Consider the following 72,089-nt stretch of genomic DNA (forward strand, 5'->3'; position numbering starts at 1 on the left):
TTCAGAGGACAGCCATACTAGGCTCCTATTTGAGAGCAGTTCTTGGCAGCAACAATGCCAAGTGTCTTGGTAGTGTCTTGGTTTGGTGTCTGCAGATGGGATGCATTCCAAGTTGGGGTGGTCTCTGAATGGCCTTTCCTTCAGTCTCGGCTCCATTTTTGATCCCTGTGCTTTAGTTACACAGGAAAAATTCTGGGTTAAAATTTTGAGATCAGTGGGTGGGTGCATCCCTCTACTGGAGCCCATGTCTATCTACTGGAGGTGGTCTATTCAGGTTCTATCTCCCCTCCTTTGGGTAATTCAACTAATAGCATCCCTGTTGTGTCCTGGGAACCTCTCCCTTCCCTGGCACCTCAGACATTCTAGTGGTTTGCCCTTTTCCTGCCTCCATTGCTATATATTTCTATTCATTCCCCTGACCCTCTGGACTTCTCTCCTATCTCTTACCATAGCTGATCCTGCCCTCCTTTTTCTCTCCCCTCCTCTCTCTCTCATCTCCCTCTCCCTCTCTACTTCCCATGATTACTTTGATCCCTTTCCTAAGTAGGATTGAAGCTTCCACACTTTGGTCTTCCTTATTGTTAAGCTTCATATGGTCCGTGAGTTGTATCATGGGTATTCAGAGGTTTTTGGCTACTATCCACTTATTAGTGCCTACCATGTGTGTTCTTTTGTGTCTGGGTTACCTAAGGATGATATTTTCTAGTTCCATCCATTTGCCTGTGAATTTCATGAAGTCATTGTTTTAAATAGCTAAGTAATACTCCATTGTGTAAATGTACCACATTTTCTGTATCCATTCGTCTGTTGAGGGACATCTAGATTATTTCAAGCTTCTGGCTATTAAAAATAAGCCTGCTACAAATAGAGTGGAACATGTTTCCTTTTTATATATTAGAGCATCTTTTGGGTATATAACCAGTAGTAGTGTAGCTGGGTCTTCAGGTAGAACTCTTTCTAATTTTCTGAGGAACCACCAGACTGATTTCCAGAGTGATTGTACCAGTTTACAATCCCACCAACGATGGAGGAGTGTTCTTTTTTCTCCATAACCTTGCCAGCAACTGCTGTCACCTGAGTTTTTGATCTTAGCCATTCTGATAGATCTGAGGTGGAATCTCAGGATCATTTTGATTTACATTTCCCTGATGACTAAGGATGTTGAACATTTCTTTAAGTGCTTCTCAGCCATTTGAGATACCTCAGTTGAGAATTCTTTGTTTAGCTCTATACCTCATTTTTAAATAGGCCAGTTGGTTCTCTGTAGTCTAACATCTTGAGTTCTTGTATATTTTGGATATTAGCCCTCTATCAGATCTATCGTTTCCTTTTCCCAATCCAGTTTTCCCCTTTGTCCTATTGACAGTGTCCTTTGCCTCACAGAGGCTTTTCAATTTTATGAGGGCCCATTTGTCAACTGTTGACCTTAGGGCCAGAGCCATTGGTGTTCTGTTCAGGAAATTTTCCCTTGTACCAATGTATTTGATGCACTTTCCCATTTTATCTTCTATGAGATTCAGTGTATCTTGTTTTATGTGGAGGTCCTTGACCCAATTGGACTTGAGCTTTGTACAAGGAGATAAGAATGGATCAATTTGCATTCTACTCAATGCCATTCTATAGTTGAACCAGCACTATTTGTTGAAAATGCTGTCTTTTCTCCACTGGATGGTTTTGGCTTCTTTGTCAAAGATTAAGTGACCATAGGTGTATGAGTTTATTTTAGGTCTTCATTTCTGTTCCATTGATCTAGCTGTCTACCTCTATACCAGAACCATGCTGTTTTTAATCACAATTTCTCTGTTTTAGAGCTTGAGTTAAGGGATGGTGATTTCCCCAGAATTTCTTTTATTGTTGAGAATTGTTTTCACTGTCCTCTTTTTGTTGTTGTTGTTGTTGTTGTTATTCCAGATGTATGAAAGAATTAATCTTTCTATCTTTGTGAAGAATTGACTTGGAATTTTGATAGGGATTGCATTGAATCTGTAGATTGCTTTTGGTAAGATGGCCATTTTAACTATGATAATCCTGCTGGTCCATGAGCATGGGAGATCATTTCATCATTGATGTTTTCCTCAATTTCTTTCTTCAGAGGCTTGAAGTTCTTGTCATATAGATCATTTACTTCCTTGGTTAGAGTCACACCAAGATATATTATATTATTTGTGACTATTATGAAGGATGTTGTTTCCCTAATTTCTTTTTCAACCTGTTTATCCTTTGTGTAGAGGAAAGCCTCTGACTTGTTTGAGTACTATCATCTAGATTTTCCAGTTTTGTTGAGTATAGACTTTTGTAGCAGGAAGTGATGTTTTTTTTTTCTCAGTTTCTGTTGTTATGTCTCTCTTTTCATTTCTGATTTTGTTAATTTGGATATTGTCTTTGTGCTGTTAAGTAGCTTGGATAAGGGATTATTTATCATGTTGATTTTTCTAAAAGAACCAACTGTTAGTTTTGTTGATTGTTTTCATATTTCTTTGTTTCTACTTAGTTGATTTCATCCCCGAGTTTGATTATTTCTTGTCCTCTATACCATCTGGCTGTATTTGCTTCTTTTTGTCCTAGAGCTTTCAGGTGTGCTGTTAAGTTGCTAGTGTAGGAACTGTCCAGTTTCTTTTTGAATACACCCAGAGCTTTGAGTTTTCCTCTTAGCACTGCTTTATTTGTATTCCATAAGTTTGAGTATACTGTGCCTTAATTTTCATCAAATCCAAAAAGTTTTTAATTTCTTTCTTTATTCCTTCCCTGACCAAGTTTTCATTGAGTAGAGGGTTGTTCAGCTTCCATGGATATGTGAACCTTTTGTTGGTTTTGTTGTTACTGAAGACCAGCCTTAGGCCATGGTGATCTGACAAGCATGGGTTTATTTCAGTCTTCTTGTATGTTGAAGCTTGTTTTGTGCTCGATCACATGGTCAGTTGGTGCTGAGAAGAAGGTATTTTATTTTGTTTTAGGTGAAATGTTCTTTAGATATCTGTTAAATCCATTTGGTTCATAACTTCTGTTAGTTTCACTGTGTCTCTATTTAGTTTCTGTTTCCATGATCTGTCCATTGGTAAGAATGAAGTGTTAAAATCTCCCACCATTATTGTGTAAATTTCAATATGTGCTTTGAACTTTAGTAAAGTTTCCTTTACAAATGTGAGTGTTCTTGCATTTGGGGCATAGGTGGTCAGAACTGAGAGTTAAGTTTGGTGGATTTTTACTTTGAGGAGTATAAAATGTCCTTCCCAATCTTTTCTTGATAACTTTTGTTTAAAAGACTGTTTTCTTAGGTATTATAATGGCTGTTCCAGCTTGTTTCTTGGGTCCCTTTGCTTGAAAAATTTGTTCTGTCCTTTTACTCTGAGGTAATGCCTGCCTGTTTTTGTCATTGAAGTGTGTTTCCTGTATCCAGCAAAATTCTGGGTCCTATTCAAACTGTTAGGCTACGTCTTTTTATTAGGGAATTGAGTCCATTGATGTTGAGAGACATTAAAGAAAATGATTGTTGCTTCCTGTTGTTTTTTATTATTAGAAGAGGAATTATGTTGGTGCGGTTCTCTTTTTTTGGTTTGTTGTGAGAAGATTAATTTCTTGTTTTCCTTGAGTGTAGTTTCCCTCCTTGTGTTTGAGTTTTCCTTCTATTATCCTCTGTAAGGCTGGTTTAGTAGAAAGATATTTAAATTTTGTTTGCCATGGAATATCTTGGATTCTCCATCTATGGTAATTGAGAGTTTTACTGAATGGAGTAGCCTGGCCTGGCATTTGTGACATATTTCCAAGACCTTCTGGCTCTTAGAGATTCTGTTGGGAAGTCTGGAGTAATTTTGATATGTCTGCCTTTATATGTTTCTTGACCTTTTCCCCTTTCTGCTTTTAATATTCTTTCATTGTTCTGTGCATTTGACATTTTAATTATTATGTGACAGGAGGATTTTCTTTTCTGGTCCATCTATTTGGTGTTCTGTAGGCTTCTTTTATGTTTAAGAGCATCTCTTTCTTTAGATCAGGAAAATTTTCTTTTATGATTTTGTTGAAGTTGTTTACTGGCTTTTTGAATTTAGAATCTTCACTCTCTTCTATACCTATTTTTCTTAGGTTTGGCATTTTTTTTATATTTATTTATTTATTTTATTTTCTTTATTTACATGTAAATTTCTCCATTCCCAGTTTCCCCTCCAAAAAACAAAGAAACAAACAAAAACAACCAAAACAAACTCCTGTTGCCTCCCACTTCCCCATGCCTGCCACCCTACCCTCTCCCACTTTCTGGCATATGGAGGGGTCTGATTGTTCAGGCAGCATGCGTATACTAGAGGATTGCAAATTCGATCATCAATAGGAGGAGAGGAGCTCGGCCCTGTGAAAGTTCTGTGCCCCAGTGTAGGGGAATGCCAGGTTTAGTCTTTTCATTGTGTCCTGGATGTCCTAGATGCTTGGGGTTAGGAGCTTTTTGCACTGTGTATTTTCTTTGACTGATGTGTCAATGTGTTCTATGGTATCTTCTACACCTGAGATTCTCTCTTGTATTCTGTTGGTGATAACTGCATCTGTGACTCTTGATCTCTTTCCTAGGTTTTCCATTACCAGGGTTGTCTCTCCCTTTGTGATTTATTTTTTCTATTTCCAGTTTTTGATCCTGGATGGTTTTGTTCAATTCCTTCACTTGTTTGATTGTGTTTTTCTGTATTTCTTTAAGGGATTTATGAGTTTCTCTTTAAGGGTTCTACTTGTTTTTCTGTGTTCTCCTGTATTTCTTTAAGGGGAGTTATTTATTTCCTCCTTAAAGTCCTGTGTCATCTTCATGTAATGGGATTTTAGGTCAGAATCTTGCTTTTCAGGTATGTTAGGTTATCCAGGCCTTGTTATGATTGGAGTACTAGGTTCTGCTATTGCCAAGTGGCACTGGTTTCAGTTACTTATGGTCTTGATCTTGCCTCTTGCCATCTGGTTATCTCTGGTATTAAGTGGTCTTGCTTTCTCTGACTGGAGCCTGTCCCTTTTGTGAGCCTGGTTATGTTTGGCCTCCTTGTGTCATGTTGCCTCTGGGAGTGGGAGGTGGTTTGGAGCACCTGATGTGAGCCTGGCTGTAGCAGACCTCCTGGGAGTCAAGCTGAGTCTGGGTGTGGGTGAGGATGCTGGAGCACACAATCTGTTCTACCACAGAGTTGAGGACTGGAAGGAAGATGTATATCACACAATTGAGGCCTGGAAGGAGAAGATGTATCTCTAAAAGGGGGATGGGCCCTGGGTCCTATTGGCACAGTTAGGTCAGGTATTAAGGAGGGGAGGGGACTCATTTGTGAGTCTAGTGGTGTCAGAACCCCTTGGAGTCAAGCTGTCTCTGGTTGTGGGCAGGTCGGGGGAGTTGGAGCACAGGATCATTAAATACTTTCTTATACATAGTGTAAAATAGCCATTCTACTGATTGCTTCAATTAACTAACTAAACCAATTAATGGTATGCCAAAACTAACTAAAACAACTGTATGTGGTAAAGGGGCTTTAGCTAGCCCAAACATACCAAAAATGGCTCTGGTGGGCCTTGCCTTTCTCCCATTTCCTCTGCCTTGCTAAAAACTGTCAGATTACATTCCTAGATCTAGCCATCAGATCCATTCCCATTTTGGCCGCCTCTTCCCCCTGAGGCTGATTATCAAGATCCTATTATCAAAGTATTGATGGCCAGTGATCAAATTTTTGCTCACCTAATTACCATGTCCAATTAAAACAATCCAACTCATCCTTACACAGATTTCCCACTTTTACCTGTATTAACTTCCTTTTACCTATAGGCCACATCTCTCTTTTCTCTATCCAGAGGCAGTCCTCTGTCTCTCTAATGCAAAAAAAGCCTTCTCCCTCTGCCTTATTCCCTTTCCCTTTCCTTGCCCTCTATCTCCTATCTTTTTCTCTCACTTCCTGCCCTTTATTGCTCTGGGGTAAATAAATTTCCTTTATGTCAAGAACTCAGTCTTGCAGAATCTTGGCAGTCCTTTTAAAGGAAATTTCCTATGTTTCTGGTTTTGTTTGGTCTTTAGTTTACCCAGTTCTGATTATCTTATCAAGGAACATTAAACCAAATATATTCAAAAGAGTTGGAAAACTCCTTCATGCCATATTGGTGACATATTCGTGCTGTTTGTGTGCAGATAAAAATAGCAATGTCAGACACAACAACAGTCAAGTTTGATGCCTGGGGCATCACTCTTGATCACAACAGCTGTGCATGCTAAATTGATCTTTCCTATGAACTCTTTACTTACACCTCTTTCGAGAGAGCCACCCCTGGATTGGCTCTATATTTTTGTTCTTTGCATCTGTATTTGGAATCTGAGAAGACAAATAATACACAAATCCCATGACATAGGATATGGGGAGGGAAGACACCTGTCACAGAAACATTCTCAACTACATCTGATAGGAAAGTTTTCTGCTCTACCTACAAGCCATTTCTAAAATGCTGAAAATGATCAGATCATATTGCTAGAAGGCATCATTTCTCCTTGCATTCTACTAAGATGTTTGTGCAGCTCAGTGACCTTTTGACCTCCAGCATGAAGCCCTCACAATGGAGGCGTCACATTCCCCTTTGATTACTCACTGACTCATAAATGCTTAAAATAAGCTTTTTTTTTTTAAATAAATGTCAAAGAGTATGTCATGTTTTATGAGCTATGCCTTCTCTGTCACAACTATAATATAAGGAATGTAAATGCATACAGGACAACTGTCTTTGACAGTGAATTATTTATTTCATGAAAATTTTGTGTCACAAAAATGTCATTATTCTTTTGATGGCTTTCTAATTTTTTAAAATTGCAAAGAGTGTTTTTGATTCAAAGGCCCCAGCCTCCCAAGTAAAATGGTAGGCAAATTTGGAGTCCAGGTCAAAACTTACTAATACACACTTTTCTTGTTATGTCTTCTGTTTACTTTAAACTAAGAAAAGCAGAAGGCCTATGTGAAACAGGTTGGCATACCTTAGCGGAAGACATCCCCATTCTCATACTCATCGGAAAGAGCTCTGAAAGAATGATCATATCTTGATATTTTAGGGGGGAAAACAAACAACAACTAAGTCAAACCAAACAGGAAACAAAATACTTACAACTTATATACTTTAAGAATATTCCATTTTGTTATAATGAGAAGAAAAACATTAATGTTTTCAAGTTTTCTCCATTGCTGGATCCTAAGCAGCAGTGGATTTGGTGATAATTATGTTTGATATAATCTGGAACTACATTTGATCCAATTCTCATAACTTTTCATAGCTATTCAATCAAGAGAACTGCCTCTTCTCTGCTTTCACTTGGGAGTTATTGAGGAGCACACAGCATGCCATGGTATATTTTAAACTAGTTTACAACTCTTACAAAGTGATCACACAACAAAGCCAGATTCACTCATTTGAAGGGGCTGAGGACAGAGATGATGTGATTGAGAGGGGGAGTATCCAGTCTTTTTTCCAGAAAGCAGACCACCACTGAAGTCACTGTGTTTGAAACTTCAATTTGTGATGGACATAATTTCTTTCCTGTCTGTTTATTTTGTTTTCTGATTTGTCAGCCATGGTAAGCAAGAAAGAGAAAACAATACAAAACAAACAAACAAACAAAGCATAAACAACCTGGAGCTTATTTCTCAGGGATATAGAGTTACCCATCTAGGTTGTTTAGCTGGTTCGCCCAGCAGTGGCTGGACAGGATGTGCTGGATCTATTTGGCCTAATGTACGGCTACACAGCAAATCAGTTAAAACCGAAGTGTAGTGGAACAGCGTCATTTTCAAAGTGGAGTTTATGTACCACAATTTTGTTTCCCAGAAGATATGTGAAACTACACAAACCCATCTTCTTGCAGCTTTAATTATACTCGAATCCAGCAAAACGTATCATTTATATATTTAAGAATTATAAACAGATTATATAGATAGAATACAAATCTTATGGATTTGAAGACTGGAACAAACCCCAAAATCATGCCATATAACTTGTGAATTCATTTGCTTTCTTCTTAGGTAAAGGTCAGTATCGTGATCTACAGGGCAACAATAAGTTTGCTAGAAAAACAGAAGCATTCTTTCTACATGTTCTGCTCCTCCATAAGGGAGAGAGACCACTGAAATGACTTACCGTTCACCCATTAGAATATAGATATTAACATATGTACACAGAAGCTCTCATTTTGATGCACGTAGTACCTCTTTAACTCAGTTACTAGCTTTCAAAGGACAATGGATCCATAAATCTACTGTTATCCTTCCACGTCAGTCTAAGCTGTTCTGTTAGTCAGCTTTCTGTCTCTGTGACAAATGGCCTCAGAGAATCTACTAAAATGAGCAAGGATTTATTTTTACTTCTGAGGTTTCAGAGCACGGTCATTTGACGGCATTGTCCTGGGCCGGTGATGCAGAAGAACATGATTAGGGGAGCTTAGTGGAGCAAAGGTGATCATATCAAGACAGCAAGAAATAAAAGGACAGAGAGGAAGGAGCCAAGGACAAAGTATACCCAACAAAAGCATATCCCTGTGCTCTTCCAACTAGCCCCTAAAGTTTCCACCACTTCCCAGTAGCCTATTACGTTGTAAGCTCATTAACAGATTGATGCATTGATGAAGTTAGACACCATGGAACTAAGTGGTCTTGAAAAGACACACCTCTGATCACTGTTACCATAGGGACGAAGCCTGTGAAAACCATTTAGGTCAAAACTAAAACTGCTGTAATCTGGTGGAACTCACTGCCTTCTTGGTACAATTTTACCCTGGCAACAGGACCTCTGCATCCTTTATTAATATTATAGGATTTGAACACAGTTTTGAAATACTGCAAAATTAAAATAAGAGCTACAAACATCTGCCAAGGGTGTTGTGCTTGTCTAGCATGAATGGGACCCTGTGTTGTATTCCAGTGCTGCAGATGGGAGAAGGTTTATTGATAAACAGAAAAAAATGTTTTATAAGAATTTCAACTAGAAAAACGTCTTCCTAGTTATATAAAGTCAAATGTTATTTTGCTCCTCAATCATTTCCAGCTACTTCTTTTTAGTATGAGAAAAATTGTATTGATCATTTTTCCTTTCTCTAAATGTAAGGAAGACTGATTTACCTCATGCTATTAGGAAGAGTCACTTCAGCCACTGAAATTATTGAAACAGGCAAAGTAAATGCACTTATAATGATATGCTTTTTCTTTTTTCCTGACTTATCTCGCCATCTGTCCTTCATTTCTTTTCTCCTTTCCTTCATTCCTTCATTTGTTTACCAAAAGAATATAAAATGAAAGATGCAGGGGTCGGGGCTAAGGAACTATAATATCATACATTTATTTCCAGTTGATTTTTACATCTGGTCTAGCCATGTTGTTTGTTAATAGTCTGTTGGCTGCAAACATTCCATCCATAGCTCTCACTAAAAATTTCATATCCAGAAAATTTGACTAAAAATTATAGCAATGAACTTTAAGCAATCTTTTTATTACCTTCTCTAATATGCCCCATGTAGTCTGTTGTAGATAAGAGAAATTCCTTCTATTTTCTCCTTTATCTGGAGAAAAGATATCATATAAAGATATATAAGATATCATTTTATATATCATTCAAAGATGCATCATTAGCCTATCCTTCTAACATCTTGGAAGAACATTTCAATTTGCCCATGTTATTGACAATTTATTTAAGATTCTCAAAGCAATATCTAATTCTTTCCTTCGTTACTTATGTTATAACCCTTTTAAAAATAAAATAAATTCCCAATATGTAAGTAGGCATGTACTATCATTTTAATAGTAATTTTTAATCTACTTTGAATTTCCAAACACTAATTTCTTGCCATTTTGACCACATATCCAAATAATTTTCACTTCTCATCATTCTTCAAACATTTTAGGCTATGCTGGATATGAACCTGTGCACATCTATTTCATGTTGCTTAGTTTCCTCTCTGTCATTTATCCTCCTAACACTTCCAATACTGCTTTGCTCTGGACCTCAGATGTCTCAAAGGCCCATATGATAAAGTCTCACAAACTAGATTGATGCTATGCAGAACTAGAGGCACTATTAAGAGTTAAGGTTCAGTAGAAGTTCCTCTGGTCAATAATGGCATGTCTTTGAAGGAGAAACTGGGACTTCAGCTTATATATCTCCCATGTTTTTCTATGCCAGGCATAAGGAAAGCTACTGTTTGGTCTTGTCATGATAGCTACCTCACTGAAGCCCAAAGTAAAAAGAGATTCAGCCATTGCCGAGTCATGACCACTATCTGAAAAAATATATTTGTTCTATTTAGAGTTTTATCAGCTGTTATTTTTTGTAATAACTGAAATATAACAGCAAACTAATCAAATCTGATGACACAGCAAATTAATCTGCTCATGGGACTTTAGTGGGAAGGAAAACTACATAGCATAACCAACACTCAAGAAACAAACATAAATAGAACTTCTCTAAATTACATCTTACCATTATAATGCCTCGTTTTTCATAAAATATAATTAGGGTTGGAGATTCCTTTTGTCTTTTTATAAATAGAACCCTTAATCTACGAATGTCAGTATGCCAATGGTACATAAGTTTAGAATCTAGGTGACAGTCATATATGTGAAAATTAGTGTCTGTGGTTTATCTTATATTACTCAGGAACTGTATGGGTATGGGGAGAAAAGAATATTCTCAAGTTTCTAAAGCCCTACATTGGGAAAAACATTTATCCAATCAAATCTTGAGGAAACTCCTATACATGTTGGTAGATATTGCAGCCATCTTTCCAAAGGTTTTCCAAAAATAAAGAATAAGTAATATTCGAGGTAGAAAAGAATAAGACAGGGATGCTATTGATGGGAATGAGACTTACTTCCTTTTATCTCCAGTTGCATGGCATATAGGACTGTAAGACTTTGTTGCAACTGCTCTGTAAGCTCCTCTTTGAAGAATGAATCTCATGGTTTCTGAAGATGCTATGCAAGGTGACAAGAGAGAAAAGTATTTAATAGTTCAACCCAGCTGCTAAAGCCTGTGAAACATAACAGTGATAAACACAAAGATATGGCCAGTGGTACAATAGTGGCACTACATTTCATCAGTAACCAACAGCTGTCTAAGTAGATTTAAGGCCTGCTTAATAGGAAAGAATCTTTGCCTATTCATGTACTATAAACTTAGCCAATGACTTGTAACTAGTGAGGCCAGGAACCCTAAGGAGACTCTACTACTGCCACTTCTCTAAACCAGTATAATTTCTAAATGTATTCTAAATGCTTGTCTTTATACTCACAGATAACTAACTTGCTCTCCTCAACAATAACAGCAAAGGTTTATTTTTGAACAGACAAAGACCATTACAGAAATTCACAGTTGTTGAAAATACAGAGAGCAACTGATCTTGTGGTGTTTTGTCTCAGTTCATATATACACAATAAAACTCCTACAACTAAAGGATCAGGGAACACAGAAGAGATAGAAAGCTTTTCAGAGCCAGAGAATTGAGATGTCTGCTTTGAGATTCCCATCTTCTATATTTAGAATTGCAAGTGCAAACTACTTCAATAAAAATCTCAACAATATAGTAGTCACCTTAACAAGACCTAAAAAGTGATAAAAAAAAATAGTTAGTATGCCAACAGGCATTGGAAAAAAAATCTCTAAGATCTCAACTCTTTATCAAGAGCTATTGGTATGCATGCTTCTTAGAGAGGGATAAATCAGTTATGTTTAGGAATGAGTTTCCTAATAGTTTATCCAATCCCAAGTAATCAACTCTAAGCATGTATACATATGGACAATAATAAAGGGCCTCAGCATATTACATGAATATATTTATATGATAATAATAATTAAAAATGAAAGACCATAAAATTGAGAAGGAATGTATTGGCATCAGAAAATCTGGAGGTGGGAAAGTGAGCAGGGAATTGGTACAAATATTATACTCATATGTGAAACTAAAGTAAAACAATAAAGTGAAAGATTTGCAGACAGAGGATTGGTGGAGTGACTTTTGGTTGAGTGTGCTGAAACACACTGGTTATCATGGTATAGAAGAAGTCATTTCAGTAACTTGGAATCTGGACCAAGAAATGAACAGTTGTGGATGCTGTTCTGCAGGCCTGAGTATTCATACCATGCACAGTAGAATCTTGCTAAACTACATGGAGGGAATCTGCAGATGGTAGAGTTATTGAAATTCTGTGGTGAGGACTGGACAGTATATGTCATATATACCAATTGCTTTGCAACAAGACAGGAGGAAACAATCTACAAAAATGCTGGGCAGAGGTATATGCAGTATATATAAAGTATACTGAATCCATTGGCTAGCAATAAATAAAAGATAAACAATGATATTTTTCTCTCCTTCTGGGGTTTGTGTCAACCCCAGTCATTTACTATACACTAAAATCATAACTAGAGAGCAGAGGCAGATGATATACTCAAAGAAGAAGTGGCTAAATGCTTTGCTTTTCATTATTTTACAAAATAACTGTTGGTATGGTTTCTGTTTGTTCACTGAAAGTAGGAAAGCAAAAGTTCAAGATTCTACTTACTGCCAGACAGGGTACCTCACACCTATAACCTCAACATTTAGCGTGTCTCGCAGGAAGACATGATGACTTGGGGTTCCAGGCCAAAATGAGCTACAGTGTACAGCCTTGTCTCACAAAGCCAAACACGACAGCCTATTGCCAGCAAACAATAACAACATCACACATACAGTAACTTCCCTATATCTTTGTATGATGGATACATTCTAAAACTCCTGGTGGATGCCTGAAACCCCAGATGGTATTTAAACCTGTACACACCAGGCCTTCCTGTATATAAAAACCTATGATGGAGTTTAATTCACATATCAGGCATAGAAAGAGACTGACATTAACAATAATGAAATGGGTTATGTATTGTTATAATAATGCACTGTAATGATAGTGTAAAAAATAATGCATTAGTTACATTCTCTATGTGTACCTTAGCTTTCCCTCCAGTCATATGTCTGGGAGCTTCCCCTGTTTCTCCTTTCCAGTCTCTAAGCAGAGACCATTAGCTCTGTTCTTTTCAAGAGACTGAATCTAATATCATACATGAGAAGTTATAGTTTTCTAAAAGGGAATCTGGAAAAAATTTTTCCTTTTAATTCTAAAGTCAAATTGACATTTGTTAGCAAGTGCTACACCTTATCTTGATTATAAATGTTTCCTGTTTTCTTGATATTTTGCTTTCTAGAAGTTCTGTGCATCTACCTCCACGTAGGTAACCTCTCTAAGGCTTTGACATTCAACATCTATCAAAACATACTGCTGTCGTAGCTGTTCTATAATGGTTTCCAGATTCAGCCAGATTTCAAAGGCATTCATTTGCATGTCCCCACAAAAACTATTGCACAGTGCCTTTTTGTTGAAGGTACTTAAAATATATTTTTCAGGTGCAGATCAATACATGTAATGAAGTACAGCAAGACTTGACTGTTTAAAGAAGTAGACAGGTGCCAAGGATAGAAAGCTTTCATATTACTACCCCACTATTTTAGTAAAAAAACAGCTTGAAGTAATCACATGCAAATACTATGCAAATCACATGCAAATATGCAAAGTAAGATTTTTGCCTGGGTGGGGCAGATATGCCCCGAAATAGTCACACAAAAACAATGTATTGGATACCACTAGAATCAGACAGGTTGGGTTTTTCTCTTGACTTTTTAAAGTCCTGGAATCTGGGTAGGGTCCAGCAATCCCTTGGGGGAGCTTTCCCCCTCGTGTTCAAATGCTGCTTACTACCAGAGGCCAGCTTCAATGACTAAAATGACACTCTTGTGACTGAAAAAGTCAATGGTCCTCCAAAACACCACCAACTCAATCAGTCTCCGGTGATGGCTAGGATGACCGCTATTGCGTTTCACTAGGAGGGTTTGGTTACTTTTCTCTGTCTTCACCAGAATGGAAGCTGGGAAGCCATTGTTTATAAATGTAATTTTTATTCAGCAGATGTGTCATCTTATAGCCTTGCTACTGAATAAGCTCACCTTTTCTTGTCCTTTCTGAACACTGGCTGGCTGGTTTAACTCAGCTGTTCTTGCTCAAAACTTCTCTCCAAGCCGACTGATTCAAATTGGCTTCTCTCGGCTTACCACTCTGCTTGGAAGAACTGCCTCTGGAGTCCATGAAAGGAGCTGCTCTGACTGCACTGACTTCATGAACTGAATGGAACTAGATGGGACTGCATGAACTCAACTGAACTCAATTGCATTCAACTGAACTACACCAAATCGCACTGAACTGAACTCAACTGCACTGCCTGAACTTAACCAAACTGCACTCACTGAATTGCCTACCCACTCCGGGCTCACCTCTGCCCTGCTCCTATGTAACCTCCATTTCCTATCTGTTACCAAGGAGTTGAGTATATCCTATCTCTTACTCATTCTGTCAGATCTGTCTCTGATTCATCACTTTGCCTCTCAATTACATATCACTTTCAAACATGGTTGCTTCCTTCTATGAACTAACCTTACCTTTATTGTTTGGAATTAAATACATGTACTCAAGACATGTCTCTATTACAGACAGAGGGATTAAAGGTGTGTCATTCTTCTTGGATCACACAGACTTAAAAGGTATTTGGATGTGATCCCTTGCTAGACCAGTTGTGTTTTTGGATTAAAATTTTTTCACAATAGTTCATTTTGTACAATTTTAAAGTAAAGTTAAAAACAAACTTTTTAAAATTCTCAAATACAGTCTTCTGTCTGTTCCATACACAAAATTCCTGTTTCTGACTTCTGTATCTTCTTTAACCACACTCAAATAGTGGAAGTTACTGATAACCTGTCATCTGAAACACTAAGTTTTTTTTTATTATTGAAAAACTTTCTCAGATTGTTTTTTAATCTTATAGAGTAATGTCAAGGTAATAGAGAATTTGGGATATTAGCCCTGCCATTAAATTGTATTAAAACATATGACATTTAAATAAAGAAAATATCTAATAAAAAAAGAAAAAGAAAAAATTGTATTAAAATAGCTAAGAAGAGGGAGCAAAGCAGTCAAGAGAATAGTGGAATATCAACAACTGAAAGTTGAGCAGTCTGTGCTGAAATAGGATTTCGAGAAAGTTCTTTCTAGGCCTGGAGTGATAGATCAAGATGCCTACTGCCAGACAACCTTAGTTCAATCTCTAGGATGTATATGGCGAAAGTAGAGAACCAATTCCAGTGCATTGTCCTCTGACCACCACTCATACTCAGTGCCAGGAGTGGGTGCATATACATGCACATATAATTAAAAACTAAACAAGAACAACGCCCTCAAAAGAAAGTTCTTCATAAAAATATATACCAACATTTAGTGACCACAGGGTGATATGTATGCTTTTGTCTGATCTTGAATTTGAGGAGACAAAGGAGACAAGGGAAATAACCAGATATATTGAAGATGAGAAAAGCCATATTCGTTTGCAAAGGGGTAGAAACAAGGCCCCAAACTAAAGTCTGGTCATATTTAGAGAAAGACCTTTTGGAATGTAGTTAGCAAATAGGTAAGACTACAAAGGTATACCCTCCATTGGTAACATAAATAGCGTTACAAGGGGAAAGAAAGGCCTTTGGTGGAAGCTTGCTTTCTGTGAGGTGCATGTGTGATGCTCTAAGGAGGCAAGAAGTCTCTGACCAGATGGTGAGCAGTCACTACTGACAGGTGTTGAGACATCACAGCCTTTGGAATCAAGAAAAAAGTGTATCCTACTATTTATACACTGTGAATATCTACTATTACTTCTTTGATTATTAAGCACTTATTTATTAACTCAGTGATTTGAGCAAATAACTACATTTTCTCTCTGACATCTATGATGTATTTATCCATCTATACAAATTATCTCTGACTTAACACATAGCTTAGAATGAACTACTCTTATAAATTCTGAAGAAATACAAATTAATTGATATTGGTAACTAAATAGCTCATAATTTTTCTCCCATTCATTGTGCCATTGTTTCACTTCTGATAGTATCCTTCATGCATAAATGTTAATTTTGATGAAGTCAAGTTTATCTGTCTTTCTCCTCTAGTTATTTATACCTTTTATTTACTTAACAGCTCTCTATAGCCATGGGTGGAGAAATTTATTCATCTATGCCAAAACAAAACCAAAGCTTTAAGTTTGAACAGTTGTTCTTCCATCAATAATCTATATGGTTACTTCAACTTTCATCCTAACTTTCTCCTCTATTTATCTCTGTGAATGTTTGCAAGACTAAGGGTAGATATTTTAATAGAAGCAAATGTCATTGTTCATAGTATTATATCAGTGGATTCCATAAACCTGGTTAAATAACTATAGCTTTCATATATATGCATTCTAAAAAAAATAAGTATTTTATCAATGATATTTGTAGTTCCTAAGTACTAAACACTATAATATGTATTAGAGATGGAAAAAATGAAAAAGAAAATACTACTTAGTCTCAGATAAATGAATAAAACTGAGAAACAAATATTAAGCACTCAAGTACTGGATTAGAAAAGAAGTTCTTAAAATGTTAGGTTAGATTAAACTAATTTAAGAAACCATGTTATCTGGTGTGAGTGTATACCCCAGTACTAGGAATTGAAGTTAGGATCTCACACACGTTAAATAAACTGTGACACCATTGAACTATACTTCAGCCAACATTGGGTGGTAATGGCTGTAAAGCAATCTGTCAAGAAGATGTCCAACAGCTCAAGCAGAAGGTATAAAACTGAAATGCATGAAATAAGAAGTTTCCATCCTGAGAACTTTCTGTAGGTGGAAATAAAAGACAAGACTGAAGTCTTAGGAAGTAAAATATGATGTTAAATGCATTGTTTATAGATGATACCATGGACTATATCTTATAGACCAGTGATTTTCAAACATAATAAATCATTGTGCCAATCAACATTTGTGTACAGTGACAAAATATCTGTGAAAAGAAGTTAAGAGAGGAAATTTTTATTTTGATTTATGGTTTCAAATGTTTAGACCATGGTCTTGGACATTGTTGCTGTGAGATCTTACACTAACAACAGGTAAGAGTTTTATTGGTGTGAGTTCACATATGACAGTACGGACCACCACATGTCAGGGTAAAGATGTTCACTTGATGATATCCAGGAAGCAATATGAGAGAAAGGATTGTTGTGTCAGGACAAAACACACTTCAAAGATCAACCAATGATCAACTTCTAACTCAGTGCTATATGCTAATAGTTCAGTGGTCTATGAACTAATGTTTAAAGTTACTGTCCTCATGTTCCAATAACTTCTCAATTTCATCTCTAAATAAGCGTGAAGATATCACACTGGAAGTTTTGTGTATGGCTTCACATACCCAAATAATAACACTCTATAGAGAGACTCTCTTGAACACTCTATAGAAGCATCAACTGTCAATAAAACACTGGTTGGCCAATGAGCTAGGGCAGGAAGTAGAAAGTTGGACATCCTGTCAAGAGAGATGGAATTCTGGGAAAGAGTCAAGAACAGGAGATTTTTGCCCTGGGTTTGGTGGAGCCAGATGCATGAAAATGAGAAGAGATAAACTGTCATGTGGCTGAATTCAGGTTAGAATGAATGGGTTGTATAAGTTACAAACTAGTCAGGGAATGAACCAAAGCTTATGGCTAGGAATGTATTCATAACTAATTAAGTTTCATTATTCTTAGAACAAAGAGGCCAGGTGGAAAAGCTCCTGAATACAACAGCCATACCTTTCTTTATGTATAAACAATGAACAGAAACTTATTTTCCACATAACCACATGTATAAGCAAAACAGGTTAGAATAAAAGATTCCAAGTTCCTACCAGCTATCTAATACTTAATTAGTAAACATTCATAGGATTTTTATCAAAACTGCTATTGTTTCCATAGTGAGAACTAGGCAGTCCCTTGAAAATATTTGGAGTCCAAAAAGATTATCACAAATATTAATGACTTGAGGCAATGTTATCAAATAGTCTAGAGTGGGTTTAAGTTCTACAAATGAAATATAAAGTGCTTGAAATGGTTTTACTCCAATCTTCCTATAATTCATTTAAACATATCTTTTAGTCACTTTAAAAGGTAAATCAGATCTTAGTTTTTTCTTTAACTTGCTTCAACTATATCTCAAATAAAAGCCACCCTCTACTCTATGGCCTACATCTCCACGCACTACTGCCTACCTCTAGCCTTTATTCTCCTACCAGCCTCCTTCCTAACCAATTTTCTCTGGCCACAGTGCCCTTGAATACAAATGCATTTCATTTGTTTTTTTTTTTTCCTGTGGGAAGTACTTTGCTTTTAGCTGTTAACACTACCCTACTTCATCGCTTCAGTTTTACCTCAATCTCTTCCTATCCACACAGGATTCCTCTGTCCAAATAAAGTAGAGCTCCTTTTCATCCCATGATTTCTCATCTCTTCGGTGTATTTTCTTGCTTGAATTTAGTATAAAGCCCACCACCATGAACATGGTCTATTTTATGTGTTTGTGTACAGTCGGAGTCTTCTGATCATCAGTCTAGAGCTGTGGTGCTCACTCAGTCTTCTGCTGTGACCCTTTAATACAGTTCCTCATGTCATGGTGACCCCCAACAATAAAATTATGTTTGTTGCTACTTCAGAACTGCAAATTTTGTAGTGTTATGAATCAAAATATAAATAAATGATATGCAGGATATCTGATACGTGACCCTGTAAAAGGGCCATTTGACTCCCAAAGGGGTTGTGACTTACAGGTTGAGAAATGCTATCCTCGAAAGAGAGCAACATTAGACACCGGCTGGTCTGCCTTATGCACCTTCTTATGTAAATGCTGCAGGTCAAGCACAGGATCATGTTATTTCACATTTTGTACTTTTCAATAAATCGATTGAATGAATTTTACACAGAGTAGCTATGTGTAGGAGAAATATCAGCAGATATAGGCAAAGTAGCATAAATCTATACGATTCTGGTTAGTAGTTCAAAATACAAGGCACAACTATGTGTACTCAGTGGGTGTGTAATGGTTTCTTCCCTTTATTTCAACTCCTAATTTATCCTTCCAATTACATGTACTTCTACTCTTTATCTGTGAGCCAAGTGATTTAATGCAAACTTGTTTCTCAAAGTGCTATGAATGGAAGGAAATATCTCTAAATACAAAGCAACAGAATTTCAATGATTATATCAAGTGCAATCATAGTTATACACATTATGTCAATGTGAATGAAAAAACTTGTTATAACACCAAAAATGTTTAGTATTAGGTAGCTGAATTATTTTAAAAATACATACATCTGAGCTGAAGATGTAACTCTGTTGGTAAAATTCCTGCTAAGCAGGTAGAAGGCCATAATTTCAAACTATTTCACTACAAAAATAAAAAAGGAAAGTATATGTACACACTACAAGGATAATATATAGTTTCCATGTAAAATTCAGACTTAAAATTCATATTTTATCAACACAATATGACTGAAGTTTCAGTTCTCACATTATATATATTATCTAGAAAATTCCCTTAAAGAAGGTTTTGATGACTTAAGGAAAATAAATGAGTTCAAAGAATTCCAACTGTACAGTAGAACAAAATTAAATTGGTTTCCACTAGGTTGGCCACGATCAGGATTCAAACTTAATTCTGAAAGCAAGAGGGACACTTGAAGACTAGTAATATGGTTTCTGGGAGAGCAAGATGAATTCAACCAAAGTTTTAAAACTCTCTGGTGAGGAAAGAGGTCACAGATAGGAAGACCAAGAAGTCTGAAGTAATCCGGACAGGCAATGATTAAAGTCAGGATGAGGAAAGGAATTATTGATTGTGTAAAGGGGGTATGGGTAGAGGAAGTTAATTTCCCTTGCTTCTTCTTCACATCACCCAAATAAATCATTGCTTTCACCTATGTATCTGAAGTGAATGCATCACCAAAAAGCAGAACTATTGTGGGTTAGAAACAATAGAGCTATATAAAATGTTAGCTCCTGCTGGAACTTGAATTTGTAAAGATAGCATTGCAAATATAAATTATTAATTACTAAGGCCAACACTTATTCCCATCTTGCCAGAGCCTGCTGAGAATTTGAAAACCAACATGTTTTTGTCTTGAAGGGTGTTTGAAAGAAACTGGTTAACCTAAAAGGCCTTGAGATGTTAGGGGAATTACAGACGAGAGACTCTGTAAATCAATACAATTTCTTCAGCAAATACAGTATCAAAAAGAACGACATTGAATTCAACATTGTCAGCAATGGAGATAAAATCATTTATATCCAAGAAAGTGTAAACAGCCTCAGCCTGAGTAGTTGACAGCACCAGAGGAAATTGAAAGAGGCTCTCCTCATTCTGTACTGCGCAATCTTTGAATTCAGTAGGGGGGCCATTTACAAAGACATAGTACTGGTTTGAAGAATGATTGCTCCCACCAAAGCATGCTTTTATCACTTAGGGAGAGCACTGCACTTTCTCTTTACGCAACAAGGATGCTCTGTTCCTCCACCTCTCACTGTCTAAAATATCTGGGTGTTTGCTCCCATTCTGGATGCCAGTATTCATTTGTGAATAATTATGACCTATGGATCAAAAAGCTCACAAAAGTTGAAGACAGCAGTTTCGAAGGAGAAAATCACTACTGAAATTAAATACTAAAGTACTAGCAATATTTGGGTCATTTTCCTCAAATCCTGAAATTTCTCCTGCTTCATGTTTTCTCTTAAAATACGATAATACTTTATGATCTGGTAGCTTGTTTATCTGCATTTCATCAGTGTGACAAAATGCCTTAGATAAAAACATATAAGAAAGAAAACATTTGTTGACTCAAGCTTTAGTCTGTGGCCTCTGGACCTGTAGCAAGACAAAATATCACTGTTAGGATCATGTGGTATTGTAGTAGTTGTAGAAAACAGATTTTTCTTTTCCTTCTTCCTTTTTCCTCCTCCGCTTCCTTTTTCCTCCTCCGCTTCCTTTTTCCTCCTCCTCCTCCTCCTCCTCCTTCTTCTTTCAATTGGTTATTTTATTTATTCACATTTCAAATATTGTCCACCCTCTGGTCTCCCTTCCTCAAACCTCCTATCCCAGCCTCCTTCTCCTTTCCCTCTTGTGAGGGTGCTCCTCCACCCATCCATCCACTCCCACATCAGTGCTCTAGCATCCTCCTACACTAGGGCATCAAGCCTCCACAGGACCAAGGGTCTTCCTCATTGATGCCAAATAATGCAGTCCTCTTCTGCATACGTAGTTGGAGCCATGGATCCCTCCATGTATACCATTTGGTTGATGATTTATTCCCTGGGAGCTATGGGGGATCTAGTTAGTTGATATTATTATTCTTCCTATGGGGTTTCAATTCCCATCAATTCCTTCAGTCCTTCCCCTAACTCTTTCATTGGGGTCCCCAGACTCAGTCTGATGGTTGTCTCCAAGTATCTGTACCTGTATTAGTCAGGTACTGGCATAGCCTCTCAGGGCACAGATATACTAGGCTCCTGTCAGCAAGTGCTCTTGACATCAGCAATAGTGTCAGCGTTTGATGTCTGCAGATGCGATGGATTCCTAGGTAGGGCAGTCTCTAGGTGGCCTTTCATTCAGTCTCTGCTCCAATTTTGTCCCGGCATTTCCTTCAGACAGGAACAATGCTGGGTTAAAGATTTTGAGATGGGTGGGTGTTCCCATCCTTCAGCTCTTTTTACACAGTGATGTTTGGAAGCATAGACAGAAAGGATCCAAGGTCCAGATGTTCCCTTAAATATCTGTTCCCCTTTTAGCACATCTCTCCTCCTAAGAGTTTCACAGCTTCCCAAGAGCACAAGAGATGGTGACCAAGCTTTAACATATGTGCTTTGCTGAGGGATTTAAGATTGAAATCTAATGAAAATTCACGGATACAATTAAATTCAATTATTATGTGCCCATGCTATTGTTTGCTGCTCCCAATCTCAGAAAACACACATGCAAAACTAGATATTTCTACTCCTAGAGTACTCATGTAATTACATGAAAAAAAAGCTAAATTAAATATTTGAAGGATGTATCAGATGCTGAGAATCAATTGTGTCTTAGTGAAATAAAGACTTGTTTTACTGAGACTAGAATGAACATGTCAATTACTAAGAATGTAAGCATCAACCATGATATAATCATCATGAAAACATGGCAAAGAGTACAGAGCATGGGGGTCATGGTTCATACCTCTAGGAAAAAATGTTCTAGGATCTGAAAAATAAAATTGATCACCAAAATATGAGAATAGCCTATTTAACATAATTGGATGTCTTTGTTTTCATGCACATGCAGTCAGCTTTGACTAACACCTCAGGATGTTTAGATTGAGTTACACCTGAGAGTTTTCCATTAATCTATTAATGAATAAGGTAATTGTCCATCCCAATTACCATATTGTGCCAGAAGTTTTTGGCACCAAGTAAGAGTAGGTGGCATAATTAATAGCAGGGAAATCCAATGATTGGCATATTAAATTGGCAATTTCTGCACTAAATATGCTGCATGTTCTCAAATTAGCTAGTGTGCAGATGTTTTCTATTTAAATCACAAGACTTCCAGATGCATAGACCAGCCTTTGAAAGCACATGTTCTCCACTCGGAGCCCTTTATGTATCTGTGGGCCTTTCAGGAAGATCTATTTTAAAAATCCCTACACTTGACCATCTCCCAATCTGTAAACAAAAGCAACACTTCATCAGAAGGAAGTCGCCTTTTTAGTTTCTACTAAATAGTAAATTCTCCCAATTGCCAAAATGTCTCTGCCAGATGTCTTCTTCCCCAGAACAAATAGTTGAGCAACTAAAGGAGACTTTTTCCCTTCTTACAAAACATAGTAAGACAAATATTCCCTGTCCCACTGTATAGGGGGATTTGGGTGTTTCAGGATGAAATGAAACCCCTTCTGACTTCTTCATGGAATCCTGATTGGTTTCAGATTTTTAGCAATACAAGGTCAAATATTACTGAGCATATGTTGAACACCTCCAGAAAACATGGATAAATCTAAGGAACATTCAAGATGCCTTATCCGAGATTAAAAAGTTTATAGTAGTATTGTTAAAATTCCAAGTTTCAAGAATGTTAAAAGATATGTTACATTTATGGTTCTCTTAATCAAAAACTCAAAAAACTAAACAAAATTTTTACCTTACTGGTAACTATGATATGAACAGAATCAGAAGTCAGATACTTTGGAACCTTATTTTTAATGTTGGTTTTCATTAAAAAATTTTAATTGAATGGCTTTTTGTTGCTAACATGCACAGAAATCCATTGAGCAAAACGAAAATTTAAAGCCACAATGAGAACAATATCAATGACAAATAAACTTGCCAGCCCATAATCTCTGAAGCTGTAATTGACTATTAATACTTTATAGGTATGATGTTGTGGTGCACAAATATCCAAACATGGATATTATACTGAAAAGAGGAATACCAAACGTGTATATTGTTTGTTGTTCAAAGGTATCATTAAACCACGAGTACCAGAGTTGCAACTCATATCTTAGCATATGCAAAATCTTAGCATATACAAAAATAGAACAGTTCTTCAGGAATCTGAGAAAAATTGATATATTTGATGATATTTAAAACTTCAACAGGTAAAGAAAACGCATGGAATATCTGATACAGCTAAATAAAAGCATATTGTGACATTCTTGTGATATTACTTATGGTAAATTGACCAACCTTGATATAGATCTCTATGTTTGTATGGATAACAACAAATATCAACACAGATAAATGGTTTACCTACCAGTAATTTATTTTGATCACTGCAATAGGATTTTTTTATGAAAGCCAATAGCAGTTATTTCTCAGGCTACTTATATGAAAATATGAGAATTTTCTTTAATGTCTATATCATCTATGAGGATTGCTTCTGTAATAGAATTCTGTATCCTCCTTTAAAATTGCTGCAAAGAATTTGCAACAAATTATATATATATATATATATATATATATATATATATATATATATTTCTGCTTTATCTCCTATGTTAAAGAAAATAAAGTTCAAAGTTCAATAATTAACTACCACTGAGTTTCTACAAGACTCTATTGATGTAAATAGTAACTTACTATTTACTGCATCAGTATATAATAGTAACTGCATCAGTTATTTTTCTGATGCAGACTTTATTAGGTAGAAAATATGAAGAGAAAACAATCAGAGAACTTACCAGTGACATGCTGCTAAAAGTGATAGGGTTGTATATATGGGCTTAGGAGATATATTAGGATTATTGCCCATCACCCCCCTCTTTTTCTGGGGTAGAAATCACTAATATACCCAGGTGTGCTTCTTCAGCTGAAGTTGAGCACGGCTCACAGCATGATCCAGTATGACACTAGCAGTCTAGAGGACAAGATTAAACCTATAAGATAAATCTGTTATTTCTGTACAGAGCTATTTATGCAAACCATTTAATGGATGAATCTCACCACACAGTAAACATGCATAAATACATACTTACAGTTTTACATCTCAAAACAGTTCTGTGAAGGCCACACTGTAGAGAAGTGGAGCAGTATTCAAGCTCAACATATGTTTGCTTCTCTAATTCAGATATATACAACCTTATGTGTGGACAGACAGCAATTTTTCTATTACTTGGAAGAGGTAAGGGGGCAATTTCTCTCCTAAAACAGAAGGTTTTCCAATAGGTGAGGACTGTTTCCTTTCAATTTAACTAAAATTCAATCTTCAATGGAAGCCATAATTAATGTACTGATTAAGCACAACCACTATATCCAGATACCTTCCTCTCTCTCTTTCTCTCTCTCTCTCTCTCTCTCTCTCTCTCTCTCTCTCTCACACACACACACACACACACACACACACACACACACACACACACACACACACCACACATACACACACACACTCACACACACACCTGTCTTTCACAAATTTATACATAACATATACATGATATATTCTTTTCTAATTCCTTTTAGCTGAGAAAGTTCAGTGTTACCACTCCTTTATATACTGTACTAAATTTTACTCATACAAATTATCATCATATATTCCACATGTTTTGTATTCTTGTTGGTGGTAATGAGAGTTTGAATCTTCCATGTCTAAATTATATGCTCAGTTACCCATGAGCATACCTCAGTATAAGAACTCAGTGACTGTGCAAATGAAATTTCAAGAGGAGATTCCAAGCATTTCCTTGAACAAGTATTCTTCAGCAGAGACTCTATCTACTAAGATATTTGTTTGAGACATAGGATGTTGAAATCATTATTACTGGATGTTTACTTCTCTTTCTCAGAGTCTCATGATGCTTGATTGCTTGATAGTTTCTTTTTTATAGGGTCAGTAGTCAATGTATATTAATTAAAAACTTATATTTCCCCTCTCCTTTTAAGCAGAAGCCTTTTACAAACATGATTTAGGACTAACAGTGACCTGCTCAATGAAAAAAAGCAACCCATTTGAACTGGTCAAGTTTATAAGTGTGAATACATGGTTTCACCACAATATGTATTTTATAAAATACTGAAAATATAATTTCATTTAAACTTCTTTCCTATTTTTATATTAACTCCATCAGGTTATGTTGAGACTGGGGGAAGCCTGTAATATTCTTGCTTGAGTATTTTAATTCAGACAGAATATTTTCTATTATTTGTAAGCCTGGAAGATATTTTTTCCTTTAAAACAACAATTCTCTAAAAAATAGAATTCTATGTTCATCTAGAATAACCTAGTTTTCTGTTTGTCCATCTAACACATCCTGTTTGATGTCTGCCTCATTGTTTTATTCGGCTAACCTTTAGTAACACTGCTGTTACCTAAGTTATCTTGTTGTATGATTAAAACTATGTAGGATCTGCATATTATATGTTCATAGTATTTATGTTACATATGTGTATTTATGTGTATACACATGTGCATATATGTATTAAGCTGTCCTTTCTTGTTGGTCCTTTACTTTTATATTAACTTAATTCTGACACTTAGCAAGTCATATCTGCCCTGCCTATATCCATGTGTTTCTTAGATACTGTGAGGTCTATTTTCTTATTTTATTTTATCCTTCTCTGTTGCCCTATGCCAGATAACTGAGCAGTTAAACATTTTGAGAGCTTCTTTTCTGGCTTGATGTTCACCTTTAATATCAATGGGAACTCACATGAGCAAATGAAAACTTTGGCAGGAATCTTCTCCAGGGCCCATCTGGACAAGTTAGATAAGTCTGGAAAGAGTCTTCTATTACTCAAGGAAATTCAGTGATTTATTGCTGCTAGGTATGCTGAGAGAGCCTCATAGACTGTATTAACAATGTCTGAAAATAGTTTACCCTGTCACACAAAAATGTCTCCCTATTTAGAACCTTTCTTGTACTATACTAATTCATTGAATAATCCTTTCATAAATACATGGTTACACAAAATCTGTGCAAAAAATGATGCAAGTCAGCAGGAAGATATCCTAATTTAATAGCCATTTATTGTTAACTGGTTGATGCTTAGTTGTGTGATTAGGTGAATATCGACAGGGTAGAACCAGAATAAAAAATTTAAGATGTTCCAGTTAGAAACAATATAAAGAATAAATGATGTTAAAATGATTTTTTAAAAACATAAACTGAAGTGGCTCTGAAAATTCATTTAGTTGAACTAACAGTTTATGCTTATATAGTGTGAAATGATTGGTTAATTTCATCACTCATCTCTATATCCATCTACTTCTTTCTATTCAGCTGTCTATTTAACAAGCAGTTAATGATCACCTAAAATATCTGAGAAAAGCCACAACACACCAAAGTACATATAAGCATGAGTGAGGGAAATCTACATGGTATGGTGATGAAGTACAGTGCTCAGGCAGCAGGTCTGGTGTCAGAAAACTGAGGAGGAGTTTGTATGGAAGGTAAACTAGATATTAGTCTATCACTCTACATGTTCTAATTTTATTAATTATATAGAATATATAATGTTCTAACATATATATAAACTCTTCATAAAATACATAAGACAGTAGGTAATAAAAATTGTTTTTGTCTGGAGATAATTAGTTTTCATATATGAAATGTTTAAAATAGGAAAATTAAAAGAGAAGGAAGCTTGTTGCATTAGTGATTTTTAAGTCACAGGGCCAAGTATGGAAGTAAATAGGGAATAATAGATAAGAAGTTGGAGATTTCTTTAGGAATGTCTGATCAGCTGTATTTTTGTGTTTCAGTGGTGTTCTTTGTATCTACGGTTTTATGCTTGCAAGAACACTATTTCTGACTATAATTACACCAATGTCATATTCTATTTCTAGTCTTTGAATTGGAAGGGAGATAGAGATTGATTCAATTCTCTTTTCAATTCACACATGATTTTCAAATTCACATGCTGGTTTTCTTGAACAACAGCAAGTCAAAAGATTGGTCATTCCTAAGGACCTCTGTCAGGTAGAATACTTCACAGAGGAGGACACTTCCACTCCAGTGCACTCCTTCATCTCCAGTGTGTTCATAACAGGCAAAGAATGTGTCTATAGAGCTTATAGAAATTATCTGAAGCCTCTACCTCCAGTGTCACCCTGTTTTTGCTTAGGTCTCTTCTTAGGAAACAATTGCTACTCTGCCCAAAGAATACTGCTTTGTTGAAGTTGCTTCAGTGTGTTTCACACAATTCTTTTTGGGATGTAATGAAACAAACAATTTTCCTTTACACATATTTTTTTTCTATTTGGAGATAATAAAATTAACTAGATGATCAATGAGGCCATTTGTCTTACATCGTATGTATAAAACATAAAGCAGTCCATAAGTGGTTATGATTGTACAAAATGTTCAAGTTTCCAATGCAAGAAAATTTTATGAAGATAAAACTTGAAACATTAAAAGATTATATAACTAACTAGGAACTCTGTTGAGTTTGATGGGACTCCTCTACAATAAGAAAACAGGTTCTGTCTTCAATTTCCTTTTACTAACCACTTGAGTGAAGCACAATATCTTTTACATGCTGCCGCTGGTCACTCTAATTGCATTCATAATCGGAGACAACTTATATAAATATGAAGTTTACTTAGTTTGATTTTAAAGATTTGTTTATTTATTTTATTTATGTGATTACATTGTAGCTATCTCCAGACACACCAGAAGAGGGCATCAGATTCCATTACAGATGGTTGTGAGCCACCATGTGGTTGCTAAGAATTGAACTCAGGACCTCTGGAAGAACAGTCAGTGCTCTTAACTGATGAGCCATCTCTCCAGCCCCCTAGTTTGATTTTAAATATCCTAAAAGAGTTTCCTAATCTTAATTATCCATTATGACCAATTGATACAGTAAAGGATTATTTTTGTGTTTACCTCTCAACATCAGAACCCATTAAAAATTTGTCTAATACTCAACTGTCAAAAAATGAAGCCATCTTAAGCAATAAGATAAGCTCACTATTTCCTTTCTTCTCTTCCTCACTTCCTCCCTCCTTTTCTCCATCCCTCCCTCCATCCATCCCTCCCTCCTTCCTTCCCTTCCTCTCTCCCTCCCTTCCTTCTTTCCTTCCTTTCTTTTGGCTTTTAATCACGCAACAATATTATCTATTACAGATCCCTAAGGATAAAATATGTATGTTCAAAAAAAAAAAAAAAAAAAAGGCCACCCAGGCCCAGACTTAGTCTCCCTTTTTTATTGTTTTACATAACACCTTTTAAGCCAGTGTGTACTGATTTTAGCTTTCAAACAGCCATACAAATATACAGAGTAGAAAAGGTCTATTAGAGAATGAACATGCAGTCAGAAAATGCCTTATCCTAAACACTCAGAGCTACCCTAAGAACAGCTAAGTTTCTTCTTGTATATTGTTCAGAAGGATGAGCTGTTTGATAAAAAATTAACCTATGTCAAATGCTTTTCTATACATCCTAGTGAAAATATATTGACATATTCTGTAATTTCTATATTTCTAGGGTGGAACATTTTGTGCTTAAGTGTATTAGGAACACTTATCCATGGCGGTTCATGCCCAGAGAATTCTTGTTAGAAAGGTTTTTTTCGGTTGTTGTTGTTGTTGTTTTTTTGTTTTTGTTTTTTTTTTTGGGTGGTTGCTTTTGTAAAGTATCATCATTTCAAAGATTAAAGAGCCTTAAGGGGACATTTCTCAACAGGATTGTATGATTCATTGTGCAGGCAGCATGTCCTTGTAGAAAGGACAGATCGTTCAATAAGGTCACTAACCAGGGGTTGAGATCAAGCCTACAAGAGTCAGACATGCTGTGTACACAGGCAATAAGCAGAGACCCCAAAATTAATGCATTTAAATAAAAAGTGGGGGAGTCACTTAAATTCAGCTGAAATGAGTGACTTCACTTCTCTGCCTTCGAAAACAGTTCTTGTAAAGTCATGTGGCTTTGGTTCTTTGGCCATGAAATATGCAACCAAAGTCTTAAGGTATTTGATGGCCGACAGAAATGTAATAGCAGAATCTGAAATGCCAGTTGTGTTTCAGTCTCTAGTTCCTTATCTGGTTTCTAGTTAGCTTTAATTTCTTTTTATATAGCTTTGGGCAAGTTACATGTGAGAATATGACACAAACTCCATGCTTACGCCTAGAAAGGAATGAGTGGACCAACTTAAGTAATCAGTGCATTTTCCACACCTCACCCTTTACCCTATCTTCCCCAAAACATTATTAACTCTTGGATAAGGTATATTGGACCCTAGAACAAAATTCTATCTCTCTTCTTATTTTCTTTTTTCTTTTATTTATTTACATTTTTAATGTTATCTATCCCCCTTACTGGTTTCTCCTTCTCAAACCCCCTATCCTGTCTCCCCTCCCACCTGCTTCTATGAGGGTGCTCCCCAACCCATCCACTCATCTGGTCCTGCCTCACCACCCTAGTATTCCCCTAGGCACTGAGCCTCCACAGCACCAAGGGCCTCCCTTTGCATTGGTGCCAGATCCAGCAATCCGCTGCTACATATGCAAAATCTGAGCTGCAGGAGTTAATCACCTGTCAGAACCTAGGGACCTGAGTTGTACTTCTAACCTCCAAAGAAGTTCCCCCTGGAAGGCCATTAGTAAATAACTGGCCCCAGGTATATAAAACCTCTTAGATTACTATCCGGAAGAAGCTTTCTGGTCGGTAACAAAACGACGATATTCCATGTTACCTGTGAATAAGCTTTGGTCTGAACAGCTCTGCTTATCACTGGAATAGGACAAAGATTCTCAGTGATCCTTTACTATGCTAGAGATTTTAGAAACTACTATAAAGCTTATTATATAGGATGCAAATGGACAATGGTATTTTAGCCATTATTTGCTCTTGTACCTTGAGACTGAATCGACACTAAATTCTTCACTTTCCACACTATACTCTGTATGTTATTCAACAGAATTCATAAAATCGAAGAAATAAAGGGAGCCAAGATTGAGACCTCAGTCACAAGCTCAACGTTATGTCCGAGATGGTCATGGTTTGGGATTTACCTTTGAATTTATCCATGATTTTTGCTGTGCTTCTCGCTTTGGCTTTTTAGTTTTGCTTTTATCTTTATAAATTGTTGAAGCTTCAAGATTTTCCTGCTTGTTTTCCTCAGCTCTTCAAAATGGCTACTTTACTAATGAAAATAATAGGAAAGCTAGTTCCATTTCATGAAAACTGGATATAATACATAGTAATTCTGGGAAGTTAGATGGAAGTAGGGAGACTGAAAGTATTTTGTATTATTTTATTTTGATAAATCTATAATTCCTTTAGAATTGAAAAGGCTATTTTAAAAACTGTATGCAGATTAATTCTGCTTTAAATCAGTACTTGAGGGTCTGCTCCTGAGATCATTAGTGTTAGTGTCTGAGGTATTTGGCTTCTATTCCAATTACCCAGAAGATTTCTCTTTGCAGATTCTTGGTGCCCTCTAAACATCTTAGGTTACTGAGTTTCTGAGTTTAAAACCCATAGGGCATTATTGTATGCACACATGATTGAAAACATATTCTGCTTCTATTATTTAGTAGTGAACTGGTTAAAGACAGCTCTGTATCTCATTTCAATGTGTCTGTGTTATTTGTTCTTGAAAACTGCTCTCTTGTCATCACAAGAGAGGGCTCCACTCTTCTTATATTATTCAGGACAAAATCTCAGTCGGAAATAGTGGAAAGCATTAATTATTAATCAGACATAAATTATTCCTAATCTACACACAATGCCTAATCCCTGGTTCACAGGAATGCAAATTGTGTTTCAAAAATAATATGTTAACAACTCATTTTCTTTAAAAGGACAGGAGCCCAAGTTCAATGTAAAATAGAGCAAATATGCCAAGCCCATTTCGAGGAATGTGGTTGATAGAAGGTGTAGCCAGGGAACCAAAGCAGTAGAACAAAAATCCCCACACTGGATACTTGCCTTAGAAAATATCCTGACGTAACCCAGTCACAAAAGAACACACATGGTATGCACTCACTGATAAGTGGACATTAGCTCAAAAGCTCAGAATACCCAAGATACAATTCACAGACCACATGAAGTTCAAGAAGAAGGAAGACCAATGTATGGATGCTTTGATCCTTCTTAGAAGGGAGAACAAATTACTCATGGGAGGAAATACAGAAACAAAGTTTGGAGCAGAGACTGAAGAAAGGGCCATCCAGAGACTGCCCCACCTAGGGATCCATTCCATATACAGACACCAAACCCTGACACTATTGTGGATGCCAACAAGTGCTTGCTGACAGGAACCTGATATAGTTGTGTCCTTAGAGGCTCTGCCAGTGCCTGACAAATACAGAAGTGGATACTCGAAGCCAATCATTGGACTGAGCACAGGGTCCCCAATCGAGAGGCTAGAGAAAGGACCAAAGGAGCTGAAGGGGTTTGCAACCCCAAAGGAGGAACAACAATATGAGCCAACCAGAACCCCCAGAGCTCCCAGGAACTAAATCACCAACCAAAGAGTTCATATGGAGGGACCCATGGCTCCAGCTGCATATGTAGCAGAGGATGGCCTTGTTGTACATTAATGGGAGGAGATGTCCTTGGTCCTGTGAAGGCTCAATGCCCCAGTGTAGGGGAATGGCAGGACAAGGAAGCTGGTGTGAGAGGGTTGGTGAGAAGAGGGAGAGGGTAGTGGGTAGAGGGGAGGAGGTTTTCAGAGGGGAAACCAGGAAAGGGGATAACATTTGAAATGTAAATAAAGAAAATATCTAATAAAAAATTAAAAACAAAAAACCCTAATATTGGCAACAATTAAAAAACAAAAACAAAAACAAACAAACAAACAAAATACTAGTCTATCATTTTCCAATATGTATTTTCCAATTCTCTAAGAAACATAAGTATTAGTTGGAAAACTGTACTGATATTTTCTTTACTATGAAAACTTAAATGATGAATACTTAAAATATATTGATAGTAAAGTTAGATTTTCCTCACTTTAATAGGATCAAAGCTATCACAAAAAATACAAAAAAAATAGTGACTACTATAAGTAGCTGTCCTCTAATAAAAGACTCATACCCTAGGGATCATGTGAAACCCTCAGGCCCAATCACATAAAATGTGTCATCTGCCACCTCCATCGACTCCAATGGGTCTAATGACTGTCATTGTCATATGAGGCTTCTTTTGACTTAACTGTCCCTCTACAGGTCCAGAGCCACATATGTTATATATATAGTGTCATAATTAATAAAGGACTCATTCACAATGAAGAAATATAACATCACTCATTTCTGAAAGCGCGGGGATTTTTCTGACCTAAATAATTTCTACACACGTGGAGTTCCCTCCACGTTTCAGGTCTCCTAAAAGTTGTAGTTAAATGTATTATTGCTCAAAGTACCTTTTAAGGAAGACAATTTTCACTGTGTTTTACCACTTAGTACAGTGCAATGACTCTAAAGATATTTAAAAGAATTTTTGTAGCATTCCATTCAAAATTCAACTCTAATGAGGTTTTTCTTGGAAATAAAATAAAATAAACATCACTCTGAGTTCTATAAGTTCTACCGACTACACAAGTGCTGGGCTGAAGGATGTTTCTTTTTATTAATCTCTCTTATTTTTACCTTAGACATGATAGCTTATTTTTACTAGTCAGATTTCATCACACTTCTTTTGGGCAGCTGTATTACTTGTGTAGTACATGATCCTGGCAGCCTATGTAATCACTCACTCCATCACTTTCACGGGTGCAGCAGAGCAGGTTCACTTGTCTGAGTGCCTTCTTGGAGCACATCGCTTTCAGTTTAGCTTCTTTTGCTGCCTTTTCTTTTCTAGTACTTCCTTCCATGCACTTTGGTGAGATATGAAATCTAGCTGCCCTGTGTAGCCTCTTTCATTCTTTGACTTGCTTCACAGGATGACTTAAGAAGTATATTGGTAGTCCTTGACAATGGTCTAATGCATTCTATCTTCAACATTCTGTTATAATTTAAATATATGGTAACTGATTTCCAGCCTGGAGTAGCTGGCTATATTCCTCTCCAAATATAATGCTTCACACTGGTAGGTTTGAGTAAATGAAGAAGGAAAATTTAACACTGCAAATCATACCTGCACACTCAACAGAGCCATGGGACATGGACATGTGACACTTGCAGTATTCATATTAAAGTGGGACCTTGAGTTCCTACTGCTATTATTTCTTCTATACGTATCTTCCTCTAAGGACTTTATGGATAAAGTTACAAATATAACAAAGCGAGTTTGCCATTGGTGAGCCTCTTGGCAACTGTGCTTCCCTAATGCTGTCAAAACCCACTATTACTCCTGATATACACTGGATCCTGTACAAAGTCTCAAAGTACTTGCATATCTTTGACTATCTCAGGAATCTCTGGAACAAAGTAAAGTTCTTCAGCCATGCAATCTTTTTTTTTTTTTCTGAAAAATTCAAAGGTGAATTTCCCTCCTTTTTAAAAAAATAAATTATTTTATTTATTTACATTCTAAATGTTACCCCACTTCCTGGCTCCCCCTAACAGAGCTCTTCACCCCATCTGCTCTCCCCTTTACTTCTTAGAGGGTGCTATTCCCCACCCGCATCTCAATTCTGCATCATCCCCCTTCCCTAAGACATAAGTTCTCTATAGAATTAGGCATATCCTCTCCCACTGATGCCAATCAAGGCAGTCCTCAGCTACATATGTGCTGGAGGCCACAAAACAGCCCATGTATTCTCTTCAGTTGGTGGCTTAGACTATGAGGGCTCTGAGGTATCCAGGTTGATTGATACTGTTATTCTTTCTATGGGGTTACAATCTCCTTCAATCCTTCCTCTACCTCTTCCATAGGGGTCTCCGACTTCAGTTCAATGGTTGGCTGTAAGTGTCTGCATCTGTCTCAGTCAGCTGCTGGTAGAGCCTCTTAGAGGACAGCCATGCTAGGCTTCTGTCCACAATCACAACAGGGCAACAGTAATAGTGTCAGGGTTTGGTGCTTGTGCATGGGATGGATGTCAAGCTGGACTGGTCACTAATGGCCTTTCCTTCAATCTTTGCTCCATTTTTGTCCCCTCATTTCCTTCAGACAGGAACAATTCTGGGTCAAAATTTTTGAAGGTAGGTGGGTGGCCCTATCCCACCACTAGGGGCTGTCTATTTACTGGAGGTGGTCTCTTTAGGGTCTATCTCCCCACTGTTGGACATTTTGGCTAAAGTCATCTCCACTGAGTCCTGGGAACCATATCCCAGGTCTCTAAGACTTTCTAGAGGCAGCCCCTCCCCCTGCCCCCACAGCAGCATACTTCCATTCATTCTCCTGGCCCTCTGGGCTTCTCCCATGTCTTTGCCCCTATCCGATCATGCCCTCCTTCCCCCCTCTCCTCTTCCACCCAGGTCCCTCCCTCCCTCTATCTTCTGTAATTATTTAGATCCCCTTTCTAAGTGAGATTGAAACATCCCAACTTAGACCTTCCTTCTTGTTTAACTTCTTATAGTCTATGGGTATTCTGTACTTTTTGGCCAATATCCACATCCCTTTTGGGTCTGAGTTACCTCACTCAGGATGACATTTTCTAGTTTCATCTATTTGCCTTCAAAATTCATAATGTGTTTATTCTTAATAGCTGAATAGTATTCTATTGCATAAATGAACCACATTTTCTATACCTATTCTTCAGGTGAGGGACATCTGGTTTGTTTCCAGCTTCTGGTTATTATGAATGAGGCTATATGAATATAGTGGAGCACTTGTCCTTATGGAATGGTGAAGCATCTTTTCAGTATATGCTCAGGAGTGGTATAGCTGGGTCTTCAGGTAGAACTAATGGCTATCTTATTTAAAGCAGTCTACAAACTCAATGCGATCCTCATCAAAATTCCAATACAATTCTTCACAGACGTGTAAAGAGCAATTGTCAACTTCATATGGAAAACTGAAAGTCCCAAGATAGTGAAAACAATTCTCAATAATAAAAGAACTTCTGGGGGAATTATCATCTCTGACCTACAGAGCAATAATGTAATCCCAGCACTTCAGGCAGAGGCAGGTGGATTTCTGAGTTTGAGGCCATCCTGGTCTACAGAGTGAGTTTCAGGACAGCAAGGCCTATACAGAGAAACCCTGTCTCAAAAACCCATTAAAACCAAAACCAGTACCAAAACCAAAATTGTATGGTATTGGTAGAGACAGGTTGTTCAGTGGAATAGAATTGAAGACCCAGAACTAAATCCACACTCCTATGGACAGTTGATGTTTGACAAAAAAGCTGAAACCATACAATGGAAAACAAAAAAGCATCTTCAACAAAAGATTTGACTGGTTGTTTCCATGTAGAAGAACGCAAATTGATCCATATTTGTCACCTTGTACAAAGCTTAAGTCCAAGTTGATCAAGTACCTCCATATAAATCCAGATACACTGAATCTAATAAAAGAGAAAGTAGGAAATAGCCTCGAATGCATTGGCACGGGGTGGGGGGAATTCTCTGAACAGAACACCAATGACTCAGGCTCTAAGATCAACAATTGACCAACAGGACCTCATGAAATTCAAAAGCTTCCATAAGGCAAACAAAGGACACTGTCAACAGGACAGAACAGCAACCTACAGATTAGGAAATGATCTTCACTAACCATACATTTGATAGAGGGCTAATATACCATTTGTTATATACTCAAATCATACTATCTGGGGAGTTGGGTATTTTACAATCATGAAAAAGACAAGATTTTTATCTTTAATAATATACAAAATAGAACTTGGAACATGTTAAATTCTAAAGAAATTATATCCTCAATTTCAATTTTAAATTGATTACTCTACAATATAAATCCTAGCTATATGGAATTCTTAAAAATATTTTTAGTAAACTTTACCTTATTTTACCAGAATCCACAAAGTAATATTTTATGCTGAGTTTCAGTAACAATATAAATATGCCATGATAAATTTTCATAATAAATGAACTCCTAAATTAAATGGTGGCCCAACCTGAAGTTGAAAGCCAAAGACCCAGCTCAGATGTCACTAAACAGTCCAACCAGAATGCTTTTCTCCTCTACGTTCTTAAAGTTCCCAAGGCACCTGCCAGTTCAGTGATGAATGCAGAAATGGGAAAGATGCAATACTGCACATGATTGATTGCACAGCAAAAGGAGACACCTACACAAAACCCCAAGCTGGGAACTTATTTTGTATCATTCCCTGTTGCTACTCAGTCATGAATGCTACTGTGATTCATTTCCAGCACTTTCAGATCTCTTGGTACTTGTAACATACTCAGAAGCAGATGCAAATTGATTGCTTAGCTCTACCTCTCTCTCTTTTTTAAGTTAACCTTTTATTTTACTAATGTTTAGCAACACATTTACTATTGCCTATACATAAGTTTTATTTCTGCTCAGGGAATGAAAAAGGGATGTTAAAATACAAGATCACGTAACATATTGTTTTGTAATCATTCTTTTGTAACCACAGCAGTTTCCTCTTTTAATATGTAAGGCAGTGTGCATAGCTAACATTATCAAATAATAGTATATGTACTTGGAACTGAATTATTGCAGAATACTTTTCAAGTGAATATACAGGCACCACAAACTATAGTGTTTTTTTGAAGTGAAAGTTTTAGTAAGCATTGTGTAACAAGCTGTAAGTCAGAGTGGAGCTTCCCATGACTTCAGTTAGCTATGACATAATGGATAATCTGTTTTAGAATATTTTGCACATATTTTAGAATATCACATATGAATACTGTATCTACAATACTTATACCATTCCCCCTACCTGTTCCAGTTCCTCTAATACCCCTTGTTCCCTCTCAAATTTATGACATCTTCCTATTTAGTTATTATTGTTTTATGTGAACACACACACACACACACACATACATACACACAAACACAAATACAATGTCCTAGAGCAGACTGGTTCTCTCTCTTCTATCAGCTATAAATTGCCCTTATCTCTTTATCAATGCATAAGAAAACATGGATTTCCCCTGTCCACATTCTCATGTCTAATGGGCTCATCATTGTTGTACTTGTACAGGCAATAATAATAGTCAAAGTTTCTTCATGCATTCTCCCTGTTATGTCTAACTAACGTGATATAAGAAAAATAAACTTAAAGTATAAGATCTGTAAGGTAAAATGAAAGATTATATGCCTGAATTTTGTGAAGAAGTATTACTCTGAACTTATCATGATGCATTTTGCTTTCATATGTATCTCATTTAATAATAAACTCTCCAACAAATTCCAATTCCAATTACATCTTGTGTAATACCTTTTCTTTTAAGGTAAATGAGATTTGTGACATTTCTTACCAACTGAATTTGACAAGAGTTCTTTACTAGATTATGTTACATGGAGAAGATGTTGCCACTCAAATTATTATGCTATTTTATATTAGGCTCCATATCAACAAATTCAATTTTTTTGCTGATTTGATTAAGTGGTAAGCCATATAAAGAACGTTAGATAGCAAGGTATCATGGCACTTCATGAAATACAAAATCAGTAAAATATCAGAAATAAGCTGAGAACTTCAACCAGGTAACTAAAAGCATAGTAATTCCATCAATAATGAGCTCAAGCTTATACTATCCTCTTTGATGAAGCCTGCATCAGTGCTGATAGCCTGACATCATCATTGAAACTTTATGACATTAAGCAGAGGGTTCAGCTCAGCCATATTCAGTATCCAGACAAACAGAAACTATCAGAAATATTTATTCATTAAAACTATGAATAGTTTGGCATAATTATCCAGGAACAGAAAATTAACACATGCCAAAATTTCAATTATATAAGGAAGAGTTAGAATTTCAAGTTTGCAAAAGTCATCTCCCAGAGAACACTAACATTCTGATTGTATACTTTAGTTTTTCTCAACAACAAACTATCAGGTTTTTTTTTTTTTTTGAGAATTTGCTGATTACATGCTTGGCACAAGCAATAGATGAACACAGTAAATAGAATACTTACAAAACCCACCACTGGGTCTTAAGTATGTATTAAAATGTATTGAATGATAAGAAGAGAAATGGAAGATTAAATAACAAGAATTAGGAAATGCTAAAATATGTGTTAAAAGAGACACATGTAGATCTAATAGTAGATACTACATTACAAATAAAGGATAGCATTTTAAAGACACACTAGAATACAGCACATGAAGCGAAGTGAAATAAGCTTTGGGCTATAGATCCGGGGGTACTTACAAGAGCAGCAATGCCTCAAGGACAGCTGCATCACCAATATCCACCCAAGCATAGGTGACAGCCCAGGATCTGAAGCATACTGCATATTCTGCAGGCAGCACAACAAATTGGATAGTATCCTTTTCTTGTGTCTCATTTGTTCTGAGCCACTTCTTTGAAATTCAGCTTGCCAGAGAACTTTCTAGTCTGTTCCTTTTGGGTTGCTAGACTGATCCCTGTTCCTCCGAGGAGTCTGGGCTTATCTGAGAGTGACTCTCTGTAGTCACTCTTTACAGATTGTACTCTTTACAGTTTACATATTCTTAAGGAGAGAGAAGTCTAGTGAATGGGGATCATTTCAGGGACTTCCTAAAGCTCTCTTGTGTTGTTTACTTTTGGTTTTAAGAAGCTCCACAGCAGAATGAGGTATTTCCCATAGTAGAGCATTTTGTTGTTTTACCTATCTGCAAACATCCTCTCTAAAAATATTATCTTGTTTATCATTTTCACCCCCCCGATGGCTTAAAGAAGTTGCCTCCAAATTTAAAATGCTTTAATATCAGAAGAAATTGCTACACCAGAGAGACATAGCAGAGGCAGAAATAATTTTTAAGAAGTGATGGCCAAGTCTTCTTTCCAAATTCACTTAAAACAAAAAGCTATTAATGTAAAAACAAAGAAAGTAAATTCATTGCACACAGAAGCAAAAGTATAGTGCAATTTTACTTTTCTGAAATTCTTTAACACACAACAGAAATCAATATTTTACATGCTGAAATAAAAAAAATAGATCACAGGTTCTATATCCAATGTATATATCCGTCAAAACTGAAGGCAATGGGAATGTTTAAGGACACAGAAAATCTGTGTCCATTACCAGAAAACCTACATTAAAATATATTATAGGAAAGTTCTTTAAACAGAAAGAAAAACAAAGATAGATAATTGTGCATGCATAAAGCAATTGAAAGTAACAAAATGTGATATAGGAAAAAGTTGTTTAAACTGTTAAGTTTATGGTAATTTCTATGAAATAATAGAGAACTAATACATTAACTTTAAAAAGCTTGCAGACACCGGACGGTGGTGGCACATGCCTTTAATCCCAGCACTTGGGAGGCAGAGGCAGTCGAATTTTTGAGTTCAAGGCTAGCCTGGTCTACAGAGTGAGTTCCAGGACAGCCAAAGCTATACAGAGAAACCCTGTCTCGAAAAACCAAAAAAATAAAAAATAAATAAAAAATAAAAAGCTTGCAAACAATTGCAAACTCAGTAACAAAGATCACTTTGACTTCAAATGCCGCACTCTCGATTTCTCATTAAAACAATATACTGTTCCTCAGAATGATGACAAGTCATAAGTTTGTCATAAGCATATACAGGCATACACATATGTGTATACATACTCAAATGCAAACACACCTTATTTTACACCTTAACTATCTTTTAAATATTTTTAATTATATATAATAATTTCAATTTAAAATATTAGCATGTTGTGTGTAGTTTTAACATAAGTAGAATATATCACAAAAAAGTGAAAAAGAGAGAACTGAAGTTCACAGGATAAGTGTCTGTGATATGATACTTTTTGGGGAGGTATTTATACCATTTGAAGTTAGTCTACAATAAATTAAAGATGTCTTTTTGAGTAGTAGAGCAACAAGTAAAATATAAACAGTTGGATTTTTAAAAGAATCTTTTATATGACAAAATTAAAAACTGGGAAATATGGGAGAAATATAATACAGATATGAGAGTTGCAGATTTATACAAAACTATACTAATAATCATATAAATATCCTAGTCTTGAAGAAATTGAAAAACATATCAGAAGATGAAAAATTCTCCTATGCTCATGAATCAGTAGGATTTGTTAGCATCACGACATCCAAAGCCTGTGGCGATACATGGGCGGGTCCACAGACCTGTTGCCAGGGCAACAGCCACCATATTCCCAGAATCCATTGGGCTCACCTCCCACCTTTACCTGTGGCTGCTACGTCACAACCCATATACATTCCTCCATCTCTCTCTCTCTCTCCTCTCTTTCTGAGCCACTGCCCTCACTCCCTCTCAGTTAAACCTCTTACACGTGGAACTGTTTGGGCCTAGTGTGATATGTTCTGACGCGACCCGCCACTCCAACACCTGGCAACAGGTCTGTGGACCCGCCCATGTATCGCCACAGGCTTTGGATGTCTTGATGCTAACAGGAATTAACATAGTAAAAGTGAACATCCTACCAAAAGCAAACTCCAGATTCAACATGATCCCCATCAAAGTTCCAATACATATTGACAGCTGAGCCCCGTTGCCGAGAACAATATCCTTACAGCTCATTGAACAGGAAGAGTCTGAGCTGGTACCAGCTACCATCAGAAAAGCTGAAAGTAAATGGGAGCATATGTGGACACTCACAGTCAGACATTATTCAAGGAGAGAGTCTACATTGGAGATCTCTATCAAGTCCAGGTCCCTGGAGCTCAGATAGAAGAAAGGCAGAAAGATTGTAGGAGTCTGTGGCGGGGGTGGGAGGGATGGCAGAAACCAGGAAAACACAGCCCATTGAATCAACTAAGTAAGGAGCATATAGTCTCACAGAGACTGAAGTGGGAAGTACAGGGCCTTCACTGGGTCTTTACCATATTTCTGCATGGCAGCTAGCATAGTGGGTTTCTGGGAATGTTATCTGTATGAGTGGATGTGTCTTTGACTCTTTTACTTGTTCTTAGGACTCTTTTCCTCCTCCTGGATTGCCTTCTCAAGCTTCCATATGAAGGCTTTTGCCTTCTCTTAGTGTATTTTGCTTTGTTATATTTGAAGTCCTGCTCTTTTCAGAAGAGAAATGAAAATGAGTAGATCTAGGGGAGAGGGGATGGAAGGGGGAGAGGAGGAATATCAGAAGTTTATGGTCCTTCTGCTATATAGCAAATTCAAGGCTAGTCTTGGCTACATTCATTGTATATTAAAAATATATTTAATATATTACCTGTGACTTAATAAGGGTTTTAAAATTATTCTTAAGATTTTTGAAGATTTAACAGTACCTAAAGGCTTTAAATGCTAAATTGTATGTTAGAATTAGTGCTTAACATAAATACAGAGTTATCATTTTAAAAAGAAGATAATTTTAACCTCTCTCTGGATGCCTTACTATGACTGTTATATTTGCTTTGAAATAATGATGAAAGCAGTTGGTTAGCATGATACAGGACATTGCATGAATTAATAGTTGTTTATGTCCATGATGGGTCTATACAGGCAATGGTCCTGTTTATTTTTATAATTATTTGAAATGTCTCATAATAAAATAGTTTAAATGGCTCTTTAAATCATATTTAATCTAGTACATTTAATAAAACTGAAGCATTTAGCATATTTTGTTATCATTCAACAGCTAGCTCTTCATTGTTTTTCAGTTCTTGCTTATAAGATAGCTTCTATTCCAGTAATTTGATATTATAGATTTTTGTGTTCCTCCAATGAATACTCTTTCTTATGTCTTACAGCAATTCAGTTATAACTTGGATGTATTTTGGTTTTACCATTTTTTAACCATGAAATCTTGATAAAAGTATTTGAATTTCCTAAGTCAGGGATCCCTTTCCAATAGAATGGGCCAGTTATAGCCTCACAGTTATTAGAAAGAATATGAATATTTACATGCAAAACACCCAGCATGCATCTGAAAATGCATTAGTTATTGAAATCATGTTGATTCTGTGCATTGAAGAAGCACAGACTAAAATCACCTAACTCTGTATACACAATTCTCACTTTTTGCTCTCTTACCTAGACTCTTGCCATTAGTTTTTGAAATTAAACTTAGCTTTCCCCTCAATAATACTTGCATGGTGAGAATTGTAAATTACTTCCAATCATTTCAAGCTTAGACAGCCATTGGAAATATAATACAGTTCCTGAAATAGCAAAAGTTGTTTATATATTTGAACTACTATATTGCCATCTAATTGGACCTAAAATGATGGTACCATCTTCCCAGCTGTTCTAGGAACTTCTTCTTTTTGGCTACCATATGGTTCTTGGGACAGATAGTCACAAAGTCAATACTATGACAATTGGAACTGGGTGACTATTGCTTTGAAAGTTGATTGAATTTCAATTTCCTTCAATGGGGGAAAGCCATGAGGAACCAATTATTGTTACTTTAACATTGTGCAATTTTACCTCAGGCACCACTTAGGATCCAAATGAAAACATTTCAATTCCTGGTTATTACTTTCTTCCTGATAAAACACTCCTTTTCCTTGGCTCCTGAAAATAGTGCTTTATCAAGGGAAAACTCTATTAAGTACATCTTACCCTCCTGTTCATATTAACAGCTATTAAAAAGCAGAGAGATATAGAGGGACCAGTACTTTACAGAAACCTGTTTACTGTTTGTCTTGCCAACCATTTCTGTGGCATTGTTCCGATTTCCACTTGTCACAACAACTAACTCAAGAAAGAAGTCAATACAATTCCCTCTCTTTTTGTGACATCAGTTCCCAATCTGGAAGAATTCTCATCTCCATGCTGAGTTAGCTTGCATCTGCTGCAACCACGGGATTTCTATGAGGCTATTGGCACAAGTCACACATTTGCACTGTGAAGCTTGGCTTGGGAAGGGAGTGAGAATGTTGTTCCCCTAGCAGTCATTCAGGGCCACAGACTGTGACAGCCAGAGAGACACCTAACAAGCTGTGAAGATTTCAGCCACCTGAGGAGCTGTGAAAGACAAAGATGGTGCTAGCTGAGGATCTGAGAACCAGCAGGAGTCTCCAGAGGAGCTGCAAATATCTTAGGCCCTCATGTCAGAGAAGAAGCAGTGTGCTTTGAACTGAGTAACGATGTCAGCGGGGAACAAAAGACATAAGAAGTGAAAATAAATTCAATCATGTTGGAAAAAATGACTATATAAGGGTGGGATATCAGCCATGCCTAGTCATTACGCTCTGTGTCTGCTGTATAGAAAGAAAACAAATTATATAATGTAAATAAGAAGAAACTTAAATACCAAACATAACCAGAGCCTAATAATTGAGTCAGTTTTCAAGCCAGACTCTTGATACTGTGGCTCAGCATGAGAAGAGACTATAAAAAAAATGCAAAACTCTGGGGTAGTCCAGGATGCACGAAAATGTGCTGCTTCTTTCCCAGTTCCCCCTTGTGTTGGAACAGTAACCAGGAGTTTTAATGGGTCATTACCTCCCCTTATGTTCTGCAAAATAGAGCCCGTCTGCACAGGACACATCTGGTACACTGCCTTCCCCATCAGCCCTCTGAATACCCCTGTTCTCTTGTCCCAGTTGGACATGAGACTGTCACACAGATACAGCTTCATCGCAGCATTGCCTTTCATGCTAGCGTGAGCCTCATCCCCAGCTTTGGAGAATTTAAAGGCCAATATCAATTATCCTTTCAAAGCTGTTTCACATCACTGGAGAAGCTTTGAAAATTAGATTTTTGTCCCTGTTGTCAATCTATCTTGGAGTTATGGTATGTCTGGAATCTGGCTTTTAGCCAAGGTATTGATGGGACGTAAAGGACAACTTTGAACTTGCTTCTGTGAATTTGCCCTACTCAAGGAACCAGGGCACTGTTGGGACTGTTATGAAGACCCTCTCTGAAGGCTTGTTCTTCTGCTCTTTTAGTGATCTGCCTATATTGGAAACTAATTATAAAAGTGGCCTAGAAAGAGACCTCTTGTAAAGATCCTATCAACTCTTAGGAAGGCTGTCAATGTAGAGAAGAAAGAAATGGGAATTTTGTCCTGTGATTCTTTCTCTTAAATTGTAAAGGAGGAGCCTGGGGAGATGGCTTAGGAAAGTGCAAGCATGAGAACTTGAGTTTTGATCCTATAACACACATGAAAGTCAAGTATGCTTTCATTCTATAAAACTCCAGCACTGATGGGGCCATGTGTGGAGACAGGCTGATCACCAGGGCTAGATAGCTTACACAAAATGGAAAACACCAGAATCAGTAAAAGAGTTTGTCTTGAAAAATAAAGTGGCCACTGACAGAAGAGGACTTTAGAGGTATAACTTTGAACTTTGACCTTCACACATAGATGCAAGGACAAGCATATGCCAACATACACATGCATGGAAAAGGGTCTTTTCTCTCTCCCCCACTCTTTCTCTCATGTGTATATTTGTATGCATGTGTATGCATTTGTGTGTGTTTACATGTATACATACATATACATAGATCACATAACACAAACATGGAAGGGTGGTTATTAAAATTAAGAATCACACAATGAATTCAGACCAACTCTTCATTAAAAGATGAGATTTTACAATTTGTAAGAGTAAAGCCATGAATCTTTAATATAAATCAAGTGAAAATCAAAGGATTTATATAGTTCATCTTGGTACTAGGAACTGAACCCAAGGTCTTATGGTGCCTAGACAAGTACTTCACTATTGTGCCTTTTATTTAACTCATTAGTTAATGAGCACACCAGTAAGATGTTGCAGCTAGCATAAAGGAGTATTGAAGAACCATATTAACAAAAGTTGAAGGGAATTAAAGTGTGATGACAAATGGGTAACTTACTCCTCCTGTATTCTAGATAGCTTAGAAAGCTCTGGGAAATACTAGATGTTCTTCTGGAGACTATATGCAATGCCCTCTCTCTTTTTTTGTCTTCTTCAGAATATTTCCTGATTTCTGCCATAAGCAAAGTTTACAATTAATTAATTAATTAATTGTATATTTACTAGGATCTTCTTTAGGACCAAACTTATAAAATCTCAGAAAATGGCCTTGTACACATACCAGGCATTGTCAAATGATCTCACAGATGACAAATAACCAGAAATAGGAAAGATTAACACATTACTGGTTTCTCAGTTCCATGGATGGCTAAAATGAATCACCAAGAAAACAATCAGTTTTAGTTATTCAGAGTCCTAGGGAATAGACAATTGCACAAAGTAGAGGGACATCAGGATTGGTTTTTATAAACTGTATTTGAGAGATTATCTGAAGCCTACTTTATTCTGAACTTCAAATGATCGCACTCAGTGCTTGACACCTGTAACCTGATTTACAGACTTACTAATTCTTCATCTCTACAGCCAGGTACTATTTCCTCTGTGTTCATATCTTTGTCTGAATTTCCCTATTGTTTGGAAAGGAACCATTATTTTTGATATCATGGCCTTTCTAGTACCTATTTGTCTTCAACCTTACTTTGATAACTTCTTCAAAGACCCTATTTTCAGGTAGGATTGTAGTCACTGATTATAGGGATCTTGATCAGCCTGGTGATATCCATGCAAAGGGCATTGTGTTTATTACCAAGAACAGCAAAGAAACTATGAAAATCCATTTTTTAAGATAAAAAGTTTAAGTAAGAATATTCCAGTTAAGGAATGATTCATATAAATATAAGCAGCTCTGGTTCACCTCCAAAAGGCAACCAAAACCAGTGAATGTGAGACCAGATTTCTTGGCCTGTGTTCATGAGGCAGCTGTCTATGAATTCTCCAGAATTCAGAACTTGACTTTAATTCTGGCCTTAGAGCTACTGGTCTGTGTAAACTGGTCCTGTCCTCTATCCAATTGAACCTTGCTTCCCTCTCTTCTGAAATGACAGAAATGCATGAGAGTTCCTTTAAATTATATTCCAACTTTAATGGGCTATGATTTATCAAATTTATCTTTAAAAAATCCTATCCAACAAAATTATCAAGAACTCAAAGATCTTCTAAACTTATTCAAGTATATTTGTACATGCATGTCCAAGCAATAAAATCCTTTGGGTTCTTTCTTTGTTTTGTTTTCACGTAGAGGGGAGTTTTATGAAAGAAAGTAGTCTCTTTTTTTCCCAACTTCCTTCCATATGGCCCTGTTCCCATGACTATAACTGTGGAGCACCTACTTTGTTCAAAGCCCAAAGGCATTTCTATTGTAGTCTGTACGATTCTCCAAGAAATATTATTACATAAATTATAGTTCTGTAGACTGCACCTACAGAGATCCTACAGTGAACAACAATGTTATGCAAGTTGGACAAAGGATCAGCCTGCACAGCTGAATAATCAGGGTCCATGTGGGAATAACTCTCATTCTTGAACATTCAGAGTTGAGTCTAGAATATACTATCTCTTGACTGCTATAATTAAAGAAATGTTAAAGTGAAAATTACAAAACCTCTCCATACATCTATAAACTAAACTAATATATAAGAGAAATGAGAAGACAGCATGTTAAAAGTTTAGAAAGATGCCTCATCTGAGCTTCCTGTGCTTAGCTTTATCAGAAATATCAGTGGCATTTGTTACCAGGGTTCTTTGTCAAGTGTTTAGAGTCAATTGAGAATATTCTGGATAGTTTTTCTTCAGGCAGCATCACTATATAAGATGCTTCTGTGTAGGTTCTACCTTTACATGTCTGATATACAATGAACAAACTACATGGTTGAGCCTTTCTATGGTAGTTCTCTTATGGGAATGTGAGAAAGTCATATGAAATGAGATCTATGAAAATGTAATTCCACCAGCCTTAAAATTAGTTACTTAATTAATGTCAAGCCAAGATAATGTCTGAGGAGCAAATCTAAGAATTGTAAAGGCTTCCCATAACATCTTAGAAGAAAAATGGCTTGTTTTCCACAATGTTCTAGGTACCTAGATGGTGAAGTCAGTTTAACTAAAGTCCAGAGTTAACGTTCATTTCTTAGCAGGTCATGATGGAATCATCACATGTGCAAGACCTTACTGAGGGCTGAAGGCTCATGACTGTGCCCAGTGAATTTTCCAAGAACTTCAGCCCTAAACATGATTCAGTGCTCATATTCATCTTTCTCTCAGTCTACAACAAGTCAATGGTTGATAAAACTAAGGTGGTTGATTCAAGTGTGTTCTCTCTCTCTCCCTCTGTCTCTTTCTCTCTCCCTCTGTCTATTGTCTGTTCCCCCCCCTCTCTGTATGTGTTTGTGTGTGCACACGCTCATGCATGCATGCATGTCTGTCTGTTGTCTGTCTCTCCCTCCCCGCCTCCATTACTTGATTCATATGTTTATGAGTACATGTATACATGTGCACACATCTATGCCTACTGCCACAGGATATCAGAAGACGCTATCAGATCCCCTGGAACTAGAGTTATAGATGGTTGTGTGCCATCATGTGTGTTCTTGGAACTAAACCCTTGTCATCTCCTAAAGCAGCAAATGCTCTTAATTCCTGAGCCCCTCTGCATCAGTTTTTAATAGAAACTTCTCACTGATTTATTCTTTTAAAGTTATTTCCCTCATATTTGAGATTAGTATTTTTGAAATGAGCTGTTAAGTGATAAATATTTTTGGACATATATCTCAGTATCTCTTCACAAAACCAGGCTCAAGTTTTTTGTTTTTTGTTTTTTTGTTTTGTTTTGTTTTGGTTTTTGCTGATTTTAACTAAGAGTAAAAATGTACTTATTTCCTAAAGTCATTTAGAAGAGAGTGGTGATTCCCTGGAGCTACAAATTGTGAGCAGCTCAACATGTGTGGGAAGAATGGATCTCAGGTCCACTACAAGAGAAGTATGTGCTCTCGACTGCTGCACCACCACTGTAGACCATCTAGAAACGTTAAGATAAGAACTAAATATAAATGTGGGTTTCAAACCTGGATTGTCAGAGCCCAGAGTCTTGAGTACAGAAATTCCAAGGATGACATGCAATGAAGTTACATATATCACTAATACAGACAATGATCCATGAGGCTAAGTCTGTTTAGTGAGTTCCAAATACATATCTGTTTATCATACTTTTCTTATCAGGCACCATGTTAGGTAATAGTATCTGTAGTTTGGGAATACAGGGCACATAATGAAGAAATTTCATAAATGATTGAGTGTGGTTTTGATTTTATATCTAAATGCTAAAAACCTCTGGCACATAATAAAAGTCATTCACACAAATATTCAGTGTGAACCTATTATCTTTAATTTTTTAAAGATTTGTTGTAAAAATTTTTATTCTATTTGGATTACAGGTATATGTAGGATGGCATGGAAGTAAATTTAGGTATCTACAAAGGTCTGAGGCATCTGATTCGCCCTGAACTGGAGATAGAGGTAGTTGTGTGTGGCCTAAGTTAAGTGCTAAAAGCTGAACTCCAGTCCTCTGCAAAAGGAATAACTGCTCTTAACTGCTCATAACAGGCTCATAACTGCTGAGCCGTCTCTTCAGCCTTGAACTATTTCTTCTTTTATGCTGTTCCATGTCTAAAAGTACATGGCCTAAGCAGGATTGCATTTCCTTCTCCTGACTTCAGATATTTAAAGGAGCACAAGAACTAAGTAAGTCCTTAGCAGATCACTTGGCCTTCTCCTCCTGCAGGTCTCCAGAGTCTTGCTGCCTTCCACCCCAATGGGCCTCCCTCTCACACCCGACCTCCACCCCTTGGCCTCCTCTCTTTGTGGGGCCAGCTTATTTAGTCTTTCATAACCTACTTCCCACATGTCAACTCCCTGTGCTGTGCAAACACCCCTGGGCTTGAAGTTCCTTTTCTAATCCAATTGCTTTCTGTAGAGAATTTGCCTTTGTTGCTTTTCTGGATTTTTCTTTCTTTCTTTCTTTCTTTCTTGGAGATAGAAAAGCATGCAGAGGAGCTAACTGGTCAAAGGAAAGAGAAAAGCAGGACACTGAGAGTTATGCTATGGCACATTCAGTGGGAAAATAAATCTAGCAGTATTAGCTAGCACAAAGGAACCTCTGGCTTTGCTGAGCTTAATCATTGTGGAAACAATGTTATTAAATTAGCAGGTGTTTCAAGGGTGACTTATCCTTTTCAGGAGTGTTACTTCCAAAGGTGAGTATATATAAAGTTGGTATTTAAATATTGCATTAAAATGAATCTATCTGCAAATTATAAACATCTAATTTCAACTAATACATTTGCAAAAACATAAACTCTGAGATCAGATTGTTCAGGTCTTGTGTTTAGCTCCATCAGAGATAGCTATAGCTACACCCTCATTTCTATGACAAAGAAATAATTTCCCTGCAAGAGGGCAGTATTAAGACTAAGTAGGTAAACAATAATAATCATAAATGTTAGCTCTATTATGAGAATCATGACGATAATTTGTAAACCACTTTTTAAATTATTTTTAACCCACCCAATCTGAGCAAGCAGGTTTTTCTATATAACTTTTAATTCATACAATAACTTACTAGATAGAAATGATACATATTAACTTCTTAGCAGAATATCTGGCCTATAATCACGTCTCATAAAGAGCAACTAAAATAATAATTATTGCTTTAAGTGGTATTGTTATGATTAGCCAGTGTTATAATAATGCTTATCCTTGTTGGAAGCACTTTTACCACAGGCAGAAATTACAGAGAATGTATATGGATGATCTTAGAACTGTAGTTAACGTGTGTTGTTTCCATCCATGAGAAACACTGAGATTATAAATGATAAGATTTTATAAAGGACAGAGATGGTGCCCAAAGGATCTCAGAGAAATAAAAAGTCAGATTGTGACATGAAAAACTGGTGTTAGCTGGTTTTTAGCAAGGGAACAGGTGATGCCCAGTGTAGGTTGTTAAAGCTTCCCGACCTCAATGTTTTGGTTAATTCTTCAATGTCCCCAACCCCAGAACCACCTTGAAGTTTCTAAGGATATCAGTTGAGGGAAAGAAGGGAGAGAACTGCTTCTTTAGATCACTCTTTATCCAGGTTGCCCAACACAGAAGAAATTAGATTTATAGTGGCTTTCAGTCCTGTCTACTCATTGTCCCAATCAAAAAAGATTCAGTTGACTAATGCTAATAATCTCTCACTGACTAGGTTGGAGAATAAGAAAGGAATGGTAAAAATAAGTTTTATGCACAATTTAAGGACTGGAATCTAAATCAAGTATGAAAAAATGGAAGTAACAAATCTGTCATTTTGATAAAGAAGTGGGGAAGAATCTGAGATGCTAAATTCCTGAGCCTGGATGCTTTAATTCAACCCACTGACCAAATAGAATTTTCCCACTTATGCTCAAATTAGCTAACCAGATTGATCCCAGCTTGAATCCTAGTTTACATATGGGTAGGACCAAATTAGCCCATTCCCAGAATATATATATGAAATCTCCATTTCCCAAACACTATCAGACAACCCATAGCACCCCTCCCTGCTATAGAGAGCTTACTCTACTGCTCAATAAATTTTGATTGCTAGCATTTCTTCTACTGCCCTCACTTGTCATTCTTCAGAGTTATGAGACAGCAAATTCATCTCTGATGCAAGAAACCAGCAACACAAGAAGAAATGAACATAAATATTTGTTTTTCTTCCACACATATATATTTAAGAAAAGACAAACCCTAGACTAGAAGGGAAATGATTGAAAAGGGATACTTTGGATTGCTTACCAGAACAGATCTGATTCTGAGAGAAGACAGCACAGCTAAGAGACTCACTAATTTCTCAGCACCAGAAAGGGCAGAAGGGAGTCTTCGCAGGCTCTTTATAGGTTCTCTCCCTAGACACTCTATTGATACTGTTCTCTAAAGGAGTCTCTAAGGCACTCATTTCTAATGTATTTCATAATCATGAGAAGTGGAGTGGGGTGCTTTTCATGAACCACTTATCATTCAGGATGTTTACAGAGAACCTTGACACTGTATTTGCATCATGAAGACTACAGAGCATAGCTAATTATCCAAAACTGGTGGTAAAGTTGAGAATTAGGCAGCCAGGAGAAGCAATATGAAACCATGCTGCTGAAGTGACCTGACACAAGCATGGAAGTGTTAGCAACTGAATAGAAGAGGGAAAGAAAGAAATAGAAAGCTACTGCATTAAAGTCTAGCTGGGGTTCCTCCCCTTTCCCCAAGGTTCTTTACACAGTAGAAATGAATATCAAGGAACATTTTTGACTACAAGGATTTGACAGCAAATGAAAACAAATACTACTGCCGAGTGGTGGTAGTGCATACCTTTAATCTCTGCACCTGAGAGTCAGAAGCAGGTGGTTCTCAAAATTTGAGGTCATCCTGGCCTACAAAGTTAGTTCTGTGACATCCAGGACTACACAGAGAAATCCTGTCTCATAGAATCAAACCAAAATAAAACAAAACAACCAAAACAAAGCAAAACAAAACATTCCTGACCATAAAATAAGCATAAAATTCACTTAGACGTATTTTAAAATTTGAACCATTATGTATTTAGTATTTTGAACTAAAAGTCTGAATGTATATGACACCTGCCTGGGGTCACAAGGCCCAGGAGGGGTGTGAGCCTAGTGGAGAAAAGGAAGAGAAAAAGAAGTAGGACGTGTACGCAGTGAAAGCAGACAGAAATAAGACTCAAGGGTAGTGAGGCACAGTCTGATGTAAGTAGATGGTGATGCCACTTGGGACCATGCTGGGGTCCTGGCCTGTGTGCTGCCACTGAGGGGCATGTCTGGGTCTCTGGACCGGTAGCAGGGGTCGGTTAGCATCAAAGGCCAGGCAGACTTCTATGGTCTAGTCTGATACCCAGGGCCATGTTATATCTGAGGGCTGTGCAGAACTTGCACAACCCCTTGCCTAGGCATTGTGGAGTGGAGAAGATGAGAGTAGGACAGCTGGCCCTACCCCTTACCTGAAGAAATACTTGGGAGGGATGCTCCTACATTGCCCAGGGAGCACAGTAGAGTTGGTCCAGGTTGTCAGAGTTGCCAAATGTGAGCTAGCCCCAAGAGTGTGAGCATGGGAGGGCTGGTCCTGCCACTTGTCTTTATTGCAGTGGCATGGATGAGGGACAAATGCCATCTCTCCTCCTCACCCTTTGCCACCTGCTGCAGATGGGAGAACTGGCCCCAGCGTCATGAGAGTAGGAAAGCTAGCTCTGTCCCTCACAGGTTATTGCATTTACAAGAGCTGGCCCTGTACCATGCTTGAGAAACACAGTAGAGTTGGCTCTGCTAAGGAGGGTTGCAGGTGAGCTGACTGCAAGGATATGAGCATGAGAGAGCTGGCTCTGCCACTTGTCTGCCATGTGGTAGCATGGGTGATGGAGAGATGCTTGCCCCTTGCCACCTGCAGCAGTGAGAAAGCTGGACCTGTGGTTATGAGAGCTTGAGACCTGGCTCAGTTCCTTACTGATACAGCACTCAGGAAAGTGGGCCTGTAACTGAACAACAGAGTAGAGCTGGACTCGATGGTGAAGGCACAGGTAAGCCAGCCTTGAGTGCATGAGTGTGGGAGAGCCAGTTCTGACCCTTGATGGCTGTGACATTGAATGAGCTAGTCAAGGCAATGCTGGAGAACTCATCCTGATGGTGTAGGTGCAGGAGACCTCACTGGATAACCAGCACATACACCTGTCAGGTCCAGATCCAGGGCTTTCAGTTGGCCCACCCTAACATCTACCCCACTGGTGACCTGCTGGGGCATGTGAAGGGGCCAGTCATACAGATCTAAAACTAAAGGATCTCCAAGACACAGAGCAACAAAAGGATATCCAAGAGAAATCTCAGCAAAGATTCAGTATTGATAGTGCAGCAGAAGCCAAAGGCCTCACCAGACCAATACCTCATTACAATGAACATTTGCAAGCACAAAGTGTGGACAAAGGAGTACACTGTGGACACAGTGTGACACACTAAGACTATAACAATGACATTTTTTTCTTTTGCAGGGCTTGCAAAGGGAGAGGGCAGGTCTGAGGGGACAGGGAGATAAGTAGGATTGGGGTGTATGATGTAAAATTCACAAAACAATTCACAAATTCACAAAAAAGTTTCTTTTTAAAATTCTGAATGTAAAGAAAATATAAACTGCCCACTGAGTAGTATTTTAATTGGAAGTTCGATTGAGCAATAAATAAGCTTAACCCAACTAGAAGCATATGTAGAAGCAATCATGTTTTCACTTTTGTACAAACATATTAAGTTATAGCTTAATTTATAGGGTATTGTCTCTGAATAACTTCTGTGAACATCACAAAATGGAGCTCAGAATAATACAATACAAGCTCAGTGTAGTCTAAGGAGAAGTGGTAGGAGGCATTTGCACATTTTAAGCTTGTGATTTTGTCAGCTCGGAGATCTAAACACCAAGCATTCTGCATTGGATGATGAATTGGCTGCTGGTGAACTCAGCCTCCTGGCTGGGGATACGCTTGGAGCAAGAAGCATCCGGGACATCTTTTGCATAATGAGCCCAGTGAGGGAAAAAAGTGTACAACTCCTGAACCTGCCACATGGAGTAGATTGTTACTAAGTCAGAAAGCAAACTAAAGCACTTTTCACTAGAACATATATCACTCCTTCCCAAAAAGGAGACTCAGGAGCCATTTCAACATTGTGGACTGGAGTGGCAGTTCAGGCGTGCTGCTTGTCAAATTAATTTATTGCTATGTGTAATTGTTTGGTTGCTTTTCCTCCAGAAAGATAAAACAGCCAACCCAAGGGAGATGGGTATCTTACTGTTTCTAATATAGAGATAAAAATCTTATTTTTAGTGTGAACTGAAAAAACACAAGGGGTGGCAGACAAAGCCTACGCTTTTGCTGCAGTGTAGAAGTATAAAGAAGAAAATGAAGTGGAAGGTGCTTTTACAAACCCAGGATAATAAATTTTAAGAGTTAACTCTGAATCTTCCCCCAAATAGGAGGCATTGCTTTCTTCAAATTCTCTTAAGTTACATTGGAATATTTCCTAAATTGAAAAATCGAGTGCCTTACATTTAAACCAATATCTCAGTAGAAGTTTTATTTTTATTAATCCTTTAAAGGTGTGTTTTATTCCAACACTATCGTAAAGTCTAAGTTCCAAATAATACCCATGATTAATCAAAGCAGAACGTTATAGAGTATCAGATTGATTTCAAATTAAGTCTTACTTCAGGGTCCATGGGAGAGGAAGTACTTTTGGTTAAATAAAAACTGTTACCAGGATGTGAGTCTATGAGATTTGAGAGAGTCAGCCGTCAGTGTCCAACTCCAAGTCTGTACTCACCTTCTTCACTGCTATAAAAAGGGCAGGAAGCTGTCTATGACTGGGCGAACCACAGCATATGTTTCTTAAGCCTGAGTGCTTTCCTAGCAATAACGCAAAGTCTGTTTTCCATGACTCAAAAGCAAGAATTTCAATGACCACAGAAGTCAGTTTGGAATCTGTAACAGCAATACCAGTCCCCTGTTTTTTAATAACAGAAAACCTTGTTCAATAACCACAGCACTAAAGTAATCAGTGCCTAAGTGTGTCTGTTGGATACTGTTGGGCACTCCAGATATCCAGCCAAAGGAAGTCTCTTCTCATTAGTCATCACAAATAGCAGCTTTGGTGGAAGATGTAATTGGAACTTCTTTTCAATACCCTATTTCCCTGAGTTGGGGATCCTCTACTTTACAGCTGAAGAGAAGAGAAAAAGTGACTCTTCCGGGATAGTCAACTGAAAATAAACCCTAAATTGGAACCAAGACCACTATATGAACTTGAATTGCAAATGACATTGCTGAATTAATGTTCAGATGATCTTACAGATGTTATAGGGAAAGCAAAGTGGGCAGCGTTAAAAAGGAATTCTGTTTCAAGTATACTCTTTTGAATAAAAATGGACTTGAACTCATGTACTGATCTACAATGCTTTATATTTTGTTGTTTAGCTATTATTTCATTTTTCTAAAATAGCGTAATTGGGTGAAGGCAAAATGAGCCCCCACTTCTAACCAGACAAGTTTAGGAGGAAGTATTTTTATGTTCCCTTCTTCCCCAAACAAGTGATGTAATGAAGAGAGTTAAGACTGTTTCTGGAGCAGATCTCTTAAACCACTGCTGCCCATTCAGAGGACACCCTGAAGCCAGAGGTAACTCCCTGACTTGCTTGTTCATAAACAAATTAGTTGTATAAAAAATCTCAACAGGAAAAGCATTACAACTCATAACTTGAACTCCTTCCCAAAACTTGAGTTGTAATGCTTAGCCACGGACAAAGGCTAGCCTAGCATCATTTCTGTCCTTAGCCTACAGGAAAATACATGACAGGGTAGGTAGCCCACTGACTTTTGATCAAGATGATTAATCCAGAGAAAAGAATGAAGAAAGGTTAAGTCTTTGTAACTGCAAGCAGAGTGATAGGATATTTTAAGTAGGGGTTGCTTTGGCTTAATAATAAACCTTAAATAGAGCTTGGTGAGAAAGCAGGAGGAATGTAATAAATTATTTATGTCAATAATGTGAACTGGGAATGGTATGTTGAAGAGGCAGAGGCTCTTGGTTTAACAGAAAACCATGAATAGTTGTTAATTCCAGTTGCCTCTTATAATGGCAAGGTTTGCGTGTGAGAATCTCAACATAATCCAGTTGAGGTGTAGGCCAGACTCAGATTGTTCATGTAGCTTGATATCACATTTGAGAACAGTCTTCTATACCATCTAGACCTTGACTGAGCCTTTGCTCCTCTTACAAGGAAATACTTTCTGTTGATTTATATGCACAGTGATAATTGATTATGCAAGTGATAAAAATTAATTTTTTATTTAGAAAATGCCAAAATTTCACATTATTCTTTTCTAGCACTTTTCTGTTACATGTCTGAGAAAAGAAAAACTAAGATCACTGTATAAATCTGTAAAATATACTTGTGATTTTTTTTTAAATAGTTAAATATGGGAGCTGTGCTCACCTTTTATCCCACCACACTGGAAAGTGAGGCAGGTGAGCACTATCTCTAAGTTCAAGACTAGCCTATTCTATAGCACTAGTTCCAAGACAGCCAGACCTCCAGAGGGAAACCCTGTTTGGAAAAACAATTAACTACGGTTTCTCAGTGAAGTCCTTATAAGTTAAGGCCTTTTGAGTCAAAGCCCTCCAAATTCCTATGATTTAGATATGTTTTAAAAACTTTTGTGAATTGGTTAAAGGAACTCAGTGTTTGCATTGACATAAATATTTCAAGTATTTAAGTATAACATTTTGTTCATAATTGGATGTTCCTTTGTTTTAATAGAACTTTTCTTTCTCATGCTTTGCGGTAGGTACTTTTGATACATATAAATAACCCATTATTCAAGGAATGAATGTGAACCTTTATTTGATGAGTTTAAAACTCAAGGAGGCCAAAAAGATAAGACAATCAATACTGCAACAAACATTATTAAAACTAAGGAGCATAAGACAGGACAGAGAAATGGAAGAGTCCTAACTGACTCAGTAAATGGAATAACGAGAACAAAAGCCAACGGTGTGTGTCAGATTATGGTGGGAGACGAGGTTGGAAATTATAGGAAGCAATCATCTCATGCTAGACTCTGACAAGCCAAAAATTTGGACTTAATCTTGTAGAAAATGATGAAGCACTGAAGAAGTATATATGAAGAAGAGGATTGCTTTACATCATTAGCTTTGGGTTTTAATAATAGCACTGCAGATAGATCCAGTGCAAAATATATTTGGAATTGAAAGGCATGGTATTAGTGCTTACATTTCTCCAAAATCCTATCATTTCAGGTAATGTGTGAGGCAAAGGGGTCTCTGAGGATGGAACAGATCATGACTGTAATTAGTGACTAGCTTTGTACTCATGAATGAGATTGATACCATTTAAACATATGCCCAGAGGAACATTTCCAAACTCCATGTGCACATACAAATGGAAAGGATAGTTTATCAACTGAAAGTGGACATAGGAAGCTATGAGATCTTGAACTAGAGCAGATAAAAAGCTTCGTAAGAAGCAATAATGTAGAATAAAAGCGGTTGCTAATGACATTGAGACCATCAAACCTAAGACTATTGGGCAAATCCAATGGGGAGTGGGTAAACATGAAAAACAATCAGATGCCTGGCTGTCATAGTGTCATTGTTAATACAAAACAAATCTGTATTGCAACAGAAAAACAATAGTTATTGTAAAACAGTTGATTAGATTCAGATCAGGAAATAGAGAATGTGTATTTTCTCAGCACAGCTTAAATTTTTATGAAAGCATTTCCCAAAGTATCATGTCATGTTGCTAGTTCAGACAATGGGACTACAATTAGAATTTGTACTTTTAACTTATTACTCATTTTGAAGTGCTGATTTTCTTTTTTATGTAAATTTTATTATAAAAATTAGAGAGTTAAAAGCTGGAAGAGTACAGTTTTAGAAATATATTTTAAGAAATAGATGAATGTTACAACATTATGTATAAATGTGTACATTAAATTCTCTATTATTTTTATTATCATTAATTAGTTCTATCAAATAATGGGTTTTGTTTAGCCATAAACTGAACTAATTCCTTAAACATAGCTACATTCCAGTAGTTTTTAAAACTTTCTAACATCCTCTACTACACAGTAAAAAGGTTGACTGACTTTTTCTAGGTCACAGCCTGGTGATCTCAGCAGTATCATATAAACCCACAGACCATCATGATCCTTCTGAATTCAGGTTGTATTTTTTCTTCCACTGTATAGAGCTTCTTCATCTGGAGTAATGCCCCATTTATCTCAGAAGCTAAGTTTTATAATATTTAAGAAGTTAAAGTCTGAATCTTTTCTAATATTAATAGATGAGTTATGAAAAACAAATAATAACTTATATGATAAAACATTGTATTATAAAATAATATATAACTTGGAGGCATATTTAAAATATAGAAACGGTGAAAACATTTTAGTCTGTCTTTTGTCAGTTATCATGGGATAATACTTTCATCACTTACAGTGCTATCAAAAATGTCAAGAAATAATTCATTAACCAAAGTTTGTCCTTTGTTGTCCTTTGATGAAGTTCAAGAGGAGAACATCAACTGAACAGAGTGTAAGCCAAAAGTTCAAACCACTTACTCAATCTTATATTTTCTACTATTCTTTTATTTTAAAGAGTATAATATAACTGTGATTTATCCCTTCCTTTTTATCCCTCCAAACCTTTCTATATAACCCTTCCTTGATGTCTTTCATATTCATAGTCTCTTTGTTTATTATCAATTTTGTTTTTAGTAGCTGTACTCCAACTATGAAAGGAATAAGTAAAATTAGCTTTAATAATTTATCTTGTTTCAAATATTTCATTTTTGATATTATTTTTAATAGAATGAATAGAATTACTTAATAAAATAATATAATTGAATAATATGATTTATAATTAAATCTATGATTCATGGAGATAATATAAAATTTATTAATTTCTTCACTTTTCTCATTCTAAATCTTCAGACTGTGTTTTATATTTTCAGTTATAATGAACCTCAGCTCAAACTTACATATGTTGTTTGTGTAGTGACCATATGAGGCAAATACACTGGGCAGAACAGTTCTGTGGGACTAAGAACAGTGATATGTTCCATTGGAAGAGCTCTGCTCTAACAGAAGACTTGGTGCTGATAAATTAGGCATTTTTGTTTCTGCCTATGCAGTTATTAAAGGAAAAGGGGGAGGACATAGAGACATTGATATCATGAAAGACATATGCAGAAAGAAGGGAGAGAGTCAAAATTCTGAATAAACTAGGAAGAAGCCATGAATTAGTGTGAACATTCAGAGGAGCACTCAGTTGAAAATAGGTCCCACAAAGGGAAGTTGGGCCATGACAGTCACAGCTGCCTGAAAATGGCAGTGTTAACAAAATTGTTAAGTACTCTAAAATGTTACTCCAGTTTCCAGTGAGGCCTTATGATCCTAAGTCAGAGTCATGTCTCTCTTCATTGTCACATTTCCCTTCAATGACCTTTCATCATCTTAAACATGTACTATGGTAAATACTTCAATGACCTCTCATCATCATACACATGCACTTTATTAAATAGAAAGCAGTTTTGTATTGCACTATACTCTCCCTTTACACTCATTTATAGAATATTGTTTATTTGATCTGCAAAAAGTTCAACTAAAAATTTGACTTCCTTGGTTTCTCCAAGATGTTAGACCATCTTCTGTCTCTTTCCAGTTACTCTCAATTTTGTTACTGAATTACTCAGTCCTAGATAATGATTAAAACTCCACACTACTTCTTATTGTGTATAAGAAGCTGACAGTCATGAAATGGGTAAATGACCTTCCACTCCCAAGTAGGCTCCACTCCTGTCCCTTTACTTCCTAACTGAAGTTTTGTTTTGCCTTTTATCTCAAAGTTTGAAGCAAGACTGAGAAAGAAGACGGAAAAGGGTAAGCTTGATACCAAGCACTTATGACAATAACCATTAAAACCTCCATTATTGTCAAATATTCAAATTGACTCCTTCTGATTTGAATCTTGGTGAATTATTTGAACATGCCTGTGCCTCTGTAAGTAAGTGGCAGGGTACATGTAGTGGTTCCAATGGACTCCATAGATAGTCTTTTACATCCTGTCATGTACTTCTAGAGTTTCTCTGTTTAGGACTGTTCACGATCCCATAGTCACTGGGATTAACCTGAGCTAACTAACTACATGCATGCTACAGTCTGTAGTAAACTCGTCACTGGAAATATTTTGCATATGGGTTGGAGGAGTATAGCTTATGGCTACTTCTAGATTGTTGCCCATTTTATTTTCTTATTGTTGACTAACCTTTCCTAATGGACTACAATTCACCATGCTAATATAGTAAATCACATTTCACCTGAGTTCCTCTCCACATTGCTACTCAGTTTGCAAGCTCTCTCTATATTCCATTATGAATTCACTTTTAAAGATTAGCTCTCAATGCTGAATTGATTTTTTCATATTCTAGTGTCTGAGGAAAGCTTTACTCTATCATATACATACTGAACATAAAGCTTAAGCTTTTGAAGGTTTTAGGCTAAGTTCTTGATATTGTTTATCAATATTTTGTTCTTTCTCTTCTGCATATTAAAAGCCTATAAACAGAAATACCATTTACAACATGTCCTAATAAGCAAGTCATTAATATTTACATTTAAGAGATAATTTTCTTGTTGTTCTTTCTTCTTCAGCCCACCTGGTTCACAACTCACATTGGCTTAACTATCCAATTAATTTCTTCTTGATTTGTCATTTAGAAAACATCTAAATAAATATTGTTGGTGCTAGAGTAACATTTTTTTTCTTTTAGATAGGTTATAACATTTCAACTCAGTGATCACAAATGTGCATTATGAGTTGGCATGTCCCTGTTTTATGGATATTTCTAAGTGTACTTACATTGGCTTCTGTTTTACATTCCCCAATTCCTGCATCTCTTAAAGAGTAGACTGCACTTAAGTCAATGAATACCATGCTTCAAATGTTGTCATCTCTGAAAAGGCCTCAGATGTCCTGTGTAAAGCTATTAAGATCACACTTAAGGTCAACAAGTCCAATTGCACCTTCCAGAGGGCATACAGTAATTACATGCTTACAAAGCTAAGAGCAGAAATCAAGATCATTGATATAATAATTTGGATACAACATATTGCTGATAGATGAAGTAATGTAAATTAGGCTTAGGTTTCAGTATGTTGATATTGAATTTCTCAAATAACTAATATTATAAACATCCATTTAAAATTTAAAGACATACTGTAAAAGAGCTTTTTGTTTCAGTGACTTACCATTTTTAAAGTAAAGTTTAAATTAAAAAGTTTAAGGGTAATATTTAATTTAAAAAAAGTATTTTTATATGTTAAATAGAGTTCACCTTCAGCCTAACCTTAAATGTCTATCAGCAAAATTAGCTAATAATTTTTTGTGGAATTACTATGTGCCAGGTGTTGTGCTAGAAGCTTTACATGGACTGCCACATATACAAAATCAACTGTAATAAGGTAAAGCAGTGTTCTGCCTTTGCACATTAGATGGATAGATGAAGAGGGTCTTTGGCTTCCTATTCATCATTCTGTTCTAAACCTGTGATACATCCCATTGTGACTGTGTAATCCTGCCAGGATTGTTGTAAAATGGTAAAGTGATTGTTTCTTTGGCATATAGATGAAAATGTTACATTGTTCTAAAATTCTTTGATTAAATGACTACAAATTGTATTTTTGAGTGTTTTTCATATCTGCCTTCATCAGGGTTTTTGTTGTTGTTTGTGTTTAGATATATTCTATAGAGCTTTCTGTTCAGTAGTAATCTGCTAGGGAGTTCTTTAAATCTTTCCTTGCCCCACTGGTGATGTTTATTCTCCTAACATAATAGCTAAAGTAGCATTTATGCCATACCCATTGCCTGGTACTTTCTGTGTTCCTCACTTCTCATACATAATAAATTAATTAGAGAATGTTGGAACTTGTAAAATAACAAAAGGTTAAGATTTTTCTGAACTCTTTGTTGATTTCCTGAGTAGTGTCACCCTTTTCCTAATAGATAATCAGAGAAGCCACCACCTAATGCATGTCTGTAACATTATGATGGGAGACTTTTTAATGAGAAGCACCTCTCTGTGAGAAGATTTTCAGCTTTTCCCTACAGCCTTCAAAAATGCAAGTATATATATTTTTTAATTCAAGATTGCTGAAAAAGATCTTCATGAGGCCCCAGGAATTGAGACACAGAGTTGATAGCTTGAGGGGACCCCTTTTCTATTAATGTAGAAAGCCCGAGGCAGCAAATACAAACCCATAGCTTGTCAAAGTCTATTATTATTATCTTACAAAACATTTCAATGAATTCATTTCAGCTTAAACAGCCAGGAAGTAGCTATAAGGGGAAGTAATGCTCTGGAAGGTTAGAGTCATCATTAGTATTTTGTTCTCAACCCTTTTCTTACCACTGACATATGTGTGTGTGTGTGTGTGTGTGTGTGTGTGTAATTTGAGAAATGAATAACTAAACATATCATGTAAAGTTATATAGTACAGGGACCAAAAATAATTCCTTTTATCTTTTAATAAAACATGTTCTTTAGGGCCAGAGAGGTGGTTCAGTGAGGAAGAATATTCCTTGTGCAACCTGAGAATTTCAGTTCAAACCCCAGATCCCTACCATTTATGTTTCCCTGGGCTAACATAACTAAATCTTGGGAGACAGTAGGGAGCACACACTCGGGTGAGCACAAATAAACCAAGCAAATCCCTGGAACTCACTGGCCTACTAGCTTGGATAAGAGGGGAAATTCAATGGGAGGGCCTAGTCTGATGGCAATAGGCCAAATAATGATAGAAAATAACAGTTGTTGTTCCCGGATGGCCTCTGAGTGGATGAATATGTATTTGGGTGCATGCACATGTACACACACACACACACACACACACACACACACACAAACACACCACATACCACTGAACAATAAAAATGAAAAAAAGCTAATGTTCTTTAATAAAATATTCCACATTATTTTCACTCCACTCATTCCCTTCGTGGTTATAAAGAATAATATTTTATTCACTTTTCCAGGTATTTGTATTGGAATATGAGTACCAAGAATAGCATAATATAGAGCTAAGAGAGTTTTCTTTTAAATTAGACCCAGCTGCCCTCAAAACAATAAATTGGGAAGCTTGTCTTCATCATCAGATAGAAATTTTTGCAGATAGAGGTAACAGAATGGTTAATTGTCTAAAAAAGCTTATTCACAAAATGTAATCTATACAAGTCACCTAGTTTTAAAGGTCTAGTCTCTTCAGAGAGACTCACTTCAAGTGTGCATTCTTGTAGCTCAAATGTATCACTGAGGAAAATGAACTTTCTTCCCACAGCCCCAGGAAAAGTCAGTCAGCTCAATTCTCTTGCCTTTATTAATCCTTTAAAGCACTTATCAAAAATCAGGTGCTATACTCTTTTTATCAGCACTGTGAGTCTTGGCTATTGACTGTCTACTCATGAAGAAAGGTGATGGGACAGAGTTAAACACATTTGCTATGGTGTCAAGGCAGAACAGGGCAGAGTAGGCTAAGGACAGGGCCAAATCTATATTTCATTTTCCAGTCATCCTTCCAAGAGATCTCAAAATCTTATTATATTTGCCATAAGGGTGCATGACTAACTTTCAGACTTTACAGTTGTAGGTAAAAGATCTCATAGAACCCCAAAGAGGCAAATTGATAATTATCTGCCTGAAGTGAGCTTTTTTGTGTGTTTGGCTCCAAATAATACTTTAGAGAGATTCTGAACCCCATGAAAAGTGCTTCTGCACAAGCCATAGGAAAGAGAGTGTGGCATTTGCAGATTATGATCATCTGGGAGTACAGATGTGGCAGACCGTGAAGTTTTTGTTGTAATATATTCAAACAGCGCCATTTTAAAGCCTTCTTTATTGACAGTGGCAAGACTAATAGTGAATGAAAAGCATTTCAAAGAAGTAGCCATTGATATAAGACCAAGGTAAGGTAGAAAAGTAAGGTGGCAGGGGGTGGGGGGAGAATAGAAGACAGGACTAAGAACAGTTAAAGAAAGCTTACACGCAAAGATGAAAAGTGTAGCTCCTTTCAACATTTTGCTATTGTTTCATCCAAAATGGCTCATTTTACCACTGTTCCTTGTCCTTTTAAATGTCTAGGTTATCAAATTATGCTACTATAGCCCAATTAAGAGGGGAAATGTGCACTGAAACTTTATGTGCACTATTCCTTTAAAGAAGAAAGAGCAGGAAGAAGAAAAGGGAAGAGATCATTTGAATTAAGAAATAATCGAATAGTTATGGATGGTCTCAGTGGAGGACTAAAATGGGAGAATCAACCAGACGTTGGAATGATCAAAGGGGAGAAGGAGGAAATACAGAGACAGACAGCTAAAACTAAGGCTCATTTAAGGGATTGTATGGAAATACAATATAGAAGCTTTTATAATATGTCATATATGAGGGTGATATAAATAAAATCACCAAATAACAGGATACACAGAATCCCAAATGATCATCTCTTCCCAGCGAATGAAGCTCCAGCACTGGAAACTGAATACATGGAGTTGAGTACTTGGCCAAATCAATCTCTTGGGAACCCCTAAGCTAGTGCTAAAGATATTGCTGGCTCTTCACAAACTTATGTTAAGGCCCTATTACTGAAAATGATACTACAGTTCATCAAACATGTAGAAGCTGATTTGGTACCTACCTTGGGGATTCACCCCTACAGACTAGTATTCATGATGCTGGAAAGTTATCTGCATGCTACCAATGGAGAAATGTAAATGCCAACCAACTGCAAACCCTTTGGTCTACAAGAATGACCTACTTCCAATATACACTGGTCTACTAGTGGAACAAAGCTTACGGGAGAAACCAGCCAAAATCTGATTTTGGTTAAGGCCCATTTCATGAGATGGAGCTGATACCCAATTTTGCTGAGACTAGATAGGCTGAGGACCTAAGGTAGAACCAAATACTACTGTTCTGTTAATGGACTGTAGTAATAAAATGGCTCCAAATGACATTCTGCTATTCTCAAAGATCTTTGCCTTGTACATTCATCATCAGAGAAGCTTCCTCCTGCAGCAATTAGAAACAAATACAAAGGTCCATATCTGGACAAGGTGCAGAAAGCAAGAGACTTTACAACACTAAGCTTTAAAATGGGAGTCTCCATCAAATTCCTCCCCTCGAGGCTTAGGATATAATTGGGCTAGCACACAGATGAACTTGCAGAGACTGTGGCATATGCATAAAGCCTGCACAGGTCTGCACATAGATAGGGTCCTAGAGCTGAAAGTAGGTCTGGGCACATGTCCTTATCCCTATCTCAGAAGATATGACTAATTGATAGCCACTTGCAGATAAAAAATTAGTTTACTTCAAAAGGAGTCTCACAGATGAAAGGAATTACTCTGAGGGGCAGGTCCATATCTAGCAATAGAATCCCAACAGAAAACAAACTCAATAGCATCTTTGGAGGTTCTTTGTCTCATTGTGTTTTATACCTTCCAGGTCCACTATGTATATAATGTGGCTTGTGTTTGGGGTTTTTAAGAGATCCCTGTGTAAAATCTAAGACACTTGATATATGGATCCTAGATTTCAATTTAATAAAAACATTCACATCTAATTATTTATTTATTCTGTGTATTTGTGTGCATGCATGCACAGAGTATGCACAAATGTGTGCACTTTCAGAGGCATTCTGAAGGTCATAAAGACAACATGTAGCAATTGCTATACAACTATGTGGGAGGTGGTATTAAAAAAATTGTCATCAGGCTTGATAGCAGATATAGTTATTTGCTGAACCATCCAACTGACCATTCAAGCATCTTTTAAAAATATTTAACAAATAGTGGTAAGTGACCCAGAACAAATTATGTAAGAAATAGTAACTTGTCAAGAATCAGTGAGAAAACAGAAATCCATATCCATTTTTTAATTAAAATACTTGACTGTATACCCTATATCTGCACAGAGTTTCCTTACAGATAATCTTATGTGCACATGAGCTTTTCTTCTAATCTATCAGACTTACAAATACCCCAGTTTACAGGTGCTGTGGAATGACCCTTCTTGGAGTCAACTGGTATGGCAGGTGCTCACTATCACAAGTCATCCACTTCTTTAATAGAGCTGCCATACCTGCCTAATGCCAGAAAATACCCAATACAAATGATTAGTGCTGAAATAATTGTGATTTTCCACCATTTTTGTCATTCTTAAAGGATATAGTTTAATGAGAGTCTGCTGCTATCTGTAATAACTTTCTCTATTAAAAGATCCTTTCTACTGCATTCAAGTAGAACTAATATGACATTCTTCAGCCTCTTGCAGAGATGGATAATCACTGAAATTAAGTGGATTAGGAGGAGACTTCTAAAAATCTCATTTGTACCCCATGTGCCATCCAATTTCTTACCTTGGCACTCCAGCCACCATATTGTGACACTGTGGGTAGAGGATCTCTAGTTTCTTAGTGGCTTTTTTTGCATTATCTACAAGTCCTGCGCTGTTGCTGCATTTCCATCTGCCACTTGTTAAGCTGATTTTCATGAGAATACAAGTTAAACTGGACTGGGGACCAAGATTTTATTTGTTCATAGAGTAACACATTGTCCACTTTACTCTAATCTTAGCCTCAAAAGACATGGTGAAAACCAGATAAAATGTTCTGTGGTAGCAGCTGAATGGTCTGTAGGTAAAGAACAGATAAATAACCTTCTCTGTGGCTGTTAGGTACAAGTAGGCATCATCTTTCAATCTTAGGATAGGAAAACAACTTTCCTGGTGAAAAGATGTCCCCTAGAGAAGGGGTAGGAATATAAACATATCTCTCACACATTGTAGGACAAAAAGATGTCTCAGTGGTCTCCCTTTTTGTCAAATGAAAACACTTAAGGAGCTATTACTCCAACCTTCCCATCACAGAGGGTTAAATGCAAATCCAGAGTGAAATGTCTGTCTCTCTCAAATTACAGTCATCAAGTGCACAAAAAGCTAGAGACCTGTTTAGCACCGGGAAGCAGCATATATTTTGAAGCCAGTGGAATTGTACTGTACACTGAATGAATTCCAGTGACTCAGAAGCCTAGGAGTGTTTGACAATCCTCCAGAGGCATCTACAGAAATTCTACTTCTCAAGAGGCCACATCCGGACTTCTACTAGACAGAATGAACCCTATATTTAAGTATTCTCATCACAGTGCTGTTATTAGAGTCAAAACAAAACTCTTAGTTGACAAAATGATTGACTTAAAATTATTAAGGGTTTAGATAAAATCTAGATTTCAACTCAGAAAACCATTTATTATATTTTTACTAACAACATATGAATCATTGAATCAACATATGAACATATGAATCATTCAAAATAGGAAAACTGAATGCATTTACTAGTGAATTAATCAGCTATCAGCAGGAGCCACCAAAGTACCTGCCATTATAAGGTAGGCAAGATGAGTGAGACTCAGTGTTACTATGGCCTATATGGATGGGCCTGTTCTAGTTTCCTGTGGAGACTGTCCTTTACACCTGATTTTACTGCAATTCTAACTTTTACGTATGCATTTCTTTAGTGAAGCATCCAGCCCTACCTTTGATAGTCACCCGTCTAATTCAAGGATCATCTTAAATGTAATTGATATCGGAGCACCTTGCAATGTATCCTGGCTATTAAGTTATTTTACTGTGTGTTTCTTAAATGTGGTTTATGGTTTTGCAGCATTTATCTCACTAAAAATGCAACTGAAGTGCCTATCCTCATAGCTGCTTTGAAAACTCAGTGAGGACCAACAGGGTATTCATATTACAACTGACTGAATGCCAAAAGATTAGCACAGTTTCTAACTTTTGGGGTGAAAACAAAAAAATTCTTTCTTCCTCTCTCATTCTCCCCAACCCAATGCCTTTGCAAAATGTTTATTGTAATCTGGTGACAATAGTTAGCAAATGACCTGCTGTGTACACTGGTAGTGGTTTTCAGACTGCATTGCTTTCTAGCTGTGAATCACTGTCCTGTGGTTGTCTACTTTTCCATGTGACAGTGGACAAATGTACATCCTGCCAAAGAACTAGGAGCAGATGCCATGGCCTGATAGAACTGATTTTCTACATCAAATATATTTCCTGATTGAAGATTGCACACCTAGGAGGTGAGATGAGAGAGCTATTTTATAAAAGTGTCCAGCAGATGTACTGCAGCAATCCCCACTGTATTCATCATTTACTAAATTGTGCACACACCAGAGGTATAATCCAATGTAAATGATCTCATCACCCATCAGTATGAGGGCTCACAAATTCAACTTGGCCTCAAGCTAAAACTTGACATTTCAAGGTTCTCAAATCCACGGTAAGCAAGCGGGATATTAATGACTTCCAAACGTCTCTTCTTGAAATGAGACCAGCTTTTGAGAAATGCAGGTGTTTAGGATCTAGAAATAGAAGTGGCCAGCTGCCCTTGAGGTACTTGGAGCACTATCCATGGTTCCCACTACTGATTTGGCCTTGAGGAAGGAACATTTTATGCAGAAGGATAATGGAGTTGACACCATTTGTATGCTGGTTGTATAAATACCAAAGAATGAAATTTAAAAGACTCATTTGAAAGTATCCCTTCTTACAGCTTTATTGGCTAAGTGTACAAGACATAAGGCATTTTCACACTAAGAAATCAGAACACAGAGATTTGCCAGACTGCCAGGGACCTTGAGAGTCACTGGGGCATGAATCCACCCAAATAAAAACTTGTTAGATCTAAGGTGGCCTGAATAGAATTTTTTTTTTCAGTCTGTGTTCTTGAACCATACTAGAAAATGCAAGGCTGACAAATTCCATGTTTTATATTTCAAATATCATATTATCAGAAAAGTTATATTCAGAATATGTTTATTTATGCCACTTACTTTTTTATTTTTATTTTTATTTATTTATTTATTTATTTATTTATTTTGGTTTTTGAGACAGAGTTTCTCTGTATAGCCCTGGCTGTCCTGGAACTCACTGTGTAGATCAGGCCAGCCTTGAACTCAGAAATCTGCCTGCCTCTGCCTCCCAAGTGCTGAGATTAAAGGTGTGTGCTGCCACTTACTTTTCACATGCCTGCAATCCTATGTAGACTAAACAAGCAATTAGTCCAGGTAGACTACTCAGAATATTTTATATGTATGTGTGTTTATAAATAAATACACACACACACACACACAAACACACACACACATTTATTCTAAGTATACAAATATAAGTTGGAATTCTATCATTATCATCATCATCTAAGCCAGGAAAGAAACATGTTATTTATTTTCAGCGAGTAAGTTTGCACCATACACACTATATTGAGTAAACATTAGGTTTGTCATCTGCACCATAATTTATTCTTTGGTCTCTATTAATAGAGAGGATTATACTATCTAGATGTGTGACCTTGGGCTAAATATGTGTCTTAGAGGGCTTTTTCAGTAACATAAAACAATAGTAACTTTTGCCCTAAAATTTATGTAAAACAGAAAATTGGTGATGAGGAACTCTTCATAGACAGAGTAGTTTGTCAGGAAAAGCTGTTCTTTCCTTACTGTGAATCTTGCAGTACTTTGTATTTTCAAGTACCTAATTAGTAGATGTAATACAAAACAAAATTCAAAAGAGGTAAATTTTCATTACATACAACTTCATTTTCCTATGATTATTCATTCTTTTTCCATTGCAGTTTTTATTTTCTCATTGCTCTCATCATCTTTCGTTGTAATATGTATCATTCAATCTATAATGTCATACCTAGTATCAAGCTTCTTCTGGGCTACAAATGACATATAATCAACGTGAATTAGTATTTTTTTTAAAAGAGAAGTGTTTATTGGAATGGTATTGTGACTCCTCACAAGTGAAAATTAATAAGAAATAACACAAAACCCAAGGTTTAATTTCCCCTTTACCCAATCTCACTTCTTCTTTTGTAGTTATTGCTTATCTTCAAGATTCTCCACACTGAACTGAGTGTGGTTGCTGGCAAACATGAAACCATAGTCTATAACAACTACTAAGTTGAAAAAAAATATATATATATATACATATTGATACACACACACATATATATAATCTATCTATATGTATGTCTGTCTCTAATATCTATATATTTGAGTCTATATGTGTGCATTTCTTTTAATATGTATATGGAATTATTATGAGTAGTTTACTTTAATCATATGCTGATTAAGAAGCCAGAAATGTGATTTTCAAATTGACTCAGCCAGAACCATGCACCTCTTCTTCCCTGGGCTTGTTCAGGCACCAATGCCCAGCTGGCTGGAAGGAAGAAGAGGTAGGTCTATAGGATAACAGTCCAGCTGAACATGCTGGGACAAGGGCAGAAGGTCTTCTCTGAGAATATTAATGTGGCAGCTCTCTTAGATAGTATTCAGCAAAACAACTCTTTTAGACAATATTCTGAGAAACAACTCAGGCACACACTTTATTCAGAGTAAACCAGGGCTATACATGGACCATGGACGGTGGGAAAAAGTATTCACAGGAAATGTTAACTCATTGGCTGGAGCTTAACATCCTGGGAATGCCTCTTCTGCATCAAGAGGAATTCCAGGATCACAGATGCTTGATGTGCAGGATCTTATCTAGAAAGAGAAAGTTGAACCTGTAATTTTGCCAAAAACTATGTGGCATTACTCAGATAGAGGATCTGGCTCCCCAGATCAGGCAGGAAAGAATAAGCCCAGCTGGGAAAGGGAGTCCCCTATTTTGTGCTGAGCTCAGGGAAGCTGACTAGACATGGTAAACTATATGACCTTAAATAGCAGGGTCCAACACATGAGAGATATAACTTATTTATTTATTTTTTGTTAAAGCTAAAATGAAATGCACAAACAAAGTGGTCAGAGATGACTGTACATTTTATAAGTGCTATTGAAATCATAGCTGTCCATTTATCAGGAAATAACAGTATGAATGAATCAAAATCACAAAATTACCCCTACTATCTCTATGATTAGGGAATTATAACTAAGGTAAAGGGCAAATATTTAATTGATATGTCTATTATTGATTTCTCTTTCCCTTTTTTTCATGTCACAAGTGGATGAAAATAACTAGAGGTTGAAATTAGATGAAAAACAAAATTTCAGGGGAATGAAGAGAATCATTCATTCTCCAGATATTTCTCCATTAACATCTAAAAATTTTAGTGGGTTGGTTCAAAGGTCAAAGTTTCGTATGAAATAGAAACTAGCCTGGAAGAGCTAGATGCATGATAAATTCAAATGAAGACAGGAATGGTCAAGTATACCTCACTTTAGCTCACTTTCATTCCAATCAATAAGTTTAAACATGTTGAAGTCTGCATAAGTTTTCTGAAGAATTAGTGACATGACGTATATATATATGTACATATATATATATACACACATATAAATATATAAAACTATAAGTATTACTGAGAATAGAAAAAGACTATTTTAATTAGCTGAAAATAGTTTAGTTGATTAATAAATAATAGTGGATTAATAACTAAGGATGTACCAAAGTTTCTAAAACTATTGCTCATTTTCTAATTAAACCCTAAAACTATTGTTCTGAAATCTGAGGGACAGAAGCAATTATTCTCACTTTGTGAATAAAGGAACACAATGTACATGAAGAGGAGCAGTAAAGAAACTGATGGTGTGACCACTCCATTATTAAGAAAGATTTTTATTGGAGGTAAGAAAAAGAATATCCAAAGGCATCTGGATGAGTCCAGAACAGAAAGAGAAGCAAACTGAGCATCACAAGAGCTATCTGTGAGAGGAGAGAGAATAGTAGAGGATGCAGTGGGAAGGGAGGACTTTCCATTATAAAGAGAACCAAGAAGTATCTCGGAGGAGGGAAGCCTAGGGAAGCTAGCAAGGACTTTGAAATGTATAACAAATACTTTTGAGTAGGGACTGAGGGAACTTGGAGGTCATCATGGGCTTTGATTGGTAGGCAATGACAGGTAGCTATATGTCCCTGCTGCCAGAAGTAAAGGAAATGACTCCTGTTGGAGGATGGGAAACAGTTTCACAAGTTCTGGAGAAATCCTGTATTTTATTTAACAGCCAGAAATCCTATAGTCTAGCTTGAGTTTCCTGTTATATGGTCTCCCTAACACACAACATCTGAAAGATGATGCAGTTTAAGTGCATAATCAGAAAACGTCACCCCAAAAACAGATCCAGAAAGTATTAAGGAGAGGTGTCTTTTGTCTCATGTCAGGATGTCAATAGATAAAACCAATTAGCATGTCAGGCAGAGAATAGTTAAGACATAGAACTACAAAACAC

This window comes from Mastomys coucha, unplaced genomic scaffold (assembly GCF_008632895.1).
Source record: "Mastomys coucha isolate ucsf_1 unplaced genomic scaffold, UCSF_Mcou_1 pScaffold18, whole genome shotgun sequence".
In the NCBI taxonomy this organism is placed as follows: domain Eukaryota; kingdom Metazoa; phylum Chordata; class Mammalia; order Rodentia; family Muridae; genus Mastomys; species Mastomys coucha.